General features: G+C 27.9%; 2 protein-coding genes and 1 non-coding gene across 4 annotated transcripts; 2 read left to right on the top strand and 1 right to left on the bottom strand.

Moving 5' to 3' along the window:
- Positions 1–9,280: 9,280 nt before the first annotated feature.
- Positions 9,281–22,907, top strand: LOC129975644 (inositol-pentakisphosphate 2-kinase-like). The gene is made up of 14 exons (XM_056088739.1): positions 9,281–9,344; positions 9,831–9,875; positions 11,183–11,287; positions 13,885–13,951; positions 14,953–15,080; positions 15,215–15,313; positions 16,302–16,360; positions 16,448–16,603; positions 17,797–17,936; positions 18,864–18,987; positions 19,277–19,382; positions 20,225–20,298; positions 21,207–21,387; positions 22,568–22,907. The coding sequence occupies exons 3-13, from the start codon at positions 11,234–11,236 to the stop codon at positions 21,370–21,372; spliced, it is 1,173 nt and encodes a 390-aa protein (XP_055944714.1). The 5' UTR covers positions 9,281–9,344; positions 9,831–9,875; positions 11,183–11,233; the 3' UTR covers positions 21,373–21,387; positions 22,568–22,907.
- Positions 22,908–24,285: 1,378 nt separating this feature from the next.
- Positions 24,286–43,975, bottom strand: LOC129975642 (E3 ubiquitin-protein ligase RAD18-like). 2 transcript variants are annotated; one of them, XM_056088732.1, is made up of 16 exons: positions 43,680–43,975; positions 43,510–43,588; positions 43,335–43,396; positions 42,981–43,051; positions 42,046–42,130; positions 40,593–40,671; positions 38,782–38,875; positions 38,609–38,705; positions 38,002–38,074; positions 37,680–37,747; positions 36,937–36,994; positions 36,220–36,279; positions 35,952–36,002; positions 33,469–33,624; positions 32,110–32,179; positions 24,286–28,532 (listed from the first exon to the last, which is right to left on the bottom strand). In XM_056088732.1, exons 1-16 carry the CDS (start codon positions 43,770–43,772, stop codon positions 28,454–28,456), a joined length of 1,275 nt encoding a protein of 424 aa, XP_055944707.1. In that variant the 5' UTR covers positions 43,773–43,975; the 3' UTR covers positions 24,286–28,453. The 2 variants fall into 2 exon arrangements, with proteins under 2 accessions (XP_055944707.1, XP_055944708.1); XM_056088733.1 differs by lacking the exon at positions 32,110–32,179.
- Positions 43,976–70,610: 26,635 nt separating this feature from the next.
- Positions 70,611–70,682, top strand: Trnaw-cca (transfer RNA tryptophan (anticodon CCA)). Its single transcript has one exon. It is a non-coding gene; the product is annotated as a tRNA-Trp (tRNA).
- Positions 70,683–72,089: the final 1,407 nt, after the last annotated feature.

Genomic DNA, 72,089 nt, shown 5'->3' on the forward strand with positions numbered 1-72,089 from the left:
TGATTGATGCAAGTTAAGAAATGCAACTCGATATTTTTGTAAAAAAGATAAATAATTTTTAAAATGTTATTAATTTTAAAATTTCTTACTTCCACATCTTAAAGACTGTATAGAGCAGCATTTTTCGAAATACCTAATATTGAAATTGTACTTGATGAAATGGTATATCGATTTTTAGCATTTAACTAATTTCATCAAACTTATTACATTCATATCATATGTTCTACAAAAAGAACGGATTTAATTTTTCTGTAATAATAATAAATGATTAATTTTAAAAAATATTGCTTTACCCTTTTCGGTTTTGTAGTATTGTTTATATATAGTGAATAAATTTTTTAATGTGCGGAGAAATAATGTATAGACATAAATTTTTAAGTAAAAATTACAGATATTTAATGCATTATATTGTTGTTTCTTTACTATTTTTGGTAATTTTTCTAAATATGGTTTAATTTAGTTTGAAGCTATTTTCCTTCATCTTATTTTTGTAATTTATAAATTATTTAAAGTGTGATTTCTATAAAAAGAAAAAAAAATGATGTTCTGATGCGAATCATTTTTTATTATTCAAAATTTATTTTGAAATAATAAACCCTGCGTTTCTGATCTCGAATGATAATACAATGCTCACAAGTACGAAACGTATCCATTTTATTAGTTTCAATACAAACAGAACTCTGTGCATTTCATAATATAATGATATAGTTTTCCTTGGATGTATTAATTTTTTTAACTGAATGATATTTTCCGAATTTTTAAATACTTTTATTTTCAAGTAAAAAATCCAATTTGATTAATTATCCACGGCACAAAAAAAATTAATAACAATCAGGAATTAATAAAAAAGAATAATCGAAATATAGCTTTAATACATTTGATACATTCTAACACACATTCGATAAATTATAGTTTTATTATCACGGATGTTTATAATGATACAAATATTTTTGGCAATGATTATGGATCTGGCGCCAGGCAGTCTGTGTTATAAATCTCGTATGATCACAATTTAGCTGACAAAGAAGGATAAAAAGTAAATATAAAATGAAGACTGACCGATTGTGTGTAAATAATATAAAATTGACCTGTCTATATTTGGAACCATAGATGATTTACTAATCTATTGTGCCCATTCTTCTCTTTAATTCGGTCGATGCAATCATAAACTTCGATGTAAACAGGAAAATAATTTCGAACCTCTGCATACGAATATGTACTAACACTTGCCCTGTTGTAATTCTTTAATGCTTCCTGAATCGTTAAAACTGGCCTAACATGTATTAAATTATTCATTCTAAAATCTCAAACCTCAAAACAGTTGATATGTGAACGATTTTCTGATTTCATTCTGAATCACTTATTCCAATTATTATTTTTTTTTAAGTAAGCGTTGCCAACAAACGATTATTAAAGGCAGACGAAACTTATTTTAATTTTAAACATCTGATAAGCAAACGATTTTCGTTTTATTTCATTCCGAATCATTCAAATGTATTCCATATTTTCATTTTAAAACCTAACTGATGCCAACGGAACGTTCATTTGAAGCAGACTATTTTCATTTTATTTTGATTTTTCGTCTTTTACCGATTCCGAAACTCGTTCGAGTGGTTATTGTGCGTTGACCGCTGCTGGTTAAAAACGCCACCCCGAATTTTTGATGAAAAAGGACCTCGGTTAGTGAACTGTTGGCCGTAGAAGCCATGTGTCGGGTCGACGTTTGATCGGACACAGCAGAGAGCGCGCTTCGGTACGTTGGCCCTTGGTTATTGCAGCATTCGACTCGTTTTCAGGTTGGTTCTTCGCTCACTTTACTGAATGACCTGCATGCACTCATTTATTCAGATGCCCTTTTTTCTTCTGTTTTTCATGCTTTTCTTTTTTTTTCTCATTGTCCTTCTCCGCTGATGCTTCCTGTATGGTTTCATTTTCAGATTATTCTAGCATATGGAGCTCGAGTTTGAATGCGTGGAAAAATAAGCAGGAAGTATACTGATGTATATGTCATAATCATTAAAAGAAATACTTTTTTTCCCTAATCTTTTTAGGAATTAAATAGCTTTTTAACCATTTGCTTTGGATGAAATGCAACTAGAAGCTAATCAATTCTTTGGTTTTTGCATTTAAGTATCCTTAAAAGTTCTGAAAAAAGCAGGAAGTAAATAAAGTAGAAAAATATATTAAATAAATAAATAAATAAATTCTCAACTTGATAGCAATGCAATAAATATCTGTATATCTAAACATACATAAGGCGATAACTATATGTCTTCTTAAATTCAATGTTAAAATATATATGAAACAATTATAATTTCTTTTAAAAAATGTATATGTGTGTGTGCATTTAAACTGAAGCTGTAACTATATTATTAAATTGAAAGCTTTATTGATTGCATGTGGAAATGTTTTAAATAGAGTTAATTTTAAAAAGCATATGGGTATCTTATTTATTATATAGTATTTACTCACTGTAAATTTATTCATATGAAATTGATCTGTAAATGTCAAAATTCAGCTCGCAGGTTGCAAAGAATATAATCAATCATTTTCAAAATCAGAGGGTGTAATCTCCAATAAAAGCCTTCATTCAGAATTACATTTCTGTTTCTTCAATAAATCTAGACCAATTTCCAGAACTTTTTCTGCAAATTTAATTTTTAAAAAAAATTCTTTTTGTCGAGCAATTTGCCTAATATAATATTTAACCTCTTACAAAAAGCGCTCAAAAAACGAATTAATTTAAAATAGACATGCTTCAATAAAAAAAAGTAGTGTAAATTAGACATTTTTACTTAATTCCTTGCTAATTTTAATTTTGCACATATGTATAAATTATGAGATTCTATTTTCACAAAATGGCGCAAGATCCTAAGCTATACAAAAATTAATCAAAAAAATATTTTAAAGTTTTAAACATATTTATTCAAAGAAAGTTTACTGAATTTTCGAAATGAACTACTTATTTTAGAATCGAAAGCATGTGTGTTCTAAAAAGAACCACAATCAAGAACTTTAAATATAGAGAATACTATTTCATTTTTTTTAAAAATCATCGTTTTGTTCGTAGGCTCTTTTTTCGATATTTCTTTCTTCTTGGACACATTATTTTGATCTGTGACATTGCCTATATTTTCACTAAATTTAAGGTACTAAAATAAACTACTTAATATAAAAGTTTGTCTAAATCATCACCTCAAAAATATTTCATATTATATAAAAATGATTTTCTGTTGTCAATAAATAATTCTTTCTATAAAAGTTTTCTTTCTATTTTATATATTTGTTTATCCGTCCATCTAATTTATGAATGCGAACACAATAATTAAAAAGAAACCGGATTTAAGAAAATAAATTTTGACATGTTATTCTTTCACAAAAATCTGTATCAAATTTAAGTAAAATTTGTTGGAAAAAGAAATGCTTAATCAAAACGTATACTTTTTTATAACGATACATTTATTATTCAAATAAAAGAGAGCATTAACGAAATTTACTTTTAATATCAGTGTTGCCATTCCCATTGAATGAAAATAGTATGTATATTTTTGCTTTCATGTATACGAAATGAAAGTACTATAAACTTAATACTGTCCTGGAGATACTTTATTCCACCATATTGTATTAATATACGAGAAAGTTGAGGGGACAATATTCCGACTAAATGGAATTCTCTGCATAATGTGAGAGCAATGGAAAATTCTTGAAATCGATATTACTTAAGGGCATTGCTTCGTTTCCTGCAGATATTTAGAAATATATTTCAGGAATTTACCTTGTGAGGTTTCATTGCCGAAACTTATGCATTAAAAAAAAAGAAAAAAGAAAAAAAAAAGACTTTATTATTGGAGTTAAAGGCCAATAGTACTTCCTTTTATTTTTTTATTATTATTTTCTTCTCTTTACAGTTAGGGCTGTCTCTTCTATGGTATTAGGAGTAGTATTGGGAGCTGGGAGCAGGGGATGGAATCGAATAAAAAAATAATAAAAAAAGAATAAACATGAACAGAAAGGAAGATAAAAGGAACTAACGTAACGTTCTGGAAAGAACTCTTCCCGTTTTCGCTTTGCTTCCGCTGCTTTTCGTTTCCGCTTCCGGCAAGCGACAACAATGTCAGAATGAAAGCAGCAGACTTTTTTGAGAAAATAACATTAAACTATACAAAAGCAATTACTCTTTCTTAGAATAGAAAGGGAATTTCCAGTGTTGATAGATTTTGTTATTTTTTTCAATATCAAAATGTTCTGCTTTCTTTTCGCTAGCTTTTCTGTGAATTCAGAAAAATAATAAAATAACCATTATTTATTTATATTTAAAAAAGCTTAAAAGCGATTAGGATAAACTTACGCTTCTATAAAGAAGAATTCTGGAAAACCTTTTGCTGCTAAGAATTTAAAATATATTGATCATCAATCGAAGTTATTCTACGAACAAATATTTATGTATTTGCGTACAAATATTTGTTCGTAGATTCTGCTTAAATTCGAATAATATTCTTTTCAATAGTTTACATATATTGTTCAAGTTCAATAGTTTATGTGTATCTTTGAATTTTTTTCTTTTAGTTTACATTCGACGAATTGAATTCCTAGTTCTTCGTTATATTTGTAGAAATTTAATAAATGGAATTGGTGTTCGAAATAGAAAGTAAGAGATATAATCATGGTTTTAGTAAAATTACTGAAAGCTTCTTAGAAATAATGTTTGACTTGTCTTGCTTGACCTAGCAGGTGCATTTTATGAGTAAAGTCTTTTTTTCCTAGTATGTATTTGACAGAAAAATATAAGAAAGCTACCGTAACAACATTGCCATGTTAAAAAAAAAATCAATTTATATTACAGTATAGTATAGTATAGTATAATATAGTATATATATATATATATATATATATATATATATATATATAATTCCTTTAGATATATTTTGAAAGTTATTTCATTTTTATGCTTTCATTTAATTATAGATATCGTGCAACTGAGCTCATTGAAATTAAAATCAATTATTGTTTAAGTTAATTTTTGACTTCTACTCTAATGATATTTCTAATTACTACTTGCATGGAACATATTATGCTATTTTGTAATTCTAAAATATTTGATGTTTTTTTTTAATTTAAAAAAATGTCCCATCCTTTTATAATATTATTTAGACTGTTTTAGGAAATATCTTTTTTTTTTCTTACTTTATTTATTTTTTTCTTACATTTTATCACATCAAATGAAAGCCCTATTTAAAATTATATCTACCTGAAAAATAAACACATAGCATTTTAACTGTGTGACTGTTCTCGTAAAGTGGCGAAATCCGTCCACATGTTGATATTGGAACCTGCCTCAAGCTTTTTATTTTTCTCGAAAATGGAGAGCAGTCGAGGAGAGATAACCATAAATAGCATATATAAATAGTGTAATGAAAATTGGCGAAAGTGGACTTGTGGTTGGAGTTGAGCAACTGGTTCATTGATTTTTGCCGATTATTTTAAATATATAGATGCCTAAAAATCAATTTTGAAAACACTCCTGAAAAATGTGTTCCTTTATCGTAGCATAATATTAATTTTTTACCCCTAACATTTAAACATGCTCTTGATTGCCTGTAGATTACATGTTCATAATCGGAGATAATTTGTAACCGAATTATTCGTAATCTGAGATAATTTGTAACGAACTGTTCGTAAACCGAGATTTAACTTTCGGGTAATAAAATGGAAGAAGGACTTCATTACACTGGGATTAAACTAGCTGTTAAGAAATAAATAAAAACCAATAATAATAAAAAGAGATAAAATTTACAAACTGCTATGTAGAAAGAAATCATATATTAAAAAATAAATATGCTCATCATGGAGTAGGTTTGAGTTCTGTCCTGTCTGTATTCTTGACCAATTTATCAAACTTTGGTCACTAATTACTGGCTGTGGTAGCACTGGAGGTATTTTTCATTTTCCTATGGGCACAAATGTTTAGCACATTATAAGTTCTTCTAGAATGTTACCTATCACCATATACCAGAGTTATGTCAGACTTAGGCATTTTGTGCACCCAATCAGTGCAAATTATAAGGACACTTTTTTAATAACTGGTCAATCTAGTTAACTGATCTATTTTATTAACTCACCGTTTCAATACACTTTTAATTTAATCAACATGTTAATGATTAGCTTTGTCTAGTTTCCTATTTTAACAATTTTACAAAATCATATTAGTTTTTTTTTTAATTTTTATAATTTTGTGAATATATATTTATTTAATATATATTTTTTTAATTTTTGTAATTTTATAAAATTATGTTTATTTTTTAATATGTATATCATGGTAAGAAACGCCTTAAGTAATAAAACTCTTGTGCATTTAACCGGAATTTTTCTTTAATGACATCCTTACTTAAAAATAAAATCATTTATTTATTTATAATGATAGGTGATAAGAAAAAAATAAGTTTTAAACGAATATAAAATTAAAAATTATTATAGCGCAGGACATGTCAAGTGAAATATAGCATAATCAGTCTATTTAACTATTAATATTTCGATATATTATATATAAGTAATTAATTTTCCTTTAATTTATTGATAAGAATTTTATTTATTCAGTGTAAAAACGTATTCAAGTCTTAATATTTTATAACTCACATTTCTATTTTTTTACAAATTGATTTATTTGAAAATTGGCCAATAACATCTTTAAGTCCATTTGCCTGTGCCCCCCCCCCCCTCGTCTCAGCAAGCGACTTAGTATTAGATAAGTACACTTTAATATGACACCTCAAGTGATTTTAAAGTACAGTGAAATCACTTTAACCTTTTAACATCCAGAAGATGCTCACGTGAAAATCTCATGAATTTGATTAAATAATGCTTGTTCAAGTAGAATAAGGACAATCTTCAAGAAAATGCATTTACTATTTCTATAATATAGTTAAATAAAATATTGGAAGAACAGTTGTTCATGATTATAGAATGACGTGCAGACCTTTCAACATCTTTGCCCCATATTATATGAAAGTTATATTGTTTTTAAACGCTGCGTTATACTGTTGTCATGCTATTAGAATGGTTCTTGTAAGAAACTAAAGTTGATAAATTTAAATATGAAAACACAATTCGAATATTTATTTTACATGCATATTAGAACTTACTGCATACCCATTAAATTTTTAATTACAAGTAATTGAAAGAATCTTAGGATTTCTTCCTAAATAAAATCCTTCTATTCACAGTAATTTTACAGAACAATTTGTTAAATGATAAAAATTATGGAATTTACTTTTCCCTTATATTCTTTAATATGCCAAACAAAATACAACACAAAATGTTCTAATGAATATTGTATATGAATAACTGTTTTTAAGAGATATTTGAAAAATATATGCAACTATTAAAATAAAATTTTGGAATTTTTTTAGTTTTAATTCTTCAATTCTTTTGTAAAAAAAAATTCTCCAATAAATGATTAACATATATTTATTATTATTTGTCTATGCATTTCCCTTCTTGTTATTTAAAAAAACTTAATGCTTTTCTAACAACAACAGCAAAAATGCTTCCTGTGTTGAAATTGTTAGTGTAATTCATTCTAGAAGTGCTTTCCGTTTGGTTTTGATTTTGTTTTTAATTCAAACATTTGTTATTCCAAACGCAAATGCAGAACTCATTTGATTCGTTCCTCTTATCTTGCAGGAAACGGACGATGGACAACGAATGTTTAATTTACAGGATTCTGCTCGATTCCACGAATTTTCTTCTATTTTATAAACATTAAAAAAAATACTCTCATTCTAATCACGAATTATTTAGTTAATGGTCTATAAACTATTGTGCTGACTTCATATGCCTAATTTTGAAGTTCCGAATTCTCCGCTAATTACGGTGCGGTAATTCTTGTGCAGATTCATAATATCTGAATAGTTGTCAGCATTCATGTTGTACAATAATATTGCACGAGAAAGAATCTCTTTTTTCTCTACGTAAAATTCTAAATCTAGCCAACAGTCAAAATCACAACCTGGAAAAAAAAAAAAAAACACCAAAAAGAAATTTTAGAAAAATGACTTAATTATGACACTGAAAATATTTTAAATAGTTCTATTTTTCAATTTAAATACTTCTATACACATAATTTTGTCATATAAATGTTATTTAGAGTAGATGTTTGACTGCTAAATAAAAATATGCTTTTGTTTGAATATTTCCTTAATAATAAAAGATGAATGGTGGAGTTTCAAATTAATCTATTTTTTTCCCCCTTTCCAATCAATATTATTTGTAATTTCGAACCTTATAAGGCTACTTGATTATTTTTGTTGACAATTAAAAATAACCATTAGTTAATGATTAGTTAATAGATTAACTAATAATCATTAGTTAATCACTGAAATAACTTTGATTGCTAAGTGAATTAGGAATTTTTATTCTCTCCCCCTCATATGTTTGAGATAGACTTGAAGCTTTGTACCATCTAATTATTTGTAATAGTAGTCTTTTTTTTTTCTTCCGAAATCGAACTGCCCTATAATACAATCGTGTAAAGTTTTTGAGTCTCAGTTATAATAAAAGACAGGAATACAGTACTTCAATTCAAAACAAGTCCATTTCCTATTCTGTGGTTAGATATACCGAAAATTATTTAACCGCTTAACTGCTTTGCCCGTATGCCATACTTGCATCGCTTTATCGAATTTTGATAGTTGCAAGCAAAAAATAAACCATTCATAACGAATATAATTCAATATTAAAATGACTTCGAATACATAGATAAGTCAAGTATTCAATCGATTTCCATTTGAATCAAAATAAGAAAGTATTCCTAAAATAGAAGATGTCATCTTAATATAATAAAGAAAAGAAAACAGTTAAGTGGTTAACTCTCCATCAAAATTCAACCGTGTGTGAAGAAATTGTATGTTATGCCTTTATTTTCAGGTCAATAGCTATTTAGATCTGGAGTGCGTTTGACAAAAACTTTCTACGAGCCACTATAATTTTATAGATTTAGATCTTTATCCCTAACTGTGACTTTGATTATACATACCGGAACCGGAAGAGCGATTTGGATATTTATCTTCTCTGTGTTCTGCTCCGAGTCGTTAATACATGTGGAGAATGAAGATAGATTTTATTTTCAATTTTCCAATCACAATTTTCTAGTCAAAGTCCATGATATGCATCTTATCATATCACCTGAAACTTGCAGTTATCGCGGGGAAGGGAATGCAGGTTTTGTAATAAGTTTAAAAAAGGTGTACATATAATCTTTCATGATTTGATTATTTTCATTTGGTTGTATTGGAATAAAAATAACTGGGCAATTGCTAAAAGATAACACACAACAGCAAAAGATTGCAGTAAATATACTATCATTTAAAATTATAACTTTAATTTTACGTATAGAGAATATATTACCTAAATTTTAAATGTTATTATATTTGAAAGACATCATGAGGAATTTTCTATTTACTTCTGTTATTCGTAATTAGTTACAACTTTTTTTTCAAATAAAATTATAAAAAGGTGTTGTAACATTCTTTTATACTTTTGCATTTTACAGCATTAATCAAAATGAAGCATCAAAGATAGATAAAGCTCATTCACTAATTATAGCTCAATGTAAATTTTCCTTTTTTAAATTAGGTACTTATTGACTAATTGTTTATAAGCAGAAAAAACTTTTATCATAATTGATCTTATCAGAATTTTTTTACTTTTTTTGAAATTGGCACTTGTTTCTAATACTTTCATAGCCTTTTTTTTTTTTTTTTTTTTCCAAAATTACCACTATAAATAAATTGAAATTTCAATTTTTATTACTAATTATTATTATTATATTTCAGGAAGAAAAAGTAATACGCTTAGAAAAACAAGATGCTGCATCAAAAGTTAGTATCTGGAATGTTGATTTATATCTTATTTTCCAACTTTGAAATTTAAAAAAAGTATGATTTTTTAGGTTTTGATTAATAATGAATAATAATGAAATGTTCATAATGAAATTCATTATTATTATTCAATTTCATTGTTAATAATGAAAGATAAAATGTGAACTGGATAGAGAAATAATGATGTTTTGTAATAAGTATGATTTAGTTCAAGGTTTTTCCGAAATGGAATATATTTCTCAAATGCTAAAATTTGTATTATTGAATTTTTTGAATATATTTGACTATTGTTTGATTTCATTTCTAAAATTTAGCGATTCTTTTTTTTAAAAAAATAACTGTGCAGTTGTGTAAAAAAGTTATGAATAAATATTACAGAACAAATTAATTTGCAACTTGTAACCAGAGCCATATATTTTTGATATATCCAAAGATATTTAAGTGTAAAGAAATAAATTTTAATAGTAATAGGTAGTTGATTTAATAATTATTTTTATTCCACTATTACTGATTTTCTGTTTAGAGCTTGAAGCTCGCATTGAATGATAAATATTAAAGGAAGGATGAATTTTATAGCACATATTTTAATATAATTAATATTTTTTATTATAAGATACAGTTTCAAATCATATATTTTCATATGTTTGGGAGTTCTAAAATATATTATCAATGGCTCAAGAATGAATGGTACCTTTTTCAAATATCTGATGATAAGCTGCAATTCTTTATTATGTAATGAATGTATGCATTATTTTTAATTCAAGAATTAAACCTTAATATTAAATAATTAGGAATTTGACTTAATAGTTAAACTAACTTAAAAAAAATATTTTGATCCCAATATTTTTTTTGTGTGTGTGATGTGTTTATACAAATTTTTCTTTTTTTTAGTCCCATAAAATGTAGTTAGAAAAATTTAGAAATTTTTTTAATAATTTTAATTTTAGAAAAATTTTCTGTTTTTCCTGTTACAAGAAAGTTAAATAGTTTAAGCTGTATTAAAATTAGGAATACAAATGGGAAATCTATTACCTACAACTTTTTGAAAACTTTGTGTAATCAAATTTGTAATTTAATTATTTAGTTAGTGAATGTAACTTTTAATGAAGTGTAGTATTTTCAATTACTTTTATTTCTAGATCTCTTTAAATGTGTATTTTAGTAATTGATTTAATTCAAATAAAAGGCACAATTCTAATTTATTGTGTGTATATTATTGCCTGTTTTTATTTCTTTAGATATTTTTTATTTTAATGATATAATATTGAATATAAAAAAAAATCTCCTTTTTTTATAACTTTTTTTAGCAAACAACATGCATTGATGAGCAGCGTCAAAAGTGTGAAAATCAAATTTCTATGGTTAAAAATGTTATGAAACCATTATTAGGTGAAAATCTAGTCAATTGTCCTGTAAGTTTTATTTTTTGGTAAAATTTGCTTATTGATTTCAGCATTTTATATGTGTATTAATTGTATGCCAGTGATTTATGGCAAAAAAAAACACCTGTCAAAAGTATGATATTTATTACAACCAATGATTAATTGCCAAAGATGTCATGTTTATGCATTTATTATGTTTGTCAATAATATTTGGTTTGGCTTAAAATGAGCCAGTAGTATGTTGTTTAATCAAAAGTTTATGAGTAGCATGTGGTTAATACACAAGTACTGTGCATTAAAATTGCATACAAACTGGATTTTAATATAAAATAAATTTATCAGTTTCTTATCATTTTTATGTTGAAGTTATGTTTCATTCTAAGATTTGGACTGAGTTGAATAATAATCTTTTACAAATAATTTTTATTTACTTAGATGTAAGGAATAAGCCCATTGAATTATTTAATATACTAGTATATGCTTATTAGTTATGCATATACTAGCATATTAAAACATATAATTAGCATAATAGGCTAATCATAGTACATGCTTGTTCATCTAACATCAAATATTAATATTTTTTTCAGAAATGAAAGAGAAGTATTCAAGTCCATAAATGCATGTTATTTTTTTTAAAAAATTGGCTTATTTCAATTTACTGACATTTTAGTTGAATTACATTTCGCTCTCTCTTCATTTGTCAATTCTTTCTAATTCTTAGGCAAAAACAATGAAATATTTTGAAATGACCATAGATAATAAGTATTGATATCACATAATTCAATATTTATAGGAAAACAATTATTTAACATAATTTGTTTCGCCACATTTAAATAAATAAATAATTGTAATAAAGTATATTCAACAGAACTAAAGTTTACAGTTATTACAGTTCTGTTAAACAGTACAATTTTTGAAATTTTCTAAAACTGACCTTTTTTACATAATGTTGCCAATAAATATTTTTGCTCCTTAATTTTTATTTAATTGGATTTCTACAAGTTATTAAATTTTAATGCATTAAAATTTAGTTTTAAACAACTTAAAATTAAGGAAAAAAAGTAAAAGTTGAAGTTTTTTTCATATATTTAAATGTGGCAATAATGCAGATTACGTTACAAATAATTGAAGTTAAGGGTTGAAAAATCATTTTTCAGCCTTATTTATGATAATAATTTATTTCTTTATTGATAATAAATAAATAAATGCACTTATTTATTGATAATAATTTATTTATTATCAATAAATAAGTGCAGATATCAAACTTTTTGTTCTAAAGGTGTTCTTCTTAATGAGACGCTAATTCATCTAATTTATTTTTCTATCTTGAATCATAAAGAAATTATGGTGAAATGAAAGTTTCGTCCTTCATTTCTACACCCTTGAACTAATTGGACCTTCTATGAATTAATTCATCTAAGAGTTTTACTATCCTTACTACATATCCAAGGAAGGTTAAAATCCAAGCAAAATGATTGAAGTTATCTTAATAAGCTAACATGGGCCAGGCATTATACACACTTATATATGCGTGTGTGTGTGTATTTTTGGGTTTAAGAAGCAATCATTGAATTTTTTAATGCTCTTTATTTTTTAGAATTTCATGAATATAATACAATTTTTAGATTTGTCAAGATTTTTTTATACATATCATAGCAAATGCAAAATGGCAAACTGAGGAGGCTAGCTGAAAAGATGAAAGAGAAAGCTTCAAAAAGATCTTTAATTGTATATAATTTTAGAAGGAATTTTCAAGCCTCAGCATTTTGATTCTCTGGGAAAATTAAAAACCTTGCAACTCCAAAATCAATCTGGATTGAAGTAATAGTCATTGAGTTTTTTTAATGCTTATTTTTCTTCAGAACTTCATTTTATTCTTTAGATTAATTTTCATCTTTCATTTTAGAATATTCATTAGAATCATTTAGTCCAATTTTTAGCTGTTGTCAAGATTTTTTTTATCTAAGTCATGGCAAAAACAGAAAATGAAAGACCAGGGAGCTTTCGAATTTAAAGCTATGGTGAAGACAAAGTTTGATTGATTAAGAAATTAATTCCAGAAATAAATTGGGAAAGTGTTTATTAGGAAATTATTTCCAGCTAATTTGAAATAATTTTATATATATATATATATATATATATATATATATATATATATATATATATATATATATATATATATATATATATATATATAAATAAATAAATATGTGAATTTTTATATGGAGTGTGGTTTTATGTTGTGGAAATCCTAATCAATGAAGATCTGCTGAAAAATCTGCCAAAGACATGTCTTAGGAACCCTTGTAATAAATAGCCTCCATATAAAGAATCTACCTTAAATAAGTTATTTTTCCAATTTTAATTAAAAAATTTATACTTGATATATATTTTATATTAATTTTTTTTATATTAATTTTTTAAAATTAATATACTTATATATTAAAATTGTGTTTTATGTAAATTTATCAATGCAAAAAAGATGTAAATTTGATTTTAATAATGTAATTGTGTACCATTTTAACATATGGAATGCTAATTTTCTTCAGCCATCAATGAATTTATTATCAAAAGCTCTTGCCTGGGCTCACTTTAAATGTTTTTCTTAATGAAATTCTTGTTTATAGGTTCTTGTATTTATACATAAGGATGAAATTAAAACAATCAATAGTCTCTTCAGTGTACAAAGACCGAGTAAGTTTGATTTCTTTTATGTAATGATTTGTTGCATTAACTGTTTGGGTATCGATTTATTTGAGAAAAAATATTGTATTATATGGAATAAGTATTAGTGTTCAGATAAAAGTTGCTATATCCAGAAGTGCAGTTTTGATATATATTTAGGTTTAATTAATTTTGTATCATAAGGAAGAAAAATATATATTTTATAGATTTCTAACTTTTACATTTCGTTTGTTTGACAACTACTTTATATTATAAAGTAATTTATTAAAACATTTAATTGACTGCAGTAATACATAGATTTTTTGTGAACTTAATGATTTTTCTTTATATATGAATGATATTTAATTGATGGTTCATAGAGTAATATGCAAAAACAAATTTTATATAAAAATTCATTTATTCCAATGACATATATAACTTTCAGCAGGCATCAAGTAGTTAGAATTCTAAAACAATAATCAAGAAAAATGAAATTAAATTTATTTAACTTCTTTTCCGTGAATTAAAGTACAGTGAAACAAAATATTCAAAAATACATGTTATTTGATTACAATGCTAGTTGATATATTTGACATTGATTGTGAAAATGGCTTGATTTACATTACCAGATTATTTCTTTTCTAATTTAATATATGTAAAAAAGCATTCTTTTGAAAGAGTACTTCTTTCTAAATTCGGTGTATTTTTATTTAAACTTTGTTATAATATTTTAGTAATGACACATGTTTCAATATTTCTTTGAAAAATTTGCTTGTTTTGATCATACAATTGATTTTAAAATATGAAACAAGGGCAAACATATTTATGGGCTTATTATGAAAACTTATATCTGCATATATCACTTCATATGTTTTCTCATACCATGATGAATAAGTGCATATGCTAAATATTTTCTCAATTCCAATGATGAATTATACTATCTTGCACTTTATTAAAATCATGAGTAGTGTGACTTGATTAGTAGTGTGTATCATTAATAGTATAGTATGTATCTTTTTCATTCGTTATAGAGTCTCGATTGCACAAAATCGTGAATGAAGAAAATACTTATGTTCTGATGTTGCCTGATTATTGCACATTGCCACCAGATTTGAAAATGTTCTCCTCTTTTGGCCCTGTTATAAGTGTGGAAATAAAAGTAAGTTGACAGAAAATATCCCTCTTTTCAAAATGTGCTTTTTTTGCATTTATTTTGTTAAAAATTCAATTCTTATAATACATTAAATTTCTTTATTTATTTAAAATTCACTTTCTTGACTCAGTTTCTTATAGCCTAAACAGGGTTTTCTATCCAAGGAGTTGTTCTTGCCATCAGATTGTTCATCCAGTTCTCTCCTCATGTGTCGGTTTTGTATGATGCAGCACTTTAAGGTATGTTTAGTTGAATTGAAGTTTAATGATGATTTATTTTAAATTGATATATTAAAGGTGAATAACTAAACAATTGCTGAGAATTTGTGAAGTTTAACATGAAGAAAATGTTATTTTATAATTATGAAAATTTCATATTCTATAAGAATAATTTTCTTATTATCTTATTTAATTAAATTCTGTTAACATTTTTAAATATTTGACATAGTATGATTGCACTTGTTAACATATTTGCCTAATTTTTTTCCTGAGCAAAAATGATCCCTCAAATTAAAAGTTTAATTCTTTATTTTTGTTAAAAAAAAATAAATAGTTTAACTTCTGCAAAACATTTATACGAACAGAAAATTTAATCACAGAGTTGAAACATTTAAGATCATCTGCCAAATTTGTTTTCCAATTAGGAATGAATTTTTGGTAGTGAATAATTCTAATAATCTTATAATATTTATATTAAATTTTTTACTTTTGTTGAAATATCATTATAATTGATATTAAAAAATTAGCAGTTAAAACAATGAAATAGTTACACTAAAAATAACAATTTTTACATAAAATAGCTAATTAACTTACAGAAACATATCATCATTCAAAAAAATTAAAAATTCTCAAAAAAAAATGATTGTCTATTGTATTATTAAAAAGTAAAGCAACTATAATCTTCATTTTTATTAATTGAAGTTTAGTTACCAATATTTTTGGAACAATCCATATTTTATTGGAAGCTGGATTAATTTTCCTCATTTTTTTATGGATCTCTTTTACCAAAAACTTAATTTTATATCTATAAAAATTATTAGATTTCATTAAACATTTGTCGAGTGGGAAAAAAAAAGTATTATTTGTATTTATATATTCTCATTTCTAATATGCTTCGTATTCTGATCATAAGAATATTTTATGAGTTATATAAGACAGATTTTAAGTATATTATCAAAGTCAATGAAAAAGAAATCAATAGCATTCATTATTATTATTTATATTTCAGTTGAGAAGAAAAGTGATAAGTTCAAAAAGTACATATTGTCCAACAGACTTATTTAGCGGGTAAGTAATATTAATGTATGTGCTGTTCTTCTGTTTCATATTTGTTATATTTTATAAGTTTGATTTTGTAATTTTTTAATTGTATAGATGTCCAGCCAGAATGCAGCATGCTTTAAAGATACTTCTTCAAACACCTCGAAATAACCTTAGAATATTTAAAGATCAAGAACTTGTGTATTCAGAGGAGAAAAGAAATGATTTAGAAGATGTGCTATTTGATTTCTTTGGTGATATTTCTGCCAGGTAATTTCAATTATGCTATAATAATTTGCATTTATTAAAAAGTTATAAATATTAAATTCTGCTTTAAAGTTTAATTCTAATATGCATAAGATTCACTGTTTTAATATATTTACTTTACATGGTATATGATTCTATTTTTAAAAAATATTTTCTTTACTTTTTATTATTTGATTAGTTTTCATAAAACAAAAACATACTAGTTTTGTTCTTAAAATGTATGCTTTAATATTTTGTGAGTTGTTTCTGCAAATTTTCTTTTATTTTATTGAAATGTTTTTTATTCCTTCTCAGTTCTCAATTGGAAAATTCTATAGAATTTATTACATATATTGTATTACTAAACCTGTATCCTCACCTACTTTTAAATATAAGAAAGAATCGGTGAAAAATATATCACATTTTAGTATAATTGGGATTTATAAACATTAGCAATACAGTTTGCAATGTGCTTTAAAATTTACTTAACAAGTTTTGGGAAAGTTGGCATTTTAAAATTCATGTTTTGTAACTTTCCTATGAAGTGTAAACAATAATTACGAAACCACTTGGAGAAAATTGATTTTATAAGTTTATGGCTAATCATCATCCTCTAAGCATATGGAAGAATCTAGAATAAAGTCAAAAAAAAAAAAAAAAAAAGAGGGTGAGAGAGATAATGGAGGTAAACAATCAATGTGTGCAGAAAAAAAAAATCAACAATAAATGTTTCATTAGTCAATGAATACATTTAAAGTCATTGATGATATTATACTTTTTTTCTATAAGAAGCTTTATAATCTTCATTATTTGTACCATGGATCTTTTATTTTACACAACATTTTAATACCTATTCAATAGGTTTCCTATGCTGCACATGGTGAAATGAAAGTTTTTTGTTATAGGGCAATCAATAATATAGTACTCTGTAATACTTTTATTTCCATACATGTAAAGATTGTGAACATGTAATCCAAATCTGTGGAGACAGATTACAGAAGGGCTCTTATCCTGTAATGGATTGATTAAATCTTGAGATGAATGCTTAGTTAATATTAACCAATAAAAATAATGAATAAAAAAAATTGATGTCTTGTCTTTGAAAGGTTCCATTTATCCTGTCAAATTTCAAGGGAACATTTTTTAAAAATTTTTTCTTATGACACTATGAAAAATATAGTCAGTTATGTATCAATAAAAAAATATTTATTTTCTAGTTACTGTGATGTCTTTTGCAACCTAGTCATTGACATATTGTTGAAGCCTCTTCCTGGAAAAATGAATGAAAATGTTAAACTTTTCCAAAAAAACCATTTACAGAAGTGCAGAAATGCATATCCTGGCTGTACTGAAAATGGTAACATTTTTTGACAGAATTTTTCTTATTTTTTTAACAAGAGAAAAATTATTTATCATATAGTTTTTTCTCAATGTATTAAGTGATATATATATATATAAAAGCATCTTAATAAGAAGTTGTCCATCATTTATATTTACCAAAATTTTCTTATTTGAATTGACTGCTTTGAGGGCTCTCCTGATTTATAAATCATCATGAGCCTATTTATCATATAGTTTTTTCTCAATGTATTAACTGATAAATATTATTCAAAACTCTAATTTTGAGAATTAAATGAATTGTAGTGATTGGAAAAATCAAAACAATAATTTATGATTGGATATTTTTAGGATTGAAATGATAATAATATCATTTATACTGTTTATTTTGAGAATGGATTGGATTTGTATTAATAGAAAGGATCAGAGTTACAATTTTTACTATGGAATGATATTCACAGTTCTAAGCTAGAATAATTTGTTATGATAATAATAAATTATTATCATAACAAATCTTTAGGAATAAAATCTTCCATATCTTCAGGAATAAAAATAATCCTTTAGTTTAATCTCAGTAGTTCAAATAATAATACATTATAATTTATTAATGTATATATAATGATTTCTTTGTACAAGAAATTCTTTCTTTCCAATTTAATTTTGTTTTCTGTACTTCTATTTTATTCATAAAATTCACCCCAGTTGTCATCCTCATCTTTTGCCCATAGTTCAAAATCATAAGGCCATTCCAAGAGAGCCCTCATGTTGTTTCTAGACAGGAAATTAGTATTTATTAAACTAAAATAGACAAAAGCTTTTGAATTTTTATAGTATTATATTACAATAAAATATTTTGTTCAATGAGATATTTGTCTTTTTAAAAAAAAGTTATTAAATTTCTGCTGTTTGTTGTTTCGTTTGTTCTGATTGTTGAAATATTTTCTAGATTTTTGCCATGACTTGCCAATTGGTTGTGTTTTGTATCGAATTCTTTGTCTTCAAATGCTGGATAATCTTCATATAAAAAATTTATATCATGCATACCTTGAAATGCAAAAAATTAAAAACAAGTAAGTTTTTTTCTTCTTTATAATATGTATCAAAATGTAGAATTTGTCTGAGAAAAGGCTAGATAATCCTGTAATTTTCTTTTTTTTAAAAATTACAATTTTTTTTTAGCTATTGCTTGCAATAATTTTAAAATTAATAAATTTATACATAATTATTTACATTTATGTGTATTAACATTAAATTACTCTATGTTGCAATTTTTAAAAAATAATTTTATTTAATATAAAATTAATCACATTTCATTGATTATGTATATATCTGTATCTGTTATTTCTTAATTTTTTATAGGTCCCCGGATTATATTGGTTGTTATTCCATATCTGAAACCCCACCCCACCTAGGTGAAATTTGCCAAGCAAAAGGAGAAACAGACATTGAATATGCGTCTAGGAAGGTATTAATTAAAAATGATCATATAACATTTCTTTTTATACAGTTAAGCAAACTGAAATATACCATAAATGACAGAAATATGTCAGACCATAAATGACATAGTTCTTTTATAAATATATTAGCAGTATATTTCTAAAAATGACCAAGTTAGATGAAAGAGAAGCAAATCATGTTTTTAATTAATCTTAAATAAATATTTTTTTTAATTTAATTTTTATGTCTATGTAATGGAAAAAGTAGCATATATATATTGATGTATTGTCAGTAATATAATTTATACTTATATTGATATGAATAATGTTTTCTTTTAGAAGTATTTCTAAAACGAGAAAAAATATATTAATTTTCCCTCTCCCAGATTTAATCACTTATAACAGTTAATAGTTAACATATAATTTGTTGAGTTAAAAATTTTACTTTTAAGATTCTTATCCATTGTTGTTTGTGATAATTCTATAAAATGTATAACATTCTTCTATGTTGTATAACATTCTTTTCAAGATAATATGAAGTCTAGAAATTTTAAGTGTACATTTATGAAATTAGAAGACTAATATAATAAAAATGCTATAAAATTAAATTAAGAATGTACTATAGATATCATTCTTTAGAGGAGATATCTGAATTTATAAATTTAGCATTGTTAAGTTTTGATATGTTTTTTTTTACTATGGAAAAATAAAAACTATTTTTCTTTTCACGTATTTTATTAAATAGCTTTAAAATGGGATGTTAATATAACTAAACTAAACTCAAAATTTCTTTAATAATCTAAAAATAACTTTTGCATATTTTTAAAGTGACTGCACCATATTGTCATCTAATAACAATGCATTCTTTTAGGTATGGGAATTTCTTGTAGCACTTATTGCACAAGATTGTTCTATAATGCTTGTCCTAAAAAAGTATTCTGGAAAGTAAGTGCAATTAATATTTTATGAATTTTAGAAAAATATAAAACTAATGACCTTAATTTTCTATTCTGAATAAATGTTTAGGATAAATATATATACTACTTATTGTTATGATGTATTTTTGAATAAATTTTAGATATAGAGAATTAAAATTTCTGACAATTTATTTTGTGATCTGCAATAAATTTCAAACCTAACGTCAAAAAGATTGATTAAAGTCAGTTGGAATTTTCCATTAAAAATATCAGGTCTATAGATTATACTAAGAAATAAACATTTTATTCCTCTAAAATCGTAAGAAAAAAAATTCTGTATAATAAACTGACTTTTTTAAAGTAAATTTCACTGAATAATGAAAATTTTAGCAAACAGTAAAATTTACTTAAATTGCTGATGAAATTTTGATATTATATTCTCTATCAGTAAATGTATGCTAAAAAAAATGACCATATCTATCATCTTTGATTTTTAGAATTATTGTAATTTATTTTACATTCTATTTAGTTAATATTTCTTCAAATATGTATATGTACAAACGTAAAATTAAGTATTTATATTGAATTCTGAAATGCTAATATATATATAAAATCATTTTATTAAAATGTTTTCAAGAAAAATTATTATATATCTAATTACATAAATTCTAGTTATCAGCATATATATTTTAATAAAGCTCATACTACTGATCAAGAATAAATATTAGAATTTTGCAATTTATTCTTTTGATTAATAAACATCTACATTATTCTATTAATTTTTCTGATACTTTTTTCTTCATTAATTTTGATAGTTGTTTTTATTATCATAGATTTTTTCGTCTTTTAAAACTGACATTTCAAAAGCAAAATTTAGAAATCTTGATCTAAAATTAGATTTCTCTGTCAGTTATAAATAATGCATTATTTTTGTAGCAACACTGCCATCCCTAGTCATAATGTGGTTCATGATAAAGATGGAAATTCCTATCTTTTCTCAATTGCAATTGCTGATTTGGATGCAAAATCATTGAGTAAAGTGGAAAAACGCTACAAAGAAACACCTCTGATTTTGCAATCATGCTTAAGTCAATCTGTGTAATGAATACTTCATTAAGTAAGTGATTTAATGTTTCATAATAAAATTTGTTACAGGTGATAATTATTTTAACTTATAATTCTAATCTATTTAAAGAAATGTAGTTAATATAACATATCAATGGTAAGTAGAGGCAACTTCAATACAAATTTTCCCATTCAAATTTAATTAAATTTTCTTAGATGCATTAAATTTATCAAAAAGTTTATAAAAGTTCTTTTTGTAACATTGGCAAGAAGGGAAGAACTTCAAAAGTGTTACGTTTTTCTCTCACTACATTTTATTGTTGCATTGCAGGCCTATTAAACTTAATTTTATGATATATTACTTACTGTTTAAGATTGATTTAATTATTTGCACAAACATTGTAAATTAATTGATCTGTTATTACTTTTAACTGTTTGTTTAATTAAATTCCTATGATTACATAAGATTGTATAAAGATAATTTAAATGTATTTGCAGTGATTTTAACTCGCTTATGATGAGGAAAAGTATGATCCCTTTGCTTGGAAAAATATTTCAAAGATAAATTTCATTTAAAAATAATTTTCAATACGATATAAAACATTTCTTAAATGGAAAAAAAAAAAATCTTCTGTTTATTTAAAAAATTAAAGCCCTTGCAGAATGCAATATGCAAGCTGCCTTTGTATTATAAATATATTGAAGCATACAAATTACCCACTCTAAATGTTACTTAAGTTGATTATACTACTGAAAAAAATTACATTATTTAAACTTTTTTAGTTTAAAATGTTAATGTTCTAAAAATATTTTACTAAATATGATTAATAGTGCTTAGGGATCTATTTATTTATCCAAATAAATTGTAATTGTTTATGCCATTTAAAAGATATATAATTTCCACTCGATTAGAGAAGGAACATAATATCAGAGTAAACATCTTTTATGCATCTTTCAATATTTAATTTGATCAATTAGAACTAAATACAGATGTACCAATGAAACAGTAAGAATTTTCAAACTATTTTTGTCTTAAAATAGAATGCTTTTAATAACTAAGATCACTGCCATCTATGTTAAAATATTATGAACTCAGTATTTCTTTTCCAAGCTTGTAGATTGGCAGAAATAAAATATTTCAAATTGAAGTTCATAGTATAAAAAATAAAATTGAAACTAATTTTAGTCTTTAAAACAATTATGCATTTTCATATTATTCCTTTTTGTTTCAGAGTTAGCTGTTAAAAGATGTTCCTATTTTCTGACTGGATTACTTGGTTTTGAAGAAAACCATTCTTACTAGTAAGCACAGTATTCTTTAAGAAAGTTGTCATTATTTTGGAAAATGAATGGCTTTGTTCAAAGGTTTTAAACCATGTTTGTTAGTTCACAATGTTGAGACCATTTTGTCTATAATAATTCAAACTAAACATGGCTGCACAAAAGTACATTTTATTTCTACAACTTATACATGTTATAATGATAATTTAGCTTAAATATTTTTGAGGATGTTGGAAAACCATTTTTTAATTTACTCATTATTACTCTATTTTTTTTTAAAATTTCTGATATGGTTGTGATAGTCATTTGTTGATTTTTTTCCATATAGTTTAATAAAGCATTTTAAATTGCTTGAAATTGTATTGTTTCTATAATTTTCCTACATTTTAATAATGAACTTAAGTCAATTACTAGATAATCATTGCATAGGATTGCTAATTTTTGCACATATAATTATGTAAGTATATATAGCGACTACCAACAATATTTCTATGGAGAATTGGATGGCTATAGCTATCATGCACAAACAATATATTTAATATTTGTTTCTAAAAGGTTACTTTATTATTGTCTTCAAAGTTATTCACATCTGCTACATTTAAGAGAAAACAAAGAGACCATCTTAAGATAGATGGACCTAAATTACCAACGAAGATACTTCTCATATTTTCTTTGTGACAAAACAGCATTTGAAGATTCAGTGCAAGAAGTGGGCAACTGCAATATTTTTTAGAAATTTTTTCTTTCACTATAAGAATGGAATAATTCCAAGATGTAGCATGTAAGATATCAAAAAGAAATATCTACCCCCCCTCCCCTTCTTGCATCAAGGTCTGTATGAGTACAAACAGCTAATCATAATGCATAAAATATCCCGCTTCAAAATATTACATTTTCATTTAGGATCGTAATTGCTGAAATTAAGCTTGTTTTCATTGAAAGCAAATACTTCCACCTGTTTATAAGAAAGAATCGAACGAATATATATTGCCAATATATATTTGCTCTCCTTTAGAAAAGTCAACTATTTTACGATTTTCATCAAGAAATTTTAGAATTCACGAGCAATACATTAGACAACAACAAGAAGGCTCTATTATGAATTTCATATTTTAAATGAGGTTAATGCACTGATGTGAAATTCAGGGTAAGAAGTAGTAGTTAGTTATTTTGAGACCTTATCAAATAATAAGAGTAACTCTGCTTGATTTTACGCTCTAACAAGAGAAGAAAGTGATTTTAATGTACACTAGGCCTGTAAAACCCATGCTCCTTCAATGCATAAAAATTTTTTGGATATAGTAAATGTTGAAAGTTTTTATGAGAAGAAAATGTTAGTAATTTCCTTTAAAAAAATCACTTATTATTATGCTGTTATAAGTTTAATTTAATGCTAAATATATATATAACTTTGTTAGTTATTCTCTACAGTCTCAATTAATTAAAAAAAATGTTCTTATCTATAATATTTTTTAAATCATAATTGTCAAGGTGGTACAAACCTTCACAGGCTATAAAGAAACTCATTTTTTACCTATACTTTTTTCCTCTGCAAACAAAAATAGTCCATTTTTTTTTTTTTGCAAAAATGAAAATTGAGTGTTTAAAAATAAAACCTTTTTATTTAGACCCAGTCCTTATTTCAGTAGAAACACTAAAATAACAATGTTTAAACTCAAAACAATTGTGTGAAATGATTTAATACATATCAGTATTTCTCAAATAAAATGAAACAACCCATATAAAATAATGAATAAAATATAAAGTTCTTTTAAACAATGTAAATCATTCATGTTTTCTCACTTAGTAACATAAAAAAAGAAAATTGAAACAAATGAGATACAAGAGTAATGAACTTAACTGAGCTAGGCATCATATCGAAATGAAAATATCTTTTCTATCAAGAAGGCAATAAAAAGCATTTTAGCTACCCTAAACTAAATAGCAGCACTATTCACTTCTAATGTTAATGATGTCTACCTCAGTTAAATGAAAATTAAAGGTTAGACCTGAATTATGTTAAAAATAAAGCTTTCAAAGCAGAAATGGCAGGGACAATAACACACAATAAGGTTAAAAATATCATATTAAAATATACCATGATTTGAATCAAAACAAGCACATATTTTCAGGCAAGTACATTCATTTTCTATAATTCAAATGCTTTGGTACATGAATGGTTAATCAAACAAAATGACTTTAAAATATTTGTACAAAATATTCAGAATATATTATGAATATGGTGCATTTTTATTGTTGATAAGATAAGAAAAAAATATTCTTTGAATAATATAGGACAGTAACAATAGAATACTCCAACTTTGAAAGGCTTCATCATCAATTCCTAAAATTTAGAATACTTCTGTAAGAGCAAAATTTTTAACTTTTATTGATTTGGTGACTGATGCTACTCTTTTTAGAGAATGAAAATTATTATGGTTTGACTGTTGAAGGTTGTAAGGCAGTTCTTCATCACTGAATTCGAGAAATCTTGATTACATAACCTATATTTTTTTTTGTCATCAGCTAAAATTAGTAATTTTAAAATGAAAATATTGCACTCAGCCAAGATATAACTAATTACACAAGAGGCCAACAAGCTTTATTTATAAGACATTAAAAATATTTATTAAATCACAAAATCTACTCGTAATTTATAGTCAATAGTATTTTAAAAAAAAAAAAAAATCCTAAATATATAATTGTTCCTATGTAGACATTCTCTTTCTAATAATAATAAGTAAACTATAATCATGCTTTTGTCAACAAGAAATAAAATATGCTTATATATTAGATATGCTGCAAGAATTTAGAGAAATATTTCTATAGGAGCCCTATATCATTCAGATTCCATGGTATGGAATCATGCTTTTGTCAACAAGATAAGATCATGCATGGTAAAATCATGCTTTTGTCAACAAGAAATAAAATATGCTTATATATTAGATATGCTGCAAGAATTTAGAGAAATATTTCTATAGGAGCCCTATATCATTCAGATTCCATGGTATGGAATAGGTCAGTAATGTAATTATGATTTTAATAACTTTAAAAAGTTATGTAGAAGTGATTAGATAATCATGCTTTATCTTTTTTTATTCTGCAAAATGTATTCTTTCATGATCTTTCTACAAAATTGTATGGATTAAAGAGTGAATATTTATTAATGAAATAGCATTAATCAAAGACAAAATACACAGCTAAGAAAATTGTAAATATAATTTAATACAATATCCAGCATTAAAATTAATAAAGAATTATTTTTAATATTAATAAAGCTTGCTTATCTTTATTACTAACATGCTAAAGACTTTGCATTTTGTCTATAGAGAGGATAGTTCAACATTTCAAAAGTACACATATAGCTTTACTTGAATAAGGCATTTTTTTTAATCTCTACTTATATAATATGATGATATTTACTGCTTTGGGAATGCATTGTATTGATTCAGCAATGAATTCATAGATCATGTGTAACTTTTATATATTAATCAATTATAAAATCTATCAGAACTTGATTACAAATAATCTGTTTAAAAATACAATTATCTGTTATATATATACGACAAACAGGTAAATGGAACAAGTGAGAGAGCTGTTAGAAAGAATTCAATAAATTAGATTAGTCTGAAAAAAGTATATTGCATAGAACTTTTTATAATGAATTCCATTTGACAAATATGCTGAAGCATATGAGACAAGACAGTGCTCTTCTAGGAGCCTTGAACTATGTCCATCAGCAAATGAATAATATATTATTGCTTTAAAAAAATCAAGGCACATAGGCACACACATCTTTCTCTCAATTAGTTTTCATTTCTTTAGTTCTATTAGATCGAAAAAGTATAATACAATCATTTTCATTTTTTATATTACAAGTATTAGTTATTGCGACATATGCTAACATCTTACGCCAAATTTGAGCATAAAAATTGAGCCAGTTTCACTAATAAGCCAAATAATAAAAATATATATTTCAGAAATATAGTGAGCACAAGTAAAGTTTAATTGATAATAGATACAAACAAGTTAAAATTATTATTGCTCATTTCAAAAAAGAAAAATATCGTTTTTTAATTTTACATTGAAATGTGAGAAATCATTTTCAAACAATAAAAGTGCTCTTGAAATGTTCATAGAAAAGCTCCCAGAAGTATAGACACATATAAAAGAGAGATTGCGTTTCTAAATATAGCTTAATTAAATTAAATTCTCACTTTGATGTCATACAAAGGCTGTTAGAAAACATACTTCATAAACATGCAGCATAGATAAATGATGAAGATACTATTTCAATAAACACCTTTTCTCCAAACTTTCACACCATTCTATTAGCAGAAAGACATTCAACACAATGGATTTAATGCCCACTTACCCAGGTCACAAGAGATCTTTAGTGATTTCATATTCACACATGGGATCCTTAAGCCGTGAAACTATTACATACCTAGAAATAAATTAATATTGACAGAATAGCAGTAATAAATATTATCAATTTATTAAGTCTATTTGTTTTGTTTTCTAAATGGGCAGAAAAAATAATGCTCAGTGATTATAATAAATTTGTAAATAGAATTCACAAAAAAGTTTGAATTCCAAATTTATAATCAAATGATTATCAAACATCTATATATCCAAGGCAGAGAAATCCGTCCAATCTAAAGCAGATATGCAATTATAGATACACAAAAGCCAGCATAGATAGATTAAAAAATGCTAAGATACATAGCACAGAAATTGCTCTTATTACTTATTGTCAAATATAACCAGATCCCTGTACAAATTTTAAATATTTTTATTGCTGCATTGAATTCAGTGCTTTCCTTAGCTGATTAACGAAGATTCAAATGTTCTGGAGGGAGTTTACATGTTATCAAAAAGTCATCATTTAGTCAAAATAAGAAGATATAAAAGAAATCGAGAAATAGACTTCAACAGAAAGTTGAATGAAGTGCAAAAAATTGGCTTAACTGTTGCCAGATGGGTACTCGCTATGATTTACTTTTTGAAATTGATATTAATAGTTTCCAAACCAATTACATACAAAAATGATCTTTATGTTAAGCATTTACTTTTTTAATGATATCAGTTTCATTTCAAATTATGTGTAACATTATTCTTAAATGTTATGATGCAATTCAAACTCGCCCATTAAAACATTCAATTGCACGCTTTTGCCAATTATGATCTCCTTGGTAAGATTTAAATTTCCATTTTTATTTTGTAATATATATATATATACTTTTAAATTTGCAGTAAACTCATTATATTAAGTTCATGTTCTTTAATCACATAACAGGATGAATTTAAAAAAAAATGCATTCCATATGAGTAATTTAACAGCCTAAAAAGTTGGTCATCTAGGTGAACAAGCTGGTCAACAAAGGCAGCTAGTACATACCAAAATGCATATAACACACATGCCATTTATTTTGAGAAAAACTATTTATAGAATAAACAGACTTGAATGATATTTTAAGTAGCATCTACAAATTGTCAACAATAGTTATCCAAGCTATGTGCAAATCTCTTGTGTCTAAACATTTTAGGATAAACTATATGAATCATTATAAAACAAGCTATTGTTTAATAATCAATTTTTCACATTTCTTTATGACTCTGATTGAATTTGCTGCTATTCTGAAGAAAAAAAAATAGCTTTTTATATACTTTTTTTTTTTTGCTTTATCTAATATAATAACTACAATTTTACAATTCGATGAGAAGTTATATAAAATTTTGCAAGAAATTATTTTTTATATTTTGACAAATTTATGTAGCAGTGATAAAATTCAGTATTGAAAATTGCACACAAATACATTTGCAATATAAGCACACTATTTTTTCTTTGGGCTGGCTGGACTCTCAATGCTTATTCTTCCGGTTTTCCTTTTCCTTAGACGGCTTAGCTTTGTTCTGTAAAAAGAGAGAGAAATAATAATAATAAAAAATATTGCAGAAATAATAATTATTATTTTGTGCAACAAGAATTAACAATGTATGCTTTCCTTTTAAAGAAGCAATACAGAAAGCTGTATACCAACCATTATTGAATATTAAAAACTCTAACATTTAAATTATTAAGAATTGAAATATTGTATCTTAATATGTAGCAGTGTTACTTCATTTTTGAGTATAAAAAATACATTACAATTTTTATAAATGAAAATAAACCTATAATTAATTACTTGCCTATCTTAAGATTCTTTTTTCTGTGTTGAATATTTTAAAGAATATTATTTCAAAACTTCAATATTGATAAATATTAAATTATAAAACTCCTATTATGTTTCTAATAAATAAGATTAAACTACATATAAATTATATAATTTTTATGTATATTTTTATAATCAAATTTTTGACAGTGCATAAATAATTAATAATTTTTCCCAAATTTAAAAATAATTATAATAAAAAAATTAAAAAAAAAAGATTTAAGAAAATATATATTACATCAATTAATACTTTTCTTTACACATATCTAGTTTTAAAAATTGAAGCAAAAATTATACATTTAAAATGATGAAAAATTATACATTTAATTTCAGCACTGAATATTCGTTTTTTTTTAAAAACAAAATAAGTTTATAGTAATTTACAACCAATGGCAGATTTAAGTACTTTGTAGAGTCAGAAAATGAACAATACGAAACGATGCCATAAATTAATTGGACAACTTAATTTCATATTTCAACATATTTTTAACATATTAATTAGTTGTCTAGGCTTGATGGAAATATTGGTTATATTTAATTTCAGATAATGCATTTATATATAAACTCATGCTCATGATTCTATCATACTGTCAGACATTAAAGAAAGTTATTTTCATTGTCTTACTTAACTTTTTTTATTGTACACTTAAACCTTTCTAATGAGACCAGTTCATAATATCATAGTAGTATTAAAAACATATGAATTATATATTTTCTAAATTTTTTGATAATGTAACCGATCATTTTGTCTTTTAAACTGCCTTTGTCTACACAGAAATTATAAAGAATCCTTTTTCCTTAGCTTTCAGCAATCAACAAAAATTATGTAATTAAATATTTGGTGAAACAATGAAAAGCGTTTGAATATCAAGTCAACAATGTAATGTTGGAAATAAGAGAAAAAATAAATAAAAATTGTCAAAATTAGGAAAAATTTGTTCATTTATAAAATTGGTATCATTAAAAAGATATTTCTTTAAATTTTGAAATGGTGTTACATTGATTTTGGGCAATAATATTTTTAGAAAATATAGTGGAAAAAACATCAAAATGCAGTTTAATTTTTAATTGATTGAAATTCAAATTAAAACTAAAAACCATCGTTCACATTCCTATCTCCCAAGTTATATATGTAGCAGATTTGATAGGACAAACAGTCTGGCTGGTAGATCAATAAATATTCTTCAAATTCTCCAAACAATAGCTTTTACAATGGCTAAAAACGTTTTCGCTTTTAATTAAACCTCTAAAATTAAAAAATAAATAAATGTGAAAAAAAGGAAAAGAAATGATTAGTTCAGCCACTGAGGTTAGTAATTCTTGTATAGCAGCGAAACATTTATCTTCTAATTAATGCATAATTTTATCATAATTTTTATACCTGAAAATTGAACTTTAAAAGAAAGAGAATTGTACTTTTTAACATATGATTAAATCTTTATAATCTTAAGAATAATATACAGTTGCAGATATAAGAAACTGAATGAACAGCTTATGGATAAACAGTTTTAAAATTTAAAACTAAGATAAGAACAAGTTGTTTTAGCTGCTTGGAGAGCTAATTCCACAAATAAAACCTGCTGATGCCATTTAGAAATTGTATTCTTATTTTGAATCTATAAAAATTTTAAAACAACTATAAGATACTCTTCACGAGTATTTACTTAAGTACAAAAATGCTATTATTTATAAGAATTTCCATGACACACTGTCTGAGGAATAGTGCTTTTCTAATTTTTGTTTCCAGGAGAATGGGTGCATTAAAATTGCAGATGTTAACATTCTTCTTTCTGAAGTTTCTAGTTTTGTCATACTGTAATTGTTGGGATTATGTAGTAGATTATTACCAGTTCTGTTGTAAATTTATGACAGTGATGTACAGGAACTGAATGTATTTACTTACAAAGGATAACATAAAGTAAATAGAATTTTTAATGAAAAGGATAATGGGTTTTTCATTATTTTAGATAGGCTTTCCATATTTTTTTACTTTCTCGTATATGAAGTATACAAAAAGACGGAATTGTCAAAATTCGAACTTGAAATTTTTATGAAGCTCTGGTCAATGTGTTTTCTGATCTCCTTGGAAAATAAATGAATAAATAATAAAAATAAATAAATCACATTTATGAAACTATGTGTGCAAGACAATAAAAAAAATATCTGAGTGAAATTTGGAAGGTGACCATTACACCAAATTTGTAGATATCTTTCAACTTTTGTTTGAAATCCATTCAAAGGAAATTTGTCTCTTCTTGGACGTTCAAATGAATAGGTGTCTATCCATGTTTAAATGAACAAAATGATTACAATATGGAAAGGGTTAGAAAAACAAATCTGAAATATAATTTTAACATCTAAATTTAGTTCATATTAAATCTTAAAATTAAATTATCAAGGGAGTGAGTATTTGTTGGTCTGCACATTTGCATGCATAGAAATAGAATCACTCAAAACAACACAATCTTAGACAAATAAAATTTGGTATTCAGTTTTGGTATCTAAGGTGTAGATTTATATGAAATTTAGAACAAAATCTTTCAAATGACTGATCATCTGTCAGTATGCAGTGCAGATAAACCTGATAATTCAACAACGAAATGACTTAAATTAGAAATTTGGTGAGTGATTTTGTTACTGAAAGTGCAATTCTATGTCAAATTTTGCTTTCAATTTGAAAAAAAGATGTCCAAAATGTATACTTGGTTTTCTTTACTATATTACTATGCATAAAATACTCATGTGCAGGAATCTGAAAATAAAATTCTGTGCACTCATAGCATTAATGGTTTTGTTTAAAAGGGGAGAAGGAGAATAACACATTTATTAGAGAATTTGGGGAAAAAAGTTTGGGGAGACCACTGCCATGGGTTCATTTTTGCATACATTTTTCATATTTGGTTCTATTGTCCAATGTACGTTTTTAGTGATTCGGAATTTCGTAATGAATGTAATAATTAAACAAATATAATCCAATTTATCCTGTAATTATAATATCAATTTATTAGATCTTAAATGCATTAATTGATAAGAAAAATTAAAATTTTATTTTAAAAGTTAGTGGCTTCAGGAAATATACATATCCTAATCGCCATCATAATATTAATCTTGCATTATAATTTCAGGAGCAATTTTCATTCCAGTTAATTAGAATTACTAATGGTCTTCAAAAAACATAAATGAATGGATTTGTGGCAATTACGTTTATTACTTCAAAAAAAAAAAAGATTTAAAGAATCTAAAATGTTACAAAAACCTAATCATAAAAGGTTCTTTACATTTTTCCATGATCAAAGTCATCTAATGGCTCAGAACCATTTGTGTAAGTATCTTGGATTTTTTCCAAACCTAAAAGCAAATGCATAACTGTAGATTTAAAAATAAGAGATAAAACAAAATATAATAATTAAATATATATAAATGAAATAAACAAAAAAGATACTATTATAAGCAACTTAAATTAATAAAAATGAACAAGCATAGTTTTTTTTTTTCAAAATTCGGCATAAAGTTTTGATGTAATATCTGGCCATAAAAACTATGAAATGTGATTAATTAATAATTTTACAGGATTTTTAAAATCCCATGATAAATAAAATAAATGAAAGATTTTTCTACAAAAATATTTAGTAGCATATAAAGTTAAATGTTCACAATTTTCTTACTAATAAAAATACAAACAACCTCAAAATAGTCAGATATAAACAGCTAAATACTAATATGGCTTTTACAGTTTATTCATATTATTGTTCTCCAATAATCATATATAGATAAAAAAGATTACATAAAAAATCAGATTGTCGCAGAAAAATTCATTTTCTTCACATTTCCTACTTTAAACCTAAAGGTACATAAAAATACCATATTAATTATGCTTGTATCTGTAAGTGCCAAGTTAACTATAACATCTTTGTAATATACTGTTTTTCTTAACAATATCTTCAAGAATATGAATTCCATTCCTAGAACAAGCAGTAAAAGGCAGTTGAGGGCAGATATTTAAAAAAAATTATATTATTCCAATTATTTTATAAAGTTTTTTTCATTCCTGGTATTATTTTACATCATAATTTATCTAACAATGTAAAAATAAATTTAGAAAGTTGCAAGTAAAGATAAAAATTTTTTTCATTAAATCTGTTTTCAAATAATGAGCAACTTATATTCAAAAGTTAAAATTTCGATATATTAAAAAAAAAAAAAAAAAGAGAGAGAGAGAGAGAGAGAGAGAAAATTCATTTCTGGTATAGCATAAATAAATAAACATTTTTGAATCAAGTTTTCTTTTTAAATAATTAAAATTTATATATATAAATTAAAAACAAAATTTATATGTTTAAAAATCTTTTTAATTCAGGAAATACTAGAAGCAATTATTTGATATTATAATTATACTTTTTTAGACATTCTTTACTAAATTGAATTAAGTTCTTTACCATGTCATATAAATTTATTATATTTAATTTTTGTATTTAAAAAACATTGTTTTCAGAAAATAATTCCTTACTTATCAGACACTGGACTAGAATAAAGATTTTGTATTTTAAATTCGAGTCTTAAAATAATGATTATTTTTCAATAACCCATACACTTTATGTTTACTTTAATAATTATTGATTTAAAATTTTCCCACTCACTTTTAGAAAGTGGAAGCTCTTTTATTTTGCTTGAAAGCGTTTCAGGATTTATATTTTCAGCAGGAAGCATATCTTTTTCTTTCTTTGCCTTTTGTTTTCTTGAGCTACTTTCTTTTGTTGGCTTACTAAATTCTGTCTTTGAAAGAACTGAATCATCTAAAAAATGAAAAACAGATATAGCTGCATTTGTAAAATATTTTCTGTTCATTAATTTCTTCTGCTTAATGGCCAATATATAGAGATTCCAATAAATAATTTTTATGTTCAATGAGATTTTCATGATTGAGGAAATATAAAAAGAAAATTAACATATGAAAGATAAATAATTTCGAATTAATACAGTTAGGCTCATAAACTATGCACATAAGCCTAACATGCATTTTACACATGTATACATTATGTTAATAAATATCTATGGAAACAATCTCTTACTTACAGTAATTCAAATTATTAACATTTTAAAAATTAATTCCCTTTTTAATCACTTGAATCCATACATAAAAAACACTTTAAACTTCTGAGTAATACAGGTCCTCTATGACTCTCAGGATCTAATCGTTACACCATTTAATTGTCTAAATTACTATGCAAGCAATTTTTTACTTTCTATTCCAATTAATTTTTGAAATGGGAAGTCTTCTTTTTAAGTTGTTAAAGTGCTGACAAGTTCCTCTTTAGATTTTTTTTTTTGCTTAAAATTCTTAGAAGCAAAACTTTATCATCTCCAACAATCATGACTTATTAACAATAACATCTGAAGAACACAATTAAATTCATTTTAAATTTATTAAATTCCAGTTTAGAGTAAATTGATTTATAACTCTTTATCATGACTGCATTTTCTTCCAAGACTGCATAGTACAACATTATCTTTTACAACAGACATATAAGAAATGTAATTTTTTTGTATCTTTAAAATAAATTCTTGTTGCTTAATTTTTAAATATAAAAACACTACTACTTTAATAAATCTGTCATGCATGCCTTTCCTAACGAAAGCAAGTGGCTGAACCAGGGAAAAACAACAACAACAACCAGGAATCTTTTTTCTGAATATATAAAAGCTGTGATTGCTTCTGACTTTCACTACACCATTTTAAGTATAAGATTTTAACAATATTCATGGTTTGGATAGGCCAGATTATATTAGAAAATAATTCTTTTTTGGTAAAATAAATATATTTGATTTAGTATAAAATTGATTATATTTAATATCTATAAATAAAATAGATAGATAGATTTATAATACCTATAGATAAGATAAACAGAATAGAAAGTTAATACCATTTAACCCTTTGAAGCGCACAAACATAAATTTTCTGAATTTTTTAAAATTATGTAATTAATTTGCATGCATAGGGTCTAAAGGAAGAGAAAGTACATTTAAAAAAAATGTATAGTGGTGTTGGTTTCATTGGAGTACCACCATGCACCTACGACATATTCTTCTAATGAATAATGAATATTTTTTAATTCATTTGAAACATAATTATTCATTATTTATTTATGGAAAAACTAAAGCATACAATATTATAAATGAAAACTACCTTTAAAATCTTAAAACATAAAAAAAAATTACAAAAGAAAAATTAAAATTTTAATAACCAGTAATAATCAAATAAAAGTAACAATGGCAATTTCTTTACGTGATATTTATACTTTAAATACAATCAACACTATGCTTCAAGCTATGAAGAAACATAATGTTTAAATTAACCAATTAAAAATTAAGAAAATTATGCTATATTAGGAAACACATTGAATATCTTCAGAATATGACTGCTTGCTAACACAAGAACGAACTAAAAGAAAAAATTTCAACCCCCCTATTCATATAAACCTAACTCAAATGCAAATAAGTTCCTCACCTTCAAAACACATAGCAAAACACCCATAAATTATCAGCCACTTGAGAGAGTTAGGGGAAGGAAAACAGATCTTTCTCGCTAACTTATTTCAACTGGCAGAAAATATCATGCTTTTGGTGCGTGGTGGTATGTCTCTGAAACCACCTAAAAAGATGTCAAGTATAAAGAACTTTTTTTTCACGATTTGATTTGAAAAAAATATGTATGTTGCTGGCAGCTTTCATATAAGAAATATACAAGTTCATTTTTAATTAATTAATTTTTTGCTTGTAGGAAAAAAATAATAAATTGAAAAAATTGAGAAAAAGCATTAAAAATGATGCATTTTTTTGTACGTAAGAGGGATAATAACTAGTGTGCTGACATCTACAGGCAATTATTAAAGTTAGAATATTATTTTAGAATGTTTGGTTTTGATCTGTAACTACCGCACATATAGAAATAATTTTTAGAAAGTGGTGGTTTCATTGTCATACCAACGCACGTCAAATGGTTTTAATAGAAAAAGCAAAGTCACATTTATTGAAAATAGTATTTGAAAATTTTTATAACAAAAATAACAAAGTAAAAATCACTGTAATATTTAAAAATATGACAGAAGAACTAAAATTTTACCACAGATATCAGAGCACTCTTCCTGTGCTTCTTGTTTCACCACTGTTTGACCTAAATGCAAATAAAGAAAAGTAAAATTCCAATATATGACAATCAACATTTAAGTTATATTCAAATTTTTAAAATTTTTTATTGTTAAACAGAAAAGGTAAAATTTATGGCTTTTGCTATTGTATTTTCAATGTAAATAACTATTTACTAAAGCATGTTTTTTTTTTTTTTTTTTGAAAATAGAAGAAAGAATCATAGATATTTTTCAAATACATACCTAAATTTCTCAGCTGAATGTCATTAATTAGGCTATTAAATTGTGATTGATGTTGCTTTACTAAAAAGAAAAGTAATTGTTAAAAAAAAGAACTATATATAATTAATACTTTTTGCTGATATTTTTGAATTAAATGAGCCAGAAGTCCCATTTACTTGATATTAATTGTTTTAACAAACTATGATATAAAAATAATCAATTATTATATTAATAAAAAATGCACTTCAATTTAATCATACAAAAACTGAAAAATATATTCTATTAACAAAAACAACAAAAAATATCTTCATTAATCAATGCAGGATAAGCTATTCTATTTGATAGCCTTTTTCCATCTTCCCTGCATATATGCAAGTCAATCAAAAAGTTCGTTGCACTTCTTTGTAAAATTTTTTGGCTGTTTCGGCTACCATGAGCTATTTTGTTTTGTCATAAATATATCAATATTAAAATAAATGAAAGGCTTTTACACCTAGCAAAGAGAAATGTATGAAATGACATTCATATTAATTCAATTCAAATTAATTACAATGAACCTTTATCATCTAAATTATGAGTTTTATTTAAATGAAACAATTTAAATTGGAGAATACAATAAAATTTTTCAACTTGTATAGTAATTATATTGAAAACTATTACTTTTTTACATTGATTGATTATAAGCCACACTTATCAGAATACTTAAAAAAACTGATATTAAAAAAACAAAAACATTACCATATGTTTCCTGCTCTTTTTCAATGTGTGAAATATCACTCTTTTTGTTAATCTGAATCTGTAATATAAGGAATGAATAAAATTGATTAGATGAAAATCAATACAATGTTGCATTCATATTAAACATATTTATTTATATTTTAAACATACTTTTTAAAATGAAGTTAATAAGTCAGTAAACTAGTAAAATATCTATACAGAGAGCAATTTTAGCTATTATTATTGTCATCAGTTATAGAAGTACCATTTTTATTCATATATTTAAAACATAAACAATTATAAAAATAAATAACCTAGGTATTCTTAAGATGATGTTTTTATACATTTAAGGGAAAAAAAAGTATTTTTAGTAAAAGAACAATTAAAATTTTAAGCAGATATTAAATCTATTACAACTATCATTTTACTTTACAATGTGAATGATAAAAATATCTGCACTGTTTTTATAAGCTAATAATTTAATTTTAAATCTTTTATGAATAAGAATAAATTGTTTTAAATGACACATTGACATAAAAATGAAAAATTTACTCCAATTGCATACATACTGGTTGTGCAGCAAAATAATTAACATAATTAATATAATATTCATTATTAATAATAAAATTAATGAGAAAGGTGCACTTCCTTTGCAAAAATCACTTGAGCTACAACATAGCACAGTCAAACAGTGACAATTGTTTATTAAAAATATAATATTAGAGTGAAAACAAAGAAAAAGTAAATTAGAGGTATTTTCTCACTTGTTTAGGAACTGTATTAGCTCGCTCTTCAATTTCCTGGCGTTCAATCTCTAGCACTAAATCTTCAACTGAAACATAAAAAGTGCACCGAACTATTGAATTAAATAAACAACAACCTAAAATTAATATAAGTTAGCATTTTAATTTTTAAATCACAAATTATACACAATAATGACGGAGGCATTAAAAAATTACAATAAAATATAACATTTTATGTTTTTTAAAAATCTATTTAACAATATTTTACAAATTTTTAATTATTTATATATTTTAAAAACTTCTAATTACTGATATTACAGAGATAAACAATGAAATGTATTACCTGGCTTTGGGTCTAAAGAATCGCAGTTTGCATTATATAAAGTAACAAAATTCTTATGGCGTCGAATTAATGTCTAAAGGGGTGAAAATCACATATTAATAAAAAAGAATACAAGTTAATTTTGAAAGTGAAGACTTTCATTAATTATATCAAGATTCATTATATAGAGGGAAAAAGGTACTTATATATTAACCACATGTCAGCAATTAATCCTAAAAAAAAAAAAAAAAAAAAAAAAAAAGGCAAAGATGCCATGTTTATTGCAACCAAAGATTAATAAACAATGGTGTCATGTTGATCTGTTCACCATGTTTGGAAATGGCATATGTTTAAGCCAAAAGTTCACTCAATGACATATAGGAAATATACATAAACAATGGTGTCATGTTGATCTGTTCATCATGTTTGGAAATGGCATATGGTTAAGCCAAAAGTTCACTCAATGACATATGGGAAATATACATAAACAATGGTGTCATGTTGATCTGTTCATCATGTTTGGAAATGGCATATGGTTAAGCCAAAAGTTCACTCAATGACATATGGGAAATACACAAGTATAGGAATTACATTTTAATAGTAATGAAAAAATATATATATTTTATACCTGTCTATCACCTGAAGTACTTAGGCCATGTTCTTTCAATCTTTTCCTAATTTCCTTTTCAGAGAGTAAGTGATATACTAGTTTTGGTAGTGATTTTCTGAAAAATAATTTTTGAATTTATTATACTGTAATTCAAAGTGTTCACGATAGATAATTCTTTTATTTAAATTTACCTTTCAGATTCTTTTTCTTGAATTTGAAGACATTTATCAAGGTGGATATTTATCCTACCACCTGACACTGTTTTATAGCATACTGGACATGATACTAAAAAAAAAAGAAAAAAGAAAAAGAAGCAATATTTATAAACTTTGTTAAAAAAGAATTCAATATGTACTATTTATGTAATTGTTACATTAAGAAATTATTAAAAATTTAATAAAATCCATCAATGTAGATAAAATTTTAAACATTAGAAAATATTTTGAATGCAACAATTTTTTTTTTTTTTTTTTTTTTTATATTTTTCATTTTGTATGTAGAAGTAATTTTTCCCATACAGGAAAAATTAAAGTGCTAACTATTATTACTTCATAAAATATAATAGTTGCAATATATATGTTCAATAAAATATATATATTAATACAGCAGATATAATCACATAATTAAAGATAAAAAGTCTTGAATGAAATAGAAAATGTTAGGAAGAAAAATTATAAAAACTGATTCACTTTATCAATATACTGTCCATCCAACAAATATGTGAATTTAAAAAGTGGCTCTTGTAAAAAAACAACAACAACAAAAAACTGAAATTATTTAAGGGAATCACTTTACCTTAATTACCCTTCTGCTGTCTCGAGGAAGCTTTAACTCTCACTGAATACTGAAATTTCATTTTACCCTAATTACTTCTAAATGAACAAGCAAATTAACAATGCAATCTTACACCTGGTAAGGCTTTTAGCCAAGAAAAGTATAGCAATCCAAACAGTACTCATAATAGGAAAATGTGTTTTATATGTCATTTTAAATTTGAAAAAATTATTCACGAGATAAAATGAAGTAATAATTAACAAGGCAAATAAAAATTAGTATAAAAAAAAAACTTGAAAGATTTTTTAACATAAAGATGATTTTTCAACAGCTTTTACTTAGAAATATAGAGATGTTTGAAAGAAGGTGTTTGCAAACTATCAACAACTCCAATTTTATTATGTATAATCCTATTAAAGAACAGGAAGATGTACCGAATTTGGAGAGGACTAAACCTGGGTAACTAAGAGGATATATATAAATATTTAATATTACATATTACTGGTCTAGTAAAACTTCTTAAGCAGAATCAATAAGTGCTAATCAATTAAAAGCATTACAGCATGCATCAGATAGATGTAATATTATAAATTAATAATATTTCTTTTCTTTTGGAATTCATACTATATATAGAGAGTATAGCAACTGCCAATGTTCAAATTCATGTTTTTAAGAACTTTCATAGATCTCCTGAAATCCCTCTTGGAAGTATGTCAGTTTATTCATGTGCATATGAACATTATAATGCAATTACAGACACTTAGAGGAATGAAATTTAGCTATATGCTTCACTATCATTATTATTGATGCCCTGATGCACCTACCGATGCTTATTTATATCCCAGGTAGAACACAACAGCGCATATATTCCTCATGTGTAAACATGAGGCATATGTGTAAACATGAGGCTTACATGAAATAAAAAGGGAAAGCATATTTAAAATGAAATAAAGATTTTAAATATGACAAATAAAATCAGTCAGCTTAAGGGAAAACATAATTAAAACATCTCACTGTATTTAGAATAATACATGTTCCATTAGATACACTGTGTGTGGAAACAAACAAACAAAAAAATTGAGCAGCAAAATTGTCCTTAATTTGAACTGAGTATTGTTTAAAATTTTTGAGCAAAATTTTGAAATCATAATCTATTACCTGAACTTATTTCATAACTTTAATGCAGTAATTTAAGACAAAAGATTACATATTTTAAAGAGGAATTTACCTTCAGGGAAATCAACATGTGGAATATCTTTTAAATCTTCTGTCTTTTCTTGTTGACCTGATGTTGAAGGTTCTTTTTTCTAAAAAAATAATAATAAAGGAAATTTTAAATTTTATGATCTTGGTTTATGTAATAAAAGAAATTACAGTATGAAATTCTATTAACTACCAAATGGCCCTAAAAAAATTGTGTGTTCATGAGCAATTCCAAATCAGATATCAATAATTGTTTGATAGTTTCAAATCAAGTCATTTTGAGATTTGCATCTTTTAGAGAGCGAAATAACACAGCTTATAAATTATCTGAATATTTCCTTTAAAAATCCAAGGTAAAGAATTCTTTTTATCTAAAATATTCAGTTACTTGACAAAATGTATTGTTCATTGAAAACTCAGTTCTCAGAGCTGGTTAGATCAATATTACTATTAAAGTTTTTTGATTTCAATACATACAAATTAAATATTCATGATGACCAGTCTAATCATGTCCTAATAGCTAATTTCAAAACTTTTAGAGATAGCATATATATACAAACACAAAAATACCCTAAATGATATAAAGAATTATATTTTATGTTGTTTCGAGTCTAAATGTTCCTGAAAAAAACTCTGATGTCCATATTTATGTAGTCCTCAAGCCTAATTAATAAAAGATTCTTATAAAGATATTTATTATTATTATGTGTTATAACGCACTAACATTTTAAATGAAAAAAAGTTGCATGCTTCTGAAACTAAAACTTAGTGCAGCAAGTGAACAATAGAGTTTTCAATTTAAGTTTTCTTAACCATTTTAATACATTGTCTGCCATGCTGAATTCCTTACAATGTAACTTATATGGGTTCGCCGGTCACCGGTGACCCCCACGGCAATCAAAGTGTTAATAGCTACCTTGAGAGAAATTGATCAATCAATTACCATTTCTCGGAGGAGGTAATTGATTGGTCTAAAACATGACATTCAAAGTTTCATAATTTGGATCATTTGGTTACAGAAAAAGGGAACTTTTTTGAAATTCAAAATAAGTGTAAAAAATATTTTATTAAATATGATTGGAAGGCTACATAAATATGTAGAATTTATAATTTTTTAATAGTAAATGACTGAAACATAAAATTTTATTCTTTATACTATTTAGAATATTTTTATAATAGAACATATACACATGACATTAATAGTTTGCGAAATTAGTTGTTTAGTCACAATTAGAAAAGGCATCTAATGCCTTTAATAGAGCATCCACTAAATAAAGTTATCAATTTTAAGTTTCAACTCATCAGTATCAATTTTTGAACTGGCTGGCTATCTGAAAAAAATCAAGCACTGGCTTTTTTTTTTCTTTTTCAGATATATCTATCCTACCTATGTCTATATATAAAGCTCATCAAAGTATTTCACAAGGAAAGTACATAAGAAAGATTATTTTCAGAATGATAAAAATGCTGATGCTTACTATTTTGATGTCTACAGATTCAGTAACTAGAACAGGCTCAGTTTTTATTGTGGATTCGTTTGGTATTGAAGTCTGCAGATTTTCTCTATAAATAAAAATAAAAATAATTTATATAATAAAAAACCCACCATGATTATATTTGAAAAAAATGTTTAAAAATCAAGAGTAAAAAAGAATAAAAAATGAAGTAAATTTTTTTTGAAGAGAAAATTGAATTATGCATTTTTCAAAAGTACTACAAATTAATTATTTGGAAATTGCATATTATGTTAATTTCTATTATAATAAAAGTAGTAGTTATATATCATAGCAAACCTCCAGATTCAATCATTAAACAGCTAAGAAACTTCATCACAATAGTAGCATTATGTGTGATAGCTATATCATACATAATAATCTTAATCCTAAGATTGCTACTAAATTCTAGGGTGCTATAATACATAAGTATACTATAAAGGTAATACTGATGTATGAAAACTGCTAAATTCCTCCATGAGAATGTTTAAAACTTTTTGTAAATAAAATAAGTTACAGAGCTTCCAAATATTTCTATATAGAAAGTAGTAATTTTTGAAAACAAAAAAAGTTCATTCTTCCACTCTTTATAAAGAGAAGTGTACTAGATTAGCTCTAATTTATAGAAAGCACAGCAAGGGATAACTGGTTTTCACAGCCTCGATGGAACAGTTTCATGATATCTTAATACAAATCCAATAGATAATTAAGACCATCTTTGAAAAAATATATTCATATCAGTATAGTATGTAAGTTGAAAGAAAGTTATGTATTTCTTGTCATATTATCACAATAAAAGATTGTAATTGCAGCACTCAGTTTTCAAAATGGAAGGTATATATGATAATAATTGAGGATATGATAAATAAATACATCAGTTTTAAACACCTTAAGTAAAGACAATAATATTATCATATTACCTAATGATTTTGTATAACCGAAGAATTTCATCTATAAGTCTGTTGTTTCTCAAATCTGGTTCTGCAGCATCCTTTACAGAAAAAAAAGAGAACATTAAAAAAAAAGGCCCTGATAGACATTGTTACAGTTTATTATAAATAGAAATAATAAACTGAGAGTAACTGAAATAAAATATCCCATTTTTTTAGAGACTTATAAATTTTGAAGAATTATGAATTCTTAAATATTGAAACAAATAGAATTTTAGGTACAGTTAAAAATCATACTTTCTCTCTAAGTAATATAGTTAAAATTATTTCCCATTCTTTTATCAGTAACGGTATATTTTAGAAATGATTAAAAATGTCAATTACCTGAAAGCATGTAGGGCACTGTGATTTATACATCATGTACTTTCTAATACAAATAGAACAATCTGAAATTTAATTGCATTTTAGTTGAAAGTCCAATGAATAATAAGAATAATTGTTATAAAAATATGTTTTAAAAATACGATTTAAATAAGTCAGTAAAATAACATAAACTTACAATTGTGGCTGCATTTTGTTATCATACAGTTATTGAAATATTCATAGCAGATTCTACACCGCAGTGCTTCGTCCAGTGGCTAAAAACAATTATTAAAAGCAGTTACTAAAAATTCAGGATCTTAGAAGAAAAATGAGAAATTAAGTAAAATAACAAGCAAGGAAAATTACTTTTAATATTTTTAAATTCAGACTGGAGTTGACTAGATCTGAAATGTTATCTTCCGAGAGAGTAGAAACTGGATCTTCACACTTTGAAGCCATTATTTATTCATGAAAACAAAATTAGATTCAGATTTTACTCTTGAATTTGTAACACTACTCATTTATAATATATTACAGTCAATTCGTGTTTCAAATATAGCCCTTTTATTTAAAAATCATATACTTTATTTTTTACATATTCATCTATTTTCTTTCTCAAATTGAAATATTTGGTGAAAAAAACTCAGAAGTTTTTGAACTCCAGATGATCATGATAAACATTATGAATTCAATTCAGTTCAAAATACAATAATTTGAATCCACGGGTGAAATTTGGTTACCAATCATGATGGATAAATCATGTTAAAGCATTTAGATTAAAAGATTACACAACAGCAGCCGAAAAAGAAATACGAAGAAGCATTGCATAAATAATGAAAGAGAAATAAATTCACGATATTTCGAATTTGTATTTTTTGGTTGATCCAGAGTTCTCTTGATACCGAAACCAAAACTTATCTTCTAATCTGGCTATTCACATTCACATACAAATAGAGATGCATAATCCACGATTTTTTGAATAACAAATAATATTGCTATTGTTATTTTTAAATATGCGTTCCAAATATCTGTTATTTCAATCATATTATTAATTAAAAATTATTACTTAATATTAAATATAAAATTTATTAATTATAATTAATACTTAATTTATTAATTTAAGTAACGTGTGATTGAATTAATTTATCTGTTTCAGCTTACTTCTTAAATTTTTTTTCTTCTCAAAACTATTTATTTAATTTACTTATTAGAGTGAACCATTTTCTGGAAAAGGTGAGTTAAAAATATATGTCATTTCTTTAAAATGTTTACTTTAGTCCTATATTCTACCAATAGATGGCGCCAGCAGTAAACAGAATATATGTAATCAAATTCAATCATGTCACGAGCAATTAAAAATGATCTGTATGGAATAGTGCATCATCAAATACGAATATCGGTCACTCCCGTAAAGTGGAGCTGTGACTTCGCACTTTCCGGTGAAATCACCGCTCCGATAAATTTCAGTGATATACAATTCAATGATACGATACGATAATTCCAATAACCGGTCCGTTCACTTTTCAATCCAATCACAGATTTCTTTCGAGAGCTTCCATTGGACAGATCGTATCGATTGTTACTTTCCAGTGAAGTCACCGCTCCGGCAAATTTCAGTGATATCGTATCGAAAACCTGTAATCGAAATATCACCAGTAAGATCGTATCAAGGATTTGAATCACACCCCTCTTTGAAAAGTATTGATCACTTGTATTTGTGACTTTTTAATATTGGTTACGTAATAACCGCTCTTATATCCCTACATACAAAGTATAGAGAAAATATTGTAATCATAAAAAAAAAACATTTTTGGCATTATGCCTATTTGTTTGTGAAAAAGATAAATTAAAAACGATTTGAGCTTCACGAATGAAATTTAGCATACGGTCTTTACATCAAACACACACACACACACACACACACGCACACACACACACACACACACACACACACACACACACACACACACACACACACACACACATATATATATATATATATATATATATATATATATATATATATATATATATATATATATATATACCAAATTTTGAGCAAAATTCATTCAGATAAAAGCGGGTGTATCAATTAACACGATAACTCCAACGTTTAACAATGCATTTACAAACATGTAAACATGATATCTCAAATACGCAAGGATTTAACTATAAGAAATTTGGTACATAATTTTATGTCTATGATTATTGATCCAAATCAAATATTGGTTTCAATTGGTTGGAAACAACGGGTCTAAAACTCAAACTCAAATGCTAAACGACCGATATTGCTAAAAATACGCCGATGGGCAAGCAATAGATTCAAGAAAAATGCAAAATTTACGCCATTTGTATCATTAACTGATTATAACCTACGGAAACTGTGTCACAAAAATAATTCATTTATTTGAATTATTAATTTATTAATTTTATTATTAATTTATTTTTTTTCTATATTTTTACCAGCAGAAATGGTCTCCTCAAAACTTCCTCGCGTATTCTTTAATATATGTGTATTATTAACCTTATGACACCGGAGAATAATAAATACGAAAGATTCCATTCTTGTTCGATTTTTAGCGAATTGCTGGGGTAATGTAAATACAACAGCACCCAAAAACCGAATGTACGTTTTAAATGTCTTATTCCCGACCCATTAAAGCCAGAATTTGGCACAGAATTACAATAATGGTCACAAAACTACACACCAATTTTCAAATATTTAAGTCATTTCATATTTGAGTTATCGTGTTTGCACGATTTTGAAAGCATGGAGCAACCGACGGATTTGGTTTCAAATTTGATAATATCTACAGTGCAGATATTAAATCTGTATACCACATTTTATCCATCTTGCTTTCCTCGTCTTGTAGTTATTGTGTTACCATGCATTCGGTCAACCGATAAGTTATACTTCTGCTGAATGAATTTCGTTGAAAATTTGATAGAAATTTACAAATTTGATGCCAGTACTTATACCAAATTTCTTTCATCAAATTCAAAGTGTTTTTGATAGCAATGATATTGACGTTGTGTTCACAGACAGACGGACATAATTCCAAAATGTGTTTTTCGGGGGAGGTTTATCATGTGGAGATTCGTCAAAATCTCGAGTTCGGATTCTTTTGACGATTACAATATTTTCTCTTTGTAAGATTGAAGTAACATGCCTGTAAACAGGCCTCTTTGTAACATGCCTGTAAGATTGAAGCGCTTAACTTTTGTAACATCCATCTCAGACTCCGAAAATCTGTATTTAGTTTCTTTCTCTCTCTCTCTCTCTCTCTCTCTCTCTCTATATATATATATATATATATATATATATACAAAAGTATTAAAATCAAGTTAATAGGAAAATCAAAAATACCAAATAAAAATTAAACATTATGTATATTTTTGGTTTAATTTTTATTTGGTTTTTTTTATTTTCCTATTAACTTGATTTTAATACTTTTATATCAATTCATCTGTGTTTTAGAAGTAGCTACAGTTGCGCTCTCTAAATACTATGAAGTTTTTTCCTTTTCCTTTTTTGGTTTTAGTTTGAATAGGTAATAATTTTTAGTTGCGATTTCGAAACTGTTTCGTTTCGTTTTCAAACTATTTCTTACTTTAGATTGGTTACTTTATATATATATATATAGGGTGCTAGAATCTTATAAGTTTTGTGATCTAACAGCAATATTTTCTTCGGGAAGTGAGGGTGGCTCCCTCGATATCCGATTCTTTGAAAATCTGTTAGGTAAGCAGCTTCTCTTCAGTGTGGTGTGGAACTTTAGAAAGGTTGGGATGATTTGAATGTAGTTCCTTCATCTGATTTACGTTGAAAATTAAAAAAAGTTCGTTTTAAAGCAGTTTTTTTTATAGCTTCAAAACTGGATTTCATTCTTATTAAATTCATTCTCAGGCAGTTTATGTGTAAGTATAACACTAGGCGTTACTATTATTGATTAAAAACAACAAGCGATTTCTAGACATTTATTTAACTGTTTTAATTGTAATCAAGGCTGTCACCATGTGCATGAAATTATTGTATATCAGTCTTTCTCCGCCAATTTCTGTTTTAATTAAAAAAAAAAAAAAATAAAGTAAAAAACGTAGAAAGGTTAAGTTTAGGTAAAAATTTGGTTATCTTATTAATTAGTAAAATATATTTACAAATTAAAAAAAAAAAAGGATGTAAAATAACTAGTCATCATGTATGACACAAAGTGTAAAATATTTAAGGCATCTATTTTGAATTATTATAAAAAAATCCTTCGCTATTTCAATTTTGGACATCAGTGCGTATATCAATATTCACTGGCAGTCTTGTACTACCACCACTCTTTTTGTAATGTCAACTAACTTTCATGTACTACACTTTATCATATCAAAAGAACTATCATATCATGTTTTAAAATCATACTTGCCCAATAACCATTGAGCTTTATGACTGGTTACCTATGTACACAAAGATTCAAAATTAATAGACAAAATCGATTCTGTTGTTGAAGTCGGGGCTGTTCAAGCTTTAATTTTGCGACATCTCTTGAAACTTTTGAATGATGAGGAGAGGCAGGATACGACGCATCTAGGGCTTTAAGGTTCTTATTTGCAATAAAAATAAAGATAAATATGTACACTATGTATATGCTTGTGTCTGTATGTGTATTGGTGCTCTACAGGCAGATCGTTTGACATACAGCAACCAAATTTGGCATATATAGAGTGGGAATATGCACCTCAGAACGTTTTTTTTTTTTCTTTTCTGATTTGAATTGCGATTTTTATTAATCAGAAATGAAGCTGAATTTTGGTATTTTTTCGGAATAACTTCTAAAAATATCATTGGACAAAAATGATTTTTACACCTAAAAGTTTCAAACTTTTTCAAAATTAAAAAACTGCTTTTTTTTAGTGTTATAAATTTAAAATTTATGCATTTTTTAAAAATTTTGCTGCTTTTTAAAAAATATCTTTTGCCTGAATTCTAATAATATAATACTTTGTTGTCCGAAAATTCAGACCGTTTTCATTGATATATGAAATATTTAAACACTTGATTTTCTTCCATTCTTGAATGCTAAAGAATTCTGGTAAATATTTGCGTGGTTTACAAAACAAATAAAAATGAAGTTATAATCTCGAAAGTCAGAAGATAGATAAACCAAACATATATATATATATATATATATATATATATATATTGTTACGAATCTGTGAAGCGGCTTCCCAGCATAGTCGGTTCCATAGGAGGTCCTAGAGCTTGGAGACAAACTTGGCGACGAATTTGACGACTTTGGCGCCAAAATAGACTATACCCGAAACATCGAGAATTTTCCGATCCGTCCAGTAGGAACCGAGTTACGCCTCGAACGTTCCTGATGGGTTGAGAGGCTTCTAGCCCCACCTCCTGAGACCTATAAAAGGAAGCATCAGCAGCTACAGGGCAGTCCTGAACCGGGGGTGAATTGAGTCGTCGTGAATACAGTATTCGTGAACCAGTGGAGTGCGAGAGTAGTCGGAAGAGACGATAAAGAACTGGCCTTCCAGAGATTAGCGGAGCAGCGACGGAGTCAAGTTAGTGCTGAATTAAGCTGCGCGCTACTGTCTGAAGTAGAGTCTGTTGTGTGCTGTTGTCTGCACGTCTCGGCTGAAGATAATTGTGTGCTGAATATAGTTGTCATCTTTGTGCTGTCCTGTGTGTCTTCTTGTAAATAAACGTCGTTGTTTTATTTTCTTACTGCCGCCTGCTGATTGAGCGTTCTCCACACCATATAACTCCCACTATCCAAACGAACCCCGGAAAAATTCGTAACAATATATTTAATAGCGCTATGATATTATAGGACTAGTCTCCGTTAGAAAAGTTTATTTACAAAATGAGCCGAGAAATACGTGGCACAGCTAAAATAACATGGCTTTAATGTTTGATAATTTGGCAGAATTATGGATTTGAAGTTATATTTAAATGATTCAACTGAAATTAAATATAATCAGTTTTCTCGGTGAATCAGCTGGTCGTCAAAGAGGACTAGTATGAAATAAAAATTTTCGAAGTCGACACGATAGCTGCGACTGAGGAACTATGTCGCGTTTCTTCCCTAAAGAGCATGCACTGAGAAAATAATATTATTGAAATTCTGAAAATGAAGCAGAAAAGAAAAAAAAAAGGGGGGGGGAGGGTCAGACGGCGATTGGATATCTATTTAGAGGGCATGATCCTTCACAGAAGGAAAAATTGAGGAGATTAGATCAGTGATTAGGACGAGGAGAGTTGCTTCTATGTTTTTTTTTATTATTTTAAATATATAAATTGAAAAAAACAACAACATTATATATCGTTGCAGCTTTTGTATTTATTTGACAATTTTTAAAAATGATAATCATTTAACATCTAATATTTCATGAGTACATTAAGAAGAGTTCTTTTTAAAGATTTACAACTGAGTATAAATCGTATCAGTGTGTATCTTCAATCAGTATTCAGCACCTGAACAACGATGAAAATCTCAATAAAAGTCTTTAAGCTACAATTTTATACTTACTTTGATTCAATATTCTTTTAAGAGAATTGTAACAGAATTAAAACGACATTGAAAGTTTGATTACTTTCTCAAAGAGAGAACATTTTGATCTCAGTCTTTCGACACGGAAATTTTCTTAAATTCGAAAAATAAATAGAATCATGCTTACCTGTGAACACGGTTACTTAGAAAGAACATGCTACAATAATGGAATTTCGTATAAAATATTAAGCTAACATTGTAGACGTACGACAAAATGTTTCCACAGAAAATCTACATGTTTACTCACGGATAAGCAAATACGATACATCCAAAATAAAATGAAAGAAAAAAGATTGATACAATTTAACATATAATTTTATCATCAGAATTTTATTGGATCAAAACCGTCTACACAGTTACTGTTTATCAGTCTAGTTATGTGGATATAAACCAAAACTATAAAAAGCGACAAGTTAGATAAATGATCTTTTTTTTGCATCAAAATTGCAAACTTGTGACCGGTATTGGATAAAATTTATGAACAAGTAGCAGTAATTTATCAACTTCACGATGAAGGCGGCGGGGGAAACAGAGATCACCAAGAGCTAAACACTCACCTCTCGTTATTTTTTATTATTATTTTACATTTTTAAAAATAAAAAAAAAAAATATTACATGATTTTTTACAGAAGTGCTCTCAGCGGTTTTCTGGACAGTCTTTAACAGAAATTCCAGTATGGTAAGGGAACTTCGTTCTAAAGAGCGAGGGAGACCTATGAAATATCAGAAGTAATGATCTCTTTTCCAAAATCGAAAACAATAAATCTTACATTAAGGTGGTGACGAGGTGTCGTCCTCGTCATCTGACCACGGTTATTACGAGCTCCGTTCCAAAATAGCCCTAGTGTTGCTTTAAAACGGGACATTAATATAACTAAACTAAACCAAACCAAACCTCACACACTTGAGAATGACCCTACTTCGTTATTACCACATCTTTTATTTTATTAAAACTTTTGAAAGTTAATCAATAAAAAAAAAAAAAAATGGATGCATGTTTATCGACAGGCTCTTTTTCATTTAGAACCTTTTTACCTTAACTTTAAAAATAATAAATTTTGTACCTTCTTAAATGTTATGCTACGTAAAACAGGTACTTCAAAAACTACATTGGATTTATTATCATCTTGTCAAAGCATCTTGGATAGTTATATAAACTCTCATCGTGACAGCGTAGAAGATGGTAATTCAAAGACCATCATCTAATCTCGTACAACTCCTCTCGTAGATGGTATATTCTATCTATAGAAGGGAAGTAACTCAATTTCTACAGCATTACTATGCCCACAACGGAATCGAAAACTACGCCACTAGCCTCGAGACTTCTCATCCATCATGTAGTGAGTGGTACCTCTCCTGGTGGGACATCTTCAAAAGTGATATGCCCCCTACGCATATCGTACAAGATGGAAAAAAAATACTCGAATATATTGAACGACGTCGAAAGAGAGTATGAAAGCAAATATCGGCAGGTCATTAATTTGTACATCTAATAGCTTCCCCGAGTTGATAGTAGTGGATAGAAGAAAAAAATCTTACCTCTTTCCAGCTGCAGTCTGTAAATAAAAAAGGATCTAATTGGATTCAAAGTCATACAGAGTTAGAGCGAATATGTGACGCCTTAGAGTTTGGTTTGATTTGGTTATATTAACGTCCCGTTTGAAGCAACACTAGGGCTATTTTGGGACGGACCTCGTCATTTTGAACCGTGGTCAGATGACGAGGACGACACCTGAGCTGGCATCCCCCTCTCCACACCACACCAGCGGGAGGAGTGACGCCTTAGAGGAGTTTATTACGAAGCTGAGTGGAAAAATGTGTTGCACTGCATAAGAAAACAAAATATGATCGAAAGGCTGCAATAATTTTATTTATTTCCGAAAGTTCCATTCGAAATCTACTTTTTGATGTAATTACCACTGTTATAGTGCAAAGAAATTCTATCAAACGTTTTATTTAAAAAATAATCTCAGATTTTATCGTTGTTGTTGGTCTTATCTTTGCTTAGCACTGGTCTGCACACCGATTCTCAAACGTGTTGAAACACTGCACGATAGCTCGACGTGGCATTGCATTTTATTATACACTTTATGAAACTGCCGATAAATTTCAGAGCAGTTACACTTTTTCTCGGTCCAAAAATGAATCATTGCACAATTTTTCAATTCGGATGTGACTTGCAGTTGCCGAGAACTGTTTTTTACTAATTCGGAGAAACTAAAATTGCCATGCGCAGATTTCTATATCACGCGATACAGATGTCTGAAGTGTTACCAACAAAGTCTTTTGATGGAGGCTTTTACATAATGCTTTTACGAAGGAATGTAACGACATTAATGACAGTACAAGTAATAAGGATTTTTATGCAGTACAAATAATAGAAATACGGCAGTATCCTCATTATCGAATGCAGCTAAGTAGCTACTGAATTCATTACAAGAAATGACATTTATTTTAAATCTATTGGCATGATTTACGATATTGTTAAAAATTAAGATATCACCAAACTTTGATAAACGAAAACAACTGTTTTTGAATTAACTTTTAATTTAGTGAGTAAATAAATAGATCTGAAATCCAAAGCTTTCGTTTTTTAAACAATGCCAAAATGAGAATAGCACAGAACTTAAAAATTTCAAAAGACTTCCTTGTAAAAATATTTTGAAGAAAGAAAAGGTTATATTCTGAACTAGCAAATGATGAACTTCTATGAACCCAACAGAGAAATGGAAATGCTCGTTTTTAATGTTGTATTTAATATTGTAATAGTACAAATCGAAGAATATTATAAAAAATATACAAAAAAATTATTTTCAGTTTTAAATTAATCACCGAAACATAAATTTTTATCACATGGTCTCTGATAAGGATGTTATACCTCCCACCATCGGACATTAATTTTAAGTCTTACCTTGTTTGTTTACTTATAGCATATGACAATATCCACCAAATTGTGAAAGCACAAGAGAAAATCGAGAAGAATTCCGCCGATTGGGTTTACAAACGCCAAGCAATACTTTTTTAAAGGAGATAAATGACCAATGATGGTAATCTAATAATATTCTTTAGTAGATAGTTGACGATTTTTCTATTGCATGTCTTGATTTGGCAAGGATTGGGAAAAATCTGCATCATATTCTTTAATTTTACTATGAAATCATTTAAAAAGCTCTTAATAATCTTTAGATTATAAAGAAATAGAACAAACCCGTTTGCAAAAGGATGTAATAATTTTTTTTAAACCCACCCCTAAAAACTTTTCGCTCAAGTTGTCTAATTCGAGCATCAGCATACCATTTTTCACAAACCCCGTATCCAGAAATTCAAATTTTTAATAACCCACTACGTCCATACATATGGAGCAAATCCTAAAACCATTGCCAATTTATTCCTAAAAATTTATCAAAGAATAAACCTCAGTGTTTAATGATGTAAAAGAAGCTATCTATTTTTAGGGTTCTCTCATTACACAAGCAGCGAGGTTGCTTTATTTCTGTATATAGAGACGCGAAGTGGAACATGCATTTATAAATACTAATCAACGCCTGATGGATGTGCCTGCGGATTGCCATTTATGTAAGTGTTATTCTTGACCATCCTTCCGACGATTAAGGTCATACCCACGGTGGTCGAGGCTCGCGTGCAGTGGACAAGGACACGCTCAGTGGTTCGCATCGAAGGGCAAAGGCGACCGCGCTTCGCAGTTGAAACTTAGAAAATAGACTTGGAAGAAAAAAGCAACAAAGTAAAAAAAAAAAATGGATGCATGTTTATCGACAGGCTCTTTTTCATTTAGAACCTTTTTACCTTAACTTTAAAAATAATAAATTTTGTACCTTCTTAAATGTTATGCTACGTAAAACAGGTACTTCAAAAACTACATTGGATTTATTATCATCTTGTCAAAGCATCTTGGATAGTTATATAAACTCTCATCGTGACAGCGTAGAAGATGGTAATTCAAAGACCATCATCTAATCTCGTACAACTCCTCTCGTAGATGGTATATTCTATCTATAGAAGGGAAGTAACTCAATTTCTACAGCATTACTATGCCCACAACGGAATCGAAAACTACGCCACTAGCCTCGAGACTTCTCATCCATCATGTAGTGAGTGGTACCTCTCCTGGTGGGACATCTTCAAAAGTGATATGCCCCCTACGCATATCGTACAAGATGGAAAAAAAATACTCGAATATATTGAACGACGTCGAAAGAGAGTATGAAAGCAAATATCGGCAGGTCATTAATTTGTACATCTAATAGCTTCCCCGAGTTGATAGTAGTGGATAGAAGAAAAAAATCTTACCTCTTTCCAGCTGCAGTCTGTAAATAAAAAAGGATCTAATTGGATTCAAAGTCATACAGAGTTAGAGCGAATATGTGACGCCTTAGAGTTTGGTTTGATTTGGTTATATTAACGTCCCGTTTGAAGCAACACTAGGGCTATTTTGGGACGGACCTCGTCATTTTGAACCGTGGTCAGATGACGAGGACGACACCTGAGCTGGCATCCCCCTCTCCACACCACACCAGCGGGAGGAGTGACGCCTTAGAGGAGTTTATTACGAAGCTGAGTGGAAAAATGTGTTGCACTGCATAAGAAAACAAAATATGATCGAAAGGCTGCAATAATTTTATTTATTTCCGAAAGTTCCATTCGAAATCTACTTTTTGATGTAATTACCACTGTTATAGTGCAAAGAAATTCTATCAAACGTTTTATTTAAAAAATAATCTCAGATTTTATCGTTGTTGTTGGTCTTATCTTTGCTTAGCACTGGTCTGCACACCGATTCTCAAACGTGTTGAAACACTGCACGATAGCTCGACGTGGCATTGCATTTTATTATACACTTTATGAAACTGCCGATAAATTTCAGAGCAGTTACACTTTTTCTCGGTCCAAAAATGAATCATTGCACAATTTTTCAATTCGGATGTGACTTGCAGTTGCCGAGAACTGTTTTTTACTAATTCGGAGAAACTAAAATTGCCATGCGCAGATTTCTATATCACGCGATACAGATGTCTGAAGTGTTACCAACAAAGTCTTTTGATGGAGGCTTTTACATAATGCTTTTACGAAGGAATGTAACGACATTAATGACAGTACAAGTAATAAGGATTTTTATGCAGTACAAATAATAGAAATACGGCAGTATCCTCATTATCGAATGCAGCTAAGTAGCTACTGAATTCATTACAAGAAATGACATTTATTTTAAATCTATTGGCATGATTTACGATATTGTTAAAAATTAAGATATCACCAAACTTTGATAAACGAAAACAACTGTTTTTGAATTAACTTTTAATTTAGTGAGTAAATAAATAGATCTGAAATCCAAAGCTTTCGTTTTTTAAACAATGCCAAAATGAGAATAGCACAGAACTTAAAAATTTCAAAAGACTTCCTTGTAAAAATATTTTGAAGAAAGAAAAGGTTATATTCTGAACTAGCAAATGATGAACTTCTATGAACCCAACAGAGAAATGGAAATGCTCGTTTTTAATGTTGTATTTAATATTGTAATAGTACAAATCGAAGAATATTATAAAAAATATACAAAAAAATTATTTTCAGTTTTAAATTAATCACCGAAACATAAATTTTTATCACATGGTCTCTGATAAGGATGTTATACCTCCCACCATCGGACATTAATTTTAAGTCTTACCTTGTTTGTTTACTTATAGCATATGACAATATCCACCAAATTGTGAAAGCACAAGAGAAAATCGAGAAGAATTCCGCCGATTGGGTTTACAAACGCCAAGCAATACTTTTTTAAAGGAGATAAATGACCAATGATGGTAATCTAATAATATTCTTTAGTAGATAGTTGACGATTTTTCTATTGCATGTCTTGATTTGGCAAGGATTGGGAAAAATCTGCATCATATTCTTTAATTTTACTATGAAATCATTTAAAAAGCTCTTAATAATCTTTAGATTATAAAGAAATAGAACAAACCCGTTTGCAAAAGGATGTAATAATTTTTTTTAAACCCACCCCTAAAAACTTTTCGCTCAAGTTGTCTAATTCGAGCATCAGCATACCATTTTTCACAAACCCCGTATCCAGAAATTCAAATTTTTAATAACCCACTACGTCCATACATATGGAGCAAATCCTAAAACCATTGCCAATTTATTCCTAAAAATTTATCAAAGAATAAACCTCAGTGTTTAATGATGTAAAAGAAGCTATCTATTTTTAGGGTTCTCTCATTACACAAGCAGCGAGGTTGCTTTATTTCTGTATATAGAGACGCGAAGTGGAACATGCATTTATAAATACTAATCAACGCCTGATGGATGTGCCTGCGGATTGCCATTTATGTAAGTGTTATTCTTGACCATCCTTCCGACGATTAAGGTCATACCCACGGTGGTCGAGGCTCGCGTGCAGTGGACAAGGACACGCTCAGTGGTTCGCATCGAAGGGCAAAGGCGACCGCGCTTCGCAGTTGAAACTTAGAAAATAGACTTGGAAGAAAAAAGCAACAACGTATAATTGCACTAAGTGCTAATACAGGGGCGACTCGTCAACTCAGGAATCAACAGGTCTGCGATAGATTTTAAAGTAGTGGGATTTTGCTTCTTTCAATTTTTCTAAAACATTCTAGCTTCTTCTCCTTTTGTTCTCCTCAGTATGTTGTTGTTACTTATCGCTAGGGATTGCAATACCGGTATACCGGGATACCGAATACCGGTATTTTGAGCCATTTGTAAAATTTCGTAATACCGGTATTCACAAGTTTAAATACCGGTTTTTCGGTATTTACTAGAAATTTTTAAAATTTTCGCCACTATATGTTCAGGTATCGCGAACATAGCAAAATAGTATACGTTTTTGTTTTTATGTCTCCATAACGGGCGAAATTAATTAGCTAATTAATGGCTTAATTAATTGCTTAAATCTAAATTAGCGAAACATGGATTATCCCTGAAAGAAAATATTGTATCTATAACGATTGATGAAGCAACAATCATGAAAAAAGTTGGAAAGTTGACTGGTGCAAATCAGCAGTTGTGCTATGCACATGGAATTCAATTAGAGTAATAGATGTGTTATACAGAAAAAATAAAGAACAGAAGAATCCAAATACTGTGGATATAGAAATTTCGGATTCCAACTTTGAAAAGAGTAAGAGTGAGAGTGATATTGACAATGTAATTGTTGCAGAAGATATTGCTAATGAGGATGAAATATTAACCTATCAAGAATTGCTTCCTATAATTTATAAAGTTCGAAAAATTGTTAAGATATTTAAACGTTCCCCTATAAAAAGGATATATTACTAAAATATATACTAACTGAAAATAAAACAGAATATATGTTAATATTAGATTCTAAAACAAGTTGAAACAGTTTACTCCTAATGATGGAACGATTTTTGAAACTGGGAAATCTAATCAAAAAAGTAATAATTGACTTAAACCTGTAAATTAATTTTTCAGATAGTGAATTCGGCTTAATATCCAGAACTATATCAGCTCTACTTCCAATAAAACTGATTATTGAGGCATTATGTAGGAGAGATTGTATTTTATTAACAGCTAATGCAACAACAAATTTCATGTTGTAGTCACTGAAAGAACAGCACACATCACTATCTGAAGAATTATATATTACATTGAAAAATCTCACAGAAGAAAGGCATACCGAAATAGAAAATGCCTTATGGTATTTACATAATTATAATGATTTTAAAAATGAAAATGAAAAAGAAGAAAAGAAAATAACCAATTCAAATCTGATTAAGTTTAGAGTAAATTTTCTTAAAATTGTTTACCCACAAACCTATCCACATTCGGAAGAATTCGGTTCAATTATCGAAGATTATGATGTCAGTACTGTCGATAGTGAAAAGGAATTGTCTCTTGAACAAAAATTAGAATTAGCGATAAATAAAATTTCAACGAACCAAAAATACAATACACAAATCTGTTATATCCAAAACCATCCGACGGGAAATCGATTTATTTGAAGATGAGGGATTTAGAGGTAAATACTTGGAAAAAGTATATCGCGCATTGCTAACAGTACCACCAACTACCGTTGATGCCGAAAGAGCGTTTTCGACAGCTGGTAATTTTTATACAAAATTACTTTTCAGGCTTAATGATAGTACCATTGATGCATTATGTTTTTTAAGATCCCATTTCAAAAATTTGTAATAGTACCACATGATATTTATATTTTTTTTGTGATTTAAATAAATAAGATGTTTCTTTACTTTTTTGTGATTATATACTGTTATAATTTATAAGTTGCAAATTATTTTTGTGATATTTACACTCTCTAACAAAACTGGCAAATAAAACAAAGAAACACCTGTGTTTTCTTTCTTTTTCTAAAATTTCTAATACCGGTATTAAAATTTAAAAAATACCGATATTGAAATTTTGGTCCAGTATTGCAATCCCTACTTATCGCCCTTGCCACGGACAAGCCCGATGTTCGAAGATAGCCGATTTAAGCCTAAAGAGGAGCGCTTGTTTTATTGTAGAGCCAACTAGGGTCAAGAGTACGACTTAACTACACACACGTCACAACCCTTTTTACGCGGCAGACTTCATTCTCGCATTTCATTCACTCATCCACAGACCGTAAATTAGACCTGAATCAGAGAACGATCACCCCCTGGTGGTATTACTCTCGACATGGAGGACTTTGTGACCACGGCAGATTTATACGTGCGTCAGTCACCAAGCACGCGTTGAATCTTCGGGCGGCGGGGTTCGAACTCGCAACCTAAGGAACGCTAGTCCAACGCTCTACCAACCAGGCTATCCCGGCCTTATCTCCTCAGTATCTTAATGTAATGGTCAGGAGAGCTTTAAAATAGAAAAAGGTGGTTGATTTACTTGTTGAGTTTTTGATTATAAGTTGGTCATTTTGATTTCCTGTGAGTAATTTTTCTAGCCTGCCAGTGGATGGTATACTTCTAGGTAACTTTCATAGAAATCCACATGTCTTCGGTGGAAAAGATTCTGCTTACCTGTATGCATCTCTTGAACATATAGCGAAAGAAAGGTAATACAGGTGAAAGAAAGTAAACCATGAAAGGTTCATTATGCTTAATAACAGATAATAACGCTTTATTCCATGAAAAACATAAGAAGCCCATATTGCAAAACGCAATCGAAATGTTCTTAGTAACAATTACTTGCAGAAACCAATAACGCATAGCGAATTTTATGGAAAATTATTTCAGAATAATGAAAAAGCTCTCAGAGGGCACCTAGAGAGCTTGCTCAAATATCAATATTCCAAAGAGATAATTCACTTCACTGATTCTTTTTATCTTTCTTGAATAATTTCTGTGACAAGGTATCTGATTTTCCAGAAGGTTCTATGGACTTAAGCTCTTAAAAGATATTGCCATAATTCTTGTATTTTATAGAACTTTCATTCTTGTTTTCAAATTCGTTGTCATGACAACAACTCATTGCAAAGGTTGAAATCATTGATTTGGAGTCTTGAGAATTTCGTTAAATTTCTTTACTATGAGCACAAGGTAATAATATTACAAATTTATAAGAATTGGATTTTGGTTTCACTATCACAGGTGCAGGTTGTACTAATGACTTTTATTAAAATTAAGATTATTTGTAATATTACATTAGAATTTTCGTTTGAGTGTTTGTTGTATCGTCTGTGGGTATTTATTACAGTTCAGAGAGCTTTAATATAAAAGGAAGATGTTTTTGCAGTCGAGTTAGCACAGATGCGAGATTTAAAATAGCTCTTAAGAACTATTACCGGTCAGAATAAAAGAAGCACTGTTTCGAAACATGATTCTTAATATATTCGAGGACATGAATGTTATAGCATCCATCTCCATCGTGATGCAAAACATCATGAAAGCCACAACATTCAATTTTATAACTCACGTTCCATTTATTCAATTCTATATGCCTTTCATTTTTATTATATTTATCATAGGAAGACTCTATCTACTGCAATGGTTCTTGTAACAAGATTTTTGAGAAAATTTTTGCAGATCTTCAGCGATAATGAATGAATACGATTACTCGAATAATTTTGATTGTGTTTTAATTTCTTTTAGTTATGTTGTAATGAGAATAAAATCCTCCAATGAGTTTGCACACGGGTCATCAAGCTCAAAAGGGAGGGGGGAGGGGTTGAAATTTCTATTTCCCATAGTTTTTTTTTTTTTTTTTTTTTTTTTACGGTTGAAGATAGAAAAATATATCAAATCAGGAGAATTAGAGTCTCATGTAGAGATTGAATTGAGCGAGTACAGAACCTGAGACCTTATCGTTCGCAGCCGAGTAACAAGACCACAAGACAAAAGCAATCGCCTGTGTTTCGTAGCTGTTAACTGGCTTATAAGCTCTTCACCACACTCACTAAGACGAATAGCTTTTGCATTAAAGCTTTTTTTTTGACAGCCGGAATTGTTCAGAAGTTAGGGACTGAAAAATAATTTCCAACTCCTAACTTCAACTATTGTTAATATGATCAGTATCGTGATATTTGAATAAATTAAAAAAATATACTTCTATGCTTATTTTCTGCCCTTCATTTGAAATTGTTTAAATACACATGGATTAAAATTTAAAAGCTCGAAGAAAACTCATCAGATAAAAATAAAACATCAGAAATATTTATAGACAAAAATTATATAAAAAATGGTCAGCTTTAGAAAATTACAGAAACTGCACATGTTTTAATGTATGTTTTTTTTAATGTATTTGATTATTTATTTATTTAAATGTGGAAATAGAGATCACGTTAAACATTTATCTCTAGCTCTATTTTCAATAAAGATAAGTATGTGTGTTAGTGCTTTACAAGGTAAGACCGTTTGACCACAGCTCCCAAATTTGGCCCAGATATACTTTGGAGAGCGGAAGTGTGACTTGGCAGTGATTTTTTTGAAATTTTAATTAATTAAAAAAAAGCTAGATTTTGATGTTTATTTGCAATAACTTTGGAGTATATTCCCACAGAAAAAAAAAAAAAGGATTTTTAAATCATTTTAATGTACAAAAAATATTTTTTCAAAGATATTAATTTAGTAGTTGTAAAATGTTTTAGTCTAGATTTAATAAATTTTTAAAACATATTTTTAAGTATATTTCATAACAATTTTTTCACTGTTGCTAATAAAACCGAAATATTTTTCATCGTTTCATCAAATATTAGATCGTCTGATTTTCTTCCATTGTTGTTGAATGTTAAAGAAGGATTTTGTTCAAGATTTATGTCACTTACAGAACGAATAAAAAAGTGAAATTATAATACCACTAAATTCTGAAGATAAATAATGTTACCATGGAACTGGTTTCTATTAGAAAATTTTGTATACACAATGAACAGAACTGGAATAAGACAGTTAAAATATCACGGCTTTAATGTCTGACTGTTTGTAGAATCATGGACCTGAAGTTATATCTAAACGATTAAATAACATTAAATATACTCAATATCACCAACGAACCAGTTGGTCGCAAAAGGCAACTTGTATGCAATATTTTTTTGTTTTGTTTAAGATTGAAACGAATTTGAAATTATTAAGTAAGATAATAAGGAATCTACTTTTGTCTTCCAGTTTGCCGAAGTAGAATTTTTTTAAAAATTAATTGTTAAACAGTGTAAAGATATTGCCAACTTGTTTTTGGAATATTTTCGCTTTTTTTTTTCTTAGCAATTTGAAATATTTCGGTCAAATAAAAGTTTAGAAGAAGAAGATTTACTTTCAAATCATCTGCATTCTAATAATCGTCTAATAAATAATAAATCGTCTGTCAATTTTTGTAGCGCATCAAAATGTTCTCTAATGAGGTACGGAAGAGAAGTGCCAAGCAGGAAAACAGTTTCACTGTTGAACTTGTCATTTCCATGTTGTTCTCTCTAAAAAGAAAATGAAAAAAAAAAAAAAGAATCTTAATGTGTGTGTGTGTGTGTTTTTTTTTTTTTGCTTTTTATGTACATTTTGTGTACACGGAAGAAGAATTTTTGTTCACTAAGAATAAATTATTTTTTAAACACATTTTATTCGAGATAAAAAAAAATGATTCGAGATTTCAATGTCTAGAGGCAATGTTCATCCGAGAATTTCTCATATACTCAATAACAAAGATATTTTCATTTCCTCTCGAATAAAAAAAAGGGAATCTTGGGTAAGGCCGTGAACAAGAAGAATACTCAGATTTTTATTTTCAGAATTCTTCACATGAGCGTTTTGTGCTTTGCAGTAAAGAAAAGATAACAAGAGTATACATTTGAAAACCTTTTATTCGACCACTTGAAACCAAAACTGACCGAGAACTAAAATTTTAATTGCAATATTATATCTAAATTTCATTTATCTAAGTTGTTGCATTTTTCAATTAACATGTTTACATGCTTGTAAATATACAGAAAGACAGACGGCCAGTCCTTAGACTGATTTGATTTAAAATTAGATTCGGGTCAACACTTTAAATGTTTAAACTTTGTACCAAGTTTTATCCATTTAACAGAAAGACAAAATTTTGAGATTGATTTCGTTCAAAATTGGATCGAAAGTTATAAATTTGGAGTTAAGACACTATAAGAAATTTCATTCATCTAGTTCAAAAAGTTTCCGAGTTAACCCGTTCATAAACTCAAACATCCCAAAAATGTATTTGTCGGACAGAGGGAAGCTTGAAACATCAAGAACCGTCAAAATCTCGAATTTCAATTTTTCGACGATTACAAAATTTTCTATTTATGTATTTTGTATGCAAAAATAGTTAAAATAAATAAATAAAATGTAAAAATGAGTAATAATGAAAATTTTCAAACAACCGCATGGCTTTTCCTTTCTAATATACGAAGGAGAAAATATTGTAATTTCCAAAAACTTGAAACTCGAGATTTCGGCGAATCTCCACGTGTCAGATAAACCTAAATTCGAAAAACACATTCTTTTTTTTTTTTTTAAATATGTTTATCTGTGAATACAATAATTCTAATTCTTCTTTTTTTATAAGTAAAATTCTATTCTAAAATATCATTTGTAATTTTGGCGCAATTTCAAGTCGAAACGATCAAAAAAATTTTTTTAATACTGTTTTCAGACAAATCATGAGAAAAAATTCCACCAAATACCAGTTAAGCAGGAGATTGATTTTTATTATTATAATTATAATTAATTGTAATAATATATACAAACCAAATCTCATTCATATGCAAAATGTATTAAATTTCAAAATGAAATGAATTTGAAATAAAAAATACACAATATTTAATATGCAAACGATTTTTACAATTATTCCATAGTATTTGTTGAATTCAGTAAGTAATGAATTATTTATTGAAATAAAACCGTTGTTTTTAATAAAAAAATGTAATATTATGGGTATTGTCTTCCCATTTTATACCATATTTCGATTATTTAAAAATTAATTCTATCGAAAAGAAAATATTAAATTATTTTGAATGTAAAATATATATTTATTTGAAATATAAGGAATAATCCAGCGACATTTTGCTGCTATAGTGGAACCATTTTCCTCCTTTTTCAAATAATGAAAATTATATTATTGCCATAAAAATATTAATAATCTAAAATAGAAGAAACATCCAAATATTTATATTAAAAAAAGGAATTTTCTATTTACAGCAATTAACTTTATCAACTGTATATAAACACGAAATATATAAAACCTAAAAAAAGTCTTAATTCATTAAATGCAGAACTTTTTCCTCCTGCGGTTCATTAGTTTTATTGTCACCAGGAAAAATATCTCACGATTTATTTAAAAATATACGCTTATGGAAAAAAAAGGAGATAAATTTTAAAAAACTTCTGGCTCTCATGCATTTGGGCAACTGAATTAATGATCAACTTTTTCAGGGCTTTCTCGTGAAAACCTTGAAGCAGTGGATTGTGAACAATTTTTACGATGTCTGGGAATTGATATATGCCTTTGAAACTAGCTCTTTATCCTATGAATATTTTAATGTCATTAACCTCGTTCAAAAAAAGTTCATCTTGGTTTCAAATGACTATCGATTTGAATAGAAATTTAATTCTATAGTATACGAAATTTCGGCTATATTATAATTGCAAGTATTTAGAAAAGTTTCCAATTTTTCCAAATTTCAAACAGAAAATTGAGGAATATTACTTTGAGGTAAATGAAATTGCGTAAAATTAAGTGAAGTGGTAATGCTTAAGAAAAAAGCACTGTTTTTGGTTTTAGTACTTAAATAAAAAAAGATGATAGTTTTGATATTGGAATAATTTCTATTTTCACATCTATTATTATTTTCTATGCCAAATAAATAATTAAAAAATTGGAAATGTCTGTTCTCTAACTTTCTCATATATCTTACAATATAAAGGGTACCAATTAATAACAATATGAAGTCAAGCTGTTTGTGTTGTCTATTTGGTATAAGCAATTTTTTATAAATTTCTCAATGTAGCCGGAAGGCCCATAGTATGTTTTCAGTTCACCAGATGGCATTGTATCAAAGCCATCGATCATTTGAAAGGGTCATGCCACAATTTCACAACATATATCTGGTACACTAAAAAATCTTTTCTGAATGACAGGATCATTGTTCTTGGAAAATTGCATCCAAATCTTTACTATTAATAAAGATGAATATGTGTCTGTGTATAGGCCCAGGCGCAACAAATTTGGTGCATATAAACTTTGGATTGTCGGAATTTGCGCCTCAGAGCTTTTTTTTTTAATTTTTAATTATTCTTTTAATTAATTAAAAATTAAGCTGAATTTTTGATTTTTTTCTACAATAACTTCCAAAATTATTATCGCACAAAAATGATTTTTACACCGTTTGAAAATGCAAACAAGTTGTTTGATCCAGAGTTATCATATTTGGTACACGTATATTTTGGAATGCAAAGAAACCACATTTCGGAATGTTCTTTAAAAAAAAATTTTTTATTAGAATTTTAATTAATTCAAATTAAACCAAATTTATATATTTTTCTAAGATAAATTATGAAAATATTACAGCACAAACTGATTTTTACATCATTGTAAACAAACAAACAAACAAAAAAATTATATTTTTAACGACACTAGTTTAGTTTAGTTATATTAACGTCCTGTTTTAAAGTAACACTAGGGCTAATTTGGGACGGACCTCGTCATTTTGTACTGTGGCCAGATGACGAGGGCGACACCAGAGCTGGCATCCTCCTCTCCACACCACGCCACACCAGTTTTAATGACACTATAATGTGATAATTGTGTAAAATTTCACATTTACATCAGAAATATTTGATTCCATCATTGTCTTAAAAATATAATCAAGCATCATTTTGTGTTGAATAGCATATAAGTCAGTAACAGCGCTTCTACCCGAACAGCTGTTTTGGTAAAATCGGATCGTTACTGGACTGCTAACCTAAAGGTCCCAAGTTCTATCCTCCCGCATTTCATACCTCTAAAATTTCAAAGAAATAGAAGCAATCAGTTCAAAATCAGACAGGTTGGATGACAGTTTTAATAATAATGAGTTTTTCGGACTCGCGGAGATCTGAAGCGCCGAGATTTATCAAACTTTCGAAGTCTATACTTTCTGTTTGAATACTTTCGTATAGGAGCAGATAAGAGTATATTCATTATTTTCGCAATGCACTTGGGTATCAATAAAGTAACTGAAAATATAAATAATTATTGTTGTAAAATGTATTAAAACAACCAAACAACAAAAAAATTATAATGAAATAAAATTCTGGATATAATACAGGATTATTATTATTACTTAATTTTTGAAACGCTAATTTCTTATGTGAAAAATTTAAATATTTCGATTAATATATAATTAAAAATTTAATTCTAATTAAAAATATTTCTTAGTAAGCACTACTATTCAAGAAGTAAATGCATGCCGAATTTGGTAACTCGTTGTCCATCGATATACCCAACAGAATCTTTTGAATAATTTTCCTGTCATGCATATAGGTTGGTTGATTGATGGAGTTTATTGGCGCAAGAACCATTTTTGATTAAACTGCTCCAAACGTACGGTAAAATTTAATCCTATTTTAAAAGTTACATTTTTTTTCTTTCTAAATTGCAACATTTTCCTGAACTTGTCAACCTGTAAAATCTACAAAAAGCAATAGCATAGTAAAACAGAAATTAAGAGTTATTTACGAATCAAATCGAAAAGTAAAAGCCAATCATTTTTAAAAAGGTAAAAAGGTGGGGGTGGGGAACTTTATGAAGAATATTTTTTAATTTGATTTGAGAAGTAGTGAAAGTAGCGAATTCGTTCATTGTTAAATTGTGGACATTCTATTAAGATCTGAAGAACCGTCATAGGACACTGACATACTGTACATCGGGGTGCGGGTTCCCCCAACAGCAAATGTTTATGTGTGAGCCGTGTGTGGCCAATTCTTAATCTGGTAAGAATGGTATCCAATTTTCTACTAGACAAACAAGGCCAACAATCAATTAAGTGTTTTATTGTTTTAAGTTTATTTGCCTCTGTAAGATCGCACTGGATTTGCCTGGGTTTGCCATGCATATAGGATGGTACAGTGTAAGGTAGTTTGCAGATTTATAAACATTATCATTCAAATTTAGTTTAGTTTAGTTATATTAATGACCCGTTTTTAAAGCAACACTACGGCTGTTTTGGGACGGACCTCGTAGTTTTTATGACAAGGTGGGTCAGATGACGAGGACGACACCTGAGTTGGGATCCCCTCTTCAAACTTCCACACCACACCAGCGGGACGACGTTTGGCTCCGACGGATTTAACGTTTACCAGACCCGCTTACAAGTACGGTTCTTCGGTGGAATTGGGTCTCGAATTTGAAACCCTCCGGTTACGAAGCCGAGACCTTACCAACGGCCCTCAATATCATTCAAACAAACTAGCTACAGTCCGATAAATTGCACAGAGAAAATTTTATTTCCTAGTTTCATTTTGGGGATTGTTATGTGTGAGAAAAGAAACACAATTTTATTAAATGCATAACAGGTTTTCGATGGAATGTCTATAGGTAAGCAAATAAATGAAAAAAAAATGTTTATAACTTTACTGCGTTGCCACTTACAGCTTTAAAAGGTTACAATATTGTTTATAGATTTAAATTCTATAAGTAAATGAAACAACTTTTGAGGCGTTTCAGGCTTACTTTATTATGTACGAAGAGAAAGTAATGTAATCGTCCAAAATTGTGTTAGAACTTCCAGATTTATACATTGTTTAGATCACTATGAGTCCGATTTTCCTCTCTCTCTGTCTGTCACTTGGTCTATGAATACGATAACTCAAAAATGCTTTGGACTAGACAGCTGAAATTTGGTATACGATATTTACAGGGAATTAGTAGATTTCTATAGTATTTTGTATGGAATCTATTCAGAAGAAGTTTTTATTCTAAATAGATTCCAGAGAAAATAGAGGAATATTTCGAGTCCAAAAAATATTACATCTGCAAAAATATTATATGCAATATTTCAGACGAAATATTATAGAAATATTACAAAATATTTCGATTGCAAGTGAGCAAGACAATTTCAAAACGCAAAGACCTAGAGAGATAAAATTTGGTTACACATTTTTAGTATTTAAAGTGTAGATTTTTGTTAAATTATGAACCAAATCAATATCGGATTGACAGTCTGTCTGTTTGCACGTTCTGTGCATATAAACGCGATGAGTCAAAAACTCAATGATTTAGATAACCATACAAGGCTACTTCGTCTCGCTTATTCATAAGGCAGACGGATTAAATCTGAATGAAAGGACAGTCGCGAAAGCAATGGCAGGAACTAAATTTGAGTCCTAATGGCTATCACCGGCCACGGTCCAAACTTTCCCCTACCTATAAGAAGCACGTCCCGCCATCGTAGGAGACAGCCGATCCCACACCATTACTGTATCGACCCAGGCAGCGAGAACCAAACACCAGGCTAGGAGTTTCTCACCCTTATATTTGATGTGCCCTCTGGCGGGAAGAATGGTTTAGACTGTGGAAATGTATTCAATTCCGCTTATGTGTTAGATTTTGATAACAAAATTTTTAGCAATTTATACGGCCTTATTTAAGGTCCTTAAATTTCAATAATATCTTTATTAAAAAGTAAACGAGAAAGTTTCAGAGAGACCATCCCTGCTAGCATTTATTGATAAAAAACTTTAAAAAAAGAATTGAATGAATAATTTTTTCAAAACAAAAATTTTCAGGAACAGGACAGTAATAGAACATAAGGGAATCCCCACCCCTCCTTCCTCGAAATAAAAATTTTGAACACATTCTATTTTCATATTTTTTTTATCAAATATTTCACCATTCTTCTGAAAATCCTGATTCTTCTAAAATATTTAATTTATGATTTTACATGTATCTCATCTCTTTATGCATCTTTCAGTACCTAAACATATACTAAAGCCATAAACTTTTAATATACATTTGAAACCATTGAATACGTTGTAGAAAATATACTTAAACACACACACACACACACACACACACACACACACACACACACACACACACACACACACACACACACACACACACACACACACACACACACACACACACACACACACACACACACACACACACACACACACACACACACACACACACACAACTATTTTTATCCGAATATTGAAATAAATCGCAAAGTCAATTGATCTTATAATAAATTCAAGTCATCTCACATCAAATAGTCTAACCCGCTGAATAGAAAAGTCAATGTAACACAGCAAGCAGTTCAACACACCGAACAGCCCATTTACATAAAATTCTCAAACCCATATCTTTATTTCAAAATGACCCCATAATCAGGCTTCTCAAAGGGCCTCGGACTCTTTTTAAAAGTTGTGAGTGATTTTAAAATATGGAAATTTCCGGTCATTGGGTTCATATAATTCAGTCTCGCGTTCGGAAACGTGATTCCAAGAGGCTATTCTTAGAAGAATGGTTGTTTTTTGAATGGACGTGAAATAATGTCTACCTCGTGTGAAATGTCACACAGGCATCCTACTCCCCTCCATAATTATTCACTAACATCAGACACTTCCTGTCTCCTTTGAATAAAATTTATTAATTTATCATGAAGTGAAATGGAGTGGGATTCTAATAATTAGATTGTTTGTTCATTAAATATTTACTTTCTATTATAAGAAATATAAAAAGTAAAAAACGTCAAAAGATTACAGCGCTGTCACCATGTAGAACATCCTGATTAGCGATACATTATATAAGGAACGTTTCTTGTTATTATCTCCTAGGAGTCAATATGATGAAGATGATGTCGTGTCCGCGTTACAACGGTAAGCTGGGTGCAGTAGCTTCTAAAGGTAACGGCCTCATAGCACCCGAGAGCAGAGCAGTCTGACTTCTAGCTCATATGAAGACGATACTCACACATTCGCTTGACCAGCCCCTTTATACAGGGGGGGGGGACATTCACACACCTCACAGAGAGAAGACAGGGTAAAGTCTCACTGGTGTGGCGTGGTGTGAAGAAGGGGGTGCCAGCTCCGGTGTCGTCCTCGTCATCTGACCGCGGTTCAAAATGACGAGGTCTGTCCCAAAATAGCCCTAGTGTTGCTTTACAACGGGACGTTATTATAACTAAACTAAACTAAACTAAACACAGGGTAAAGGACAACCAGGCCCGGGGCGCCCAGATCACGGGAAAGACGCGCTACCTCCAGGCCAGGATGCCGGTAGTCAAAATGATTTAATCATATTATGAATTCTACGAGACAACCTTATTGTTTGTCCTAGACAAGATAAGCAATATGAGTTATTTTGTAACTGGCAGATAAAATGTTAATGTTTTCTTTGGACATTTATTCCGAAGCAGGATTTTCACTTTCATTTTTATTTCCAGGTATATACGGGCCGCGGTGGCTCGGTGGTAAGGTCTCGGCTTCGGAACCGGAGGGTTTCAGGTTCGTGACCCGATTCCACCGAAGAACCGTCGTGTAAAGGGGTCTGTTGCACGTTAAATCCGTCATGACCAAACGTTCTCCCGCTGGTGTGATGTGGTGTGGTGTGGAGAGGGGGGTGCCAGCTCAGGTATCGTCCTCGTCATCTGACCGTGGTTCAAAATGACGAGGTCCGTCCCAAAATAGCCCTAGTGTTGCTTCAAACGGGACGTTAATATAACCAAACCAATCCAGGTATATACACTCCTTAATTTGCACCCGAATTAGTTTGTTGTAGACTGATTCAATTTAATTCATAATTTTAATCACATCAAAATAAAGAATGATATAAAAATTGCTTTTCATCGGTTAGGTTCTTAATCATTTAACAACTTAAAATATCAATAATCTGGTCGAACAAGCTGGTCGCCTCAGGCCTTCAAAATTATTAATAAAGCTAGCGAACGAGTATGAACTGAAAGGAATTAGTAATAATAATAATGAAGATTGGGACTCGATTCGGGATCTGAAGATTACGGGTTCAAGAACCGATGAATCCGAGACCGAAGTTTGGAGAATGATGAGCCATTATAGATACTGTTTTCATTTTCTAACCATGACTTTAAATTACGCATCTTAAGCTATTGTAGCTTTAAAAAGGTGATTCAATCTCAGTAATTGAACATTTAAAAATTAGTTTTTACCATTTTTCTTAATTTTAACTCACTCATTTATTACACTCATGTGAACATTTTTATCTTTATAATATTTTTTATTTATAAAATCCACTTCTTTTATTTAAAATACATCTACAAAAGATAGCTTACAATGTGAAATGCTCACAGGGCTCGGTGGCGCAACGGTAGCGCGTCTGACTCCAGATCAGAAGGTTGCGTGTTCAAATCACGTCCGGGTCAATTATTTTAGTGTCGAACTTTACTTTTATCTTAAACATGCAGCCATCCAGTTTCTATACAGTTTATTCTTATCCAAATTATTAATCCTTAACAGAACTAAAAGAATAAAATAGATGCGTTTTTATAAAAATATATTTTATCAAGCGGAACTTCTCAAAAGACAATCCAAATAAATTATTTAAACTCCTAAATCCACTGAAAGACAAAATTGCAAAAAGATTTTAGAGAAAGTGTCAGAGAGTAAAGCATAGTGAAAACCTCGTTTTAAATGTGAAAAAATCGAGAACTGATGCAATAATACATTTTCTTCATTATATTTTTAAAAATTTGAGATATTACCTTTCTTTTGTACTTAATCGTATACGAAATATATAAAGAAGAATTATTGTCGTAAAAAATGAGTTCAAATTACATACTCGGTTTTCTAGACTATATTAAACGCATCCCAGCGATTGATCACGAAAAAGTAAGCTTTACTAATAGACTCTTTACTATTATTCGTCAATGGGCTGCGGTTAATAATATGCAATTACCTATTTCCTATTTATTATTATAAAGTAGGTGTCTCTCATGTACGGGACTCTGAAAATAAAAATCTGAGCACTCTTGGCTTTCACTGGCGCAAGGTCAACAATCTTTTTGCGGGAATGAATCTCGCATAATCTCTAATACCTTTATTAGAGATTATGCGAGAAACTTCTGTGATTATTCGTTCTGTTTCACACTTTTTAATTTTCCATTTTATATCTGAGCACTATAATATAATTTAATAAAGTAATATAAACACTAATGCTTAAAAGGTATTTGTATTAAGCTATAAAAGGATTGCTTTTGACAGCTAAAGTCACCCAGTATTTTCAATGATAAAGAGAAAAGGACACATTTTACTTGACTAGTGCAAGATGTATTTGCACAATGCTACATGACTCTAAAATAACATCTTATTAAGTAATAGTGCATAATATTTTTTATTTTCAGATTAAGCAAACTTTTTTTTAAATAATATTTTAACCCTTTAAAGGGCCATTTTTTTTCTAGTCATATGATGTTAAAATATTTTTAGGCTTGAAATTAGAATAAGAAAAGGGATTCATTCAGCTTATTAGATAAATTAAATTAAATTAATTAATTAATTTGGTTAATTAATAATTAAGTAACAAATCAAGACACATCATTTTGTCTGAGATAAAGAACTGAAGCCTCTAAGATTCTGACTTACTAAAAAAATGTGTCAGAAATGATGCCAACCAACATAATTTTATACAAAGATTGATAAATTTGGTGGGAAGCATATTTCCCATGCTCCTAGAAAGGGTTAACTTATCAAATTATATATTACATATATTATATATTTTTATAATTTATATAATAATATTTAATATAATATTTATATTTTAATAACATTTA

Source organism: Argiope bruennichi, chromosome 7 (genome assembly GCF_947563725.1).
Source record: "Argiope bruennichi chromosome 7, qqArgBrue1.1, whole genome shotgun sequence".
In the NCBI taxonomy this organism is placed as follows: Eukaryota; Metazoa; Arthropoda; class Arachnida; order Araneae; family Araneidae; genus Argiope; species Argiope bruennichi.

What these genes read in the sequence shown, in the direction of transcription:
- LOC129975644 (XM_056088739.1), top strand. Translation starts at nt 11,234, where the DNA reads ATGGTTAAAAATGTTATGAAACCATTATTAGGTGAAAATCTAGTCAAT. An exon ending in AAAATCTAGTCAATTGTCCT is followed by an intron (nt 11,288 to 13,884) that starts GTAAGTTTTATT and finishes TCTTGTTTATAG; the next exon opens with GTTCTTGTATTTATACATAA. An exon ending in CTAAAAAAGTATTCTGGAAA is followed by an intron (nt 20,299 to 21,206) that starts GTAAGTGCAATT and finishes TTATTTTTGTAG; the next exon opens with CAACACTGCCATCCCTAGTC.
- LOC129975642 (XM_056088732.1), bottom strand. Translation starts at nt 43,772, where the DNA reads ATGGCTTCAAAGTGTGAAGATCCAGTTTCTACTCTCTCGGAAGATAAC. An exon ending in CAAGAAAAAGAATCTGAAAG is followed by an intron (nt 38,706 to 38,781) that starts GTAAATTTAAAT and finishes ATTATTTTTCAG; the next exon opens with AAAATCACTACCAAAACTAG. An exon ending in GTACTTCAGGTGATAGACAG is followed by an intron (nt 38,075 to 38,608) that starts GTATAAAATATA and finishes TCACCCCTTTAG; the next exon opens with ACATTAATTCGACGCCATAA.